At 41.0% G+C, this 72,089-nt stretch overlaps 3 protein-coding genes across 3 annotated transcripts; all 3 read left to right on the top strand.

The window, feature by feature from the left end:
- The first annotated feature begins 14,550 nt into the window (after positions 1-14,550).
- Positions 14,551-44,215, top strand: LOC307151543 (polyubiquitin-I-like). The gene is made up of 9 exons (XM_079859645.1): positions 14,551-14,767; positions 15,035-15,151; positions 29,328-29,450; positions 29,811-29,924; positions 30,419-30,550; positions 35,061-35,177; positions 39,884-40,000; positions 40,369-40,485; positions 43,465-44,215. Exons 1-9 carry the CDS (start codon positions 14,641-14,643, stop codon positions 43,602-43,604), a joined length of 1,104 nt encoding a protein of 367 aa, XP_079715771.1. The 5' UTR covers positions 14,551-14,640; the 3' UTR covers positions 43,605-44,215.
- Positions 44,216-49,091: 4,876 nt separating this feature from the next.
- LOC307151546 (uncharacterized protein) lies at positions 49,092-53,899 on the top strand. The gene is made up of 3 exons (XM_079859648.1): positions 49,092-49,318; positions 51,581-51,709; positions 51,990-53,899. Exons 1-3 carry the CDS (start codon positions 49,180-49,182, stop codon positions 52,094-52,096), a joined length of 375 nt encoding a protein of 124 aa, XP_079715774.1. The 5' UTR covers positions 49,092-49,179; the 3' UTR covers positions 52,097-53,899.
- A 6,986-nt stretch (positions 53,900-60,885) lies between these two features.
- Positions 60,886-62,310, top strand: LOC307151541 (uncharacterized protein; the record flags this gene model as incomplete). The annotated part of the gene is made up of 1 exon (XM_079859642.1): positions 60,886-62,310. One exon carries the CDS (start codon positions 60,886-60,888, stop codon positions 62,308-62,310), a length of 1,425 nt encoding a protein of 474 aa, XP_079715768.1.
- Positions 62,311-72,089: the final 9,779 nt, after the last annotated feature.

The following is a 72,089-nucleotide window of genomic DNA, read 5'->3' as shown; positions in this document are numbered from 1 at the left end:
TAATAATACAAATAATAATAACGACATTCTTCTTCTAAATAACAATAAGCGTCATTAATAATAAAAATCTAGAAATCAATTTTGTTTCTTTCCACTTCCCTGGTTTCGCTTTCTCTTTCTCAAAGAAGTTTCTCTTCTTTGCCGTCTTCCGTGTGTCCATGGCGTAAAATGAGGGCGTGGGGGGAGCGGAGACTTGAATATATAGGGGCGTGTTATTCTAATGACGATTGATTTCAGCCGCGGCATTTATCAAGGGCAGGTATTGCGTACACCAGAATTTCAAAGGTACGCACAGCTTCATAAATCAGGCGATGAGAGGAGTGTAAGCATAATCTTACGCCAATATATACGCCCGTTTCTACGCAAGATTGATAAATGAGGGCCCAGATGTGGAGGTTTAGAGCCTTGGCACTGGCTACACCGCTGGACCCGAGGTTCAGAAATGTGGCGTTTGGAGATCCTGCCGAAGCCCAGGACGCTGAAGAGCACATTCACTGGAGTGCCCGTCGCTGATGCGCTCAAACACAACTCCTGCTGAGCAGTGGCAGTCCATGTTATGTAATCTGAATCATGTATTTTATACTTCATATATGCCGTCAGTTTAGGATTTGTTACTAATTGCTGTTTTCATTTTCATTCAGAGCCACAAATGTCAACATCAGGCCCATCATCAACACCAGTAGAAACACAGTTTATGGGAACTTTGATAATCGTACCCGTGAAACCCAGATGATGCACAATTTGAAGACCCACCTGAACTTGGCTGCAGCAGATCCTGACTTCTACAGGAAGTGGCAAGCCTACCTGGACCTCCTCGCTTCCCTCAGAAAGCCAGTGGCCAAGTCCAACAGCAAGGTCACCTGTAAAACCAGGTCAGTTGCTAATCGGCTTTCCATTTGTTTTTCTTTAATGACTTCCTCCATGTTGATAGTACTTAAGTGCTGGCTGTACATCTGGGGTTATGTGATACAGACATGCGTGTAATTCTCCGCCGCATTGTTGTCTTGCAGGGCCGGCCCGAGGCATAAGCGAACTAAGCGGCTGCTTGGGGCCCCCTCGCCACCAGGGGGCCCCCAAGCGAGGTTTTTTTTTTTTTTTTTTTTTTTTTTACATATTAATTAAATTAAACAAGCGACATAAATAAATGAATGGATTAATAATTCAAAACACGAAAATTCTGATTTCATGATCAATATACCTGCCTACAACTGCTGCTGTGTCTGCCAGTGTTTGAGTCATGCGCATAACCTCGCGTGCATAAACAATTCGTGCGTAAAGTCACGGTATAGTTAAGCCATGTCACAAAATTTTTATTTGATCAATGATTTATCCTTTAAATTTAATGATATTCCGAACAGAACAAGAATAAAAAAAAATAACTATAAACAAGCCAAAACGAAATAATTTAAAGCGAAAGTGAAAGCGGCGTTGGTCTCACGTATCTCTCTCATTATAATCAAAATGTTTCAACATTCGCGATGGATTTGGATGGTAAACTATTCTTTATTATAGCCTTTGTACTACACTCACGTTCCAATATCGAGGGAAAAAAAAAACATTCTCTTCACATGTGCAAAAATGTGCTTGAAATCCAATATTGAAGGAAAAAATCATTCTCTTCACATGCGCAAAAATGTGCTTGGAAACGTCACTGTGGAGCAGTGCTTAGGCTACGCAGCGCTGAATGGTACGAATTGTAGTTTACTACTGACTATTTAAACAGAGCAGTGTAATTTTTATATGTTAGGTTGACTATTTTATTATTATATTTTATTACTGCTATAACAGGCTGCGATGTCTGGAATATGGTGTGTGTGTGTGTGTGTGTGTATGGGGCGCCGTTTGTAAAGAGGCTCACGCTGAAAATAACAGCAACATTTTGTCACATTTAGCTTCAAACAATGTTTAAAAAACTGGTATGATTTTTTGACGGTCACTTTTTACCACATTTACAACAATATTTATCAACTTAGAGATATTTTAAATAGTTAAATCTAAATATTAAATGTTACACCTAAATGTTAAATATTAAATCTAAATGCTAAATATAAATCTAAATGTTAAATCTAAATCTAAATGTTAAATCTAAATGTTAAATCTAAATCTAAATGTTAAATCTGAATATTAAATCTAAATCTAAATGTTAAATCTAAATGTTAAATGTTAAATCTAAATCTAAATGTTAAATCTAAATATTAAATCTAAATCTAAATGTTAAATCTAAATGTTAAATCTAAATGTTAAATCTAAATCTAAATGTTGAATCTAAATGTTTCGGGTGAAACTAAATATTTAACTAATATGCAAATTCAAAAGGCCGGTAAGCGGAAGTGCCAAAATAAAAGCTTGAGGTGGTCAGTGTGTGTTTATAGCATGGTTTATAGTGTCAAATAACGAATAAAAACCATCTCATAATAATAACTATAATATAACGATAATAACTACCTAAAATAATGAACACGTTTGGAGAAACTGTAGAGTTTCGTGATGAGAGTAATGACATGACATTCAGTCAAAGTGAGCCCCCTAGTGGCTGGCTATTATGGCTACAGGCCATAAGTCCCGCACTTTTCATAAAAGTGACATTAGCCTACTCTTCAAATAAAGTTTCTCCAAACGTGTTTATTATTTTAGGTAGTTATTATCACGATAATCCATGTCCAAGAGTCCATTTCCTCGGATGAGATGGTTTTTATTCGTTATTTGACACTATAAACCATGCTATAAGCACACACCATAGACTGTAAAAAAAGGCACACACTGACCACCTCGAGCTTTTATTTTGGCACTTCCTGTTACCGGCATTTTGAATTTGCATATTAGTTAAATATTTAGTTTCACCCGAAACATTTAGATTCAACATTTAGATTTAGATTTAACATTTAGGTTTAAATTCAACATTTAGATTTAGATTTAGATTTAACATTTAGATTTAACATTTAGATTTAACATTTAGATTTAGATTTAACATTTATATTTAACATTTAGATTTAGATTTAACATTTAACATTTAGATTTAACATTTAGATTTAGATTTAATATTTATATTTAACATTTATATTTATATTTATATTTAGCATTTAGATTTAACATTTAGATTTAGATTTAACATTTAGATTTAGATTTAGCATTTAGATTTAACATTTAACATTTAGGTGTAACATTTAATATTGAGATTTAACTATTTAAAATATCTCTAAGTTGACAAATATTGTTGTAAATGTGGTAAAAAGTGACGTCAAAAATTCGTACCATTTTTTTAAACATTGTTTGAAGCTAAATGTGACAAAATGTTGCTGTTATTTTCAGCGTGAGTCGCTTTACAAACGGCGCCCCATATGTGTGTGTGTGTGTGTGTGTGTGTGTGTGTGTGTGTGTGTGTGAGGCGCGGGTGCGATCGAACAGTGGAAACAAAAACAAACTCCGTCATGTTCATACAAGACATCATTCAAACTGCAAAGTGTTGCAAAACGTTGGAGGATATTTTCCAAATATTTTTTTTTTAATATGTTTTGTTACAATTTGTTTTCAGAAGTTTCAAAGATAGCCTAAGTAAAAGAGTAAAGAAAAAGTTAAAACATTTTTATTTATTTTGTATTAATACGTAACCTCATTGTATTAATTTATAATGTAACATTATAGAGTGACATTGTGTCAATAATCGTCAAGCACAGGTGACCCCGCGTGGTGGGAGGGGGCCCCCAAATCAAATTCTGCTTAGGGCCCCCAAAAGGCTCGGGCCGGCACTGTTGTCTTGCATGTTATTCTAGGCATGAACGGTTCCAAGAGGGTGAGAAGAGCCTTCAGGAGTGCCAGGCAGTCCTCCGAAAGGCCAATAAAGACATGCTGTCCGTTTATGGGAGGCTGATGGAAGGTGACTACGTGGCTTCAGAGGAAAAGACCATGTTCCGCTACTACTGTGAAGCAATTGTTAGGGGTTAACAGTTTAGGACCCATGGACCAGATGTTTGAAAGAAGACCCGGAGTCAGAATTATAAAAAATTGAAGAAAAGTTTTACTGAAGATAGTTTGCAGTTTCATCAGCAGAAGTCAGCTTCAAGACTCACACAGGAGTTCGTAGGCCGCCCCGCTTACATTTACAAAGATCACAGCAGTTATACCATTCCCAAGGTCTAAGCTATGTCATTGCTTACAGGTTGAATGATTCTCATTGGCCAAGAAATTGATAAACATAGTAATTTCCCACACATATACAGATAGACTGAAGCATATCTCCATAGATTATGCTGCTGACACTCGGACCCTGACGTCAGGCACGTCGTGACCTTCCAGGTTGCAGATTTGGGTCGCTGGGTGCCATCATGTCCTGAACAACAACTCAGTAAATCTCCAATAATGCCAGTGGTTCCTTAACCTGTAAGCAAGAAGACTAACACACACACCCAACACATCTTTTCCAAGGTTGGATTTGGCCAGACTCTAACTATAAACAGGAGTCTCGTCTCAAAACATCAAGATAACAAGTTCTTTCTCTCAGGATATAGGACACTTTATTCTAAATGGAAACTATAGGATTGAACTGTCAAATGGTACCTTAAACTATAGACTTCAATGACCCCTATGTGTTTTAACATGTTGAAGACCTTTCTCAAACACAAAACCAGTCCCTATTTAATTTCTGGAAGCTGGGACAAATAGGCAAGCAATGTTACTATATTCAAATAACAAATACTGACATTAAAGAATACATGAAAATACTATTTCAGTAATCACACTGGTAACTTCTATAACAAAGTAAAATCTCCAGAGAAGTCATTCAACTCATTTGATATTTAGAAGGAAAAATATTGATTAATACCTTGATTATAATCACTCATTACATACATTGAAGCAGCAGTGGATTCCAATCCACCCCCTTCACAATCCTGATCCTCGGTCACTTTCAGAGACCAGGAGCGGTGGAGGGAATAACAGTAAGTGTTAAGACCTCAGTTTTCGTGTGGGCATCAGCCTAAACAGATCATATTAGGTAGTCTGCTAAGAGGACGTTTATGTCAGTTATTAAAGGGATAGTTCACTTTGAAATAAAATTTTGGTATGTTTTAGCTTACCTGAAGGGCATCCAAGATGTAGGTGTCTTTTTTTCCGCAGTAGTTTCAATTTTGATATTTTTAGGTCAAACCGTTCTTGTCTGTCAGTCATATAATGCAGGTCTATAGTCACTGTCTCAAAGAGCATGCACAAGTCCAAATTAAAACAATTCCCCATCGTAGGCGAAGGCGACATCTAGTGCTAGTGTTTCTATACCTGCACGCGGGCGGATATATAGTATAGAAACACTAGATGTCGCCTTCGCTATTGCAGTTCATTAGCCAAGGCGACATTAGTGTATATATCTATACCCGCCCGCGCCGTCAGATCAGTTGGACGTGGCTTTGTTCAAGAGGCAAAAACCTTATAAATACGGTTCGTTTTCTCACACAAACCGCTCGTTTCGTGTCTTAGGCCATCAAAGTGTACTTACGATGGGGAATTGTTTCATTTGGACGATGGGGAATTGTTTTAATTTGGACTTGTGCATGCTCTTTGAGACAGTGACTATAGACCTGCATTATATGACTGACAGACAAGAACGGTTTGACCTAAAATATCAAAATTGAAACTACTGAGGAAAAAAAGACACCTACATATTGGATGCCCTTCAGGTAAGCTAAAACATACCAAAATTTAATTTCAAAGTGAACTATCCCTTTAACTTTGTGTGTTTTTTTAATCTTTATTTTTTCAGACAGCAGAGTGGGACGACAGAAAGAATTCTGGGGGCAAGGTGTGCGTGGCTGTCAGCGAACACAAGACTGCGACAATGCAGATCGCCGTGTTTGCCTTCACTACGGAGGAGGCAGCAGTAAGTACACTTTGTACAGGCTATATTGCCTTACCATGAAATACAGTAACACCAGCAATGAACCAACAGATATTAACCGATGTATTTTTTTTTTTTTTTGTCTCTGCAGATGCTGGACGCATACTACACATGGATCCGCCCTGACTCCATCCGGCCGGATGTAGATCATGCAAACAGGTTGTTTGTTTCGTTGTCGGGCACGAAGGTCAGGAGTGCAACCAATGACCTCGCTCGTCTGCACGCACAGTAAGTATTAACAGCAGTCCATAAGTCCAAAAATACAGTGAGGAAAATAAGTATTTGAACACCCTGCTATTTTGCAAGTTCTCCCACTTAGAAATCATGGAGGGATCTGAAATTGTCATCGTAGGTGCATGTCCACTGTGAGAGACATAATCTAAAAAAAAAATCCAGAAATCACAATATATGATTTTTTAACTATTTATTTGTATGATACAGCTGCAAATAAGTATTTGAACACCTGTCTATCAGCTAGAATTCTGACCCTCAAAGACCTGTTAGTCTGCCTTTAAAATGTCCACCTCCACTCCATTTATTATCCTAAATTAGATGCACCTGTTTGAGGTCGTTAGCTGCATAAAGACACCTGTCCACCCCATACAATCAGTAAGAATCCAACTACTAACATGGCCAAGACCAAAGAGCTGTCCAAAGACACTAGAGACAAAATTGTACACCTCCACAAGGCTGGAAAGGGCTACGGGGAAATTGCCAAGCAGCTTGGTGAAAAAAGGTCCACTGTTGGAGCAATCATTAGAAAATGGAAGAAGCTAAACATGACTGTCAATCTCCCTCGGACTGGGGCTCCATGCAAGATCTCACCTCGTGGGGTCTCAATGATCCTAAGAAAGGTGAGAAATCAGCCCAGAACTACACGGGAGGAGCTGGTCAATGACCTGAAAAGAGCTGGGACCACCGTTTCCAAGGTTACTGTTGGTAATACACTAAGACGTCATGGTTTGAAATCATGCATGGCACGGAAGGTTCCCCTGCTTAAACCAGCACATGTCAAGGCCCGTCTTAAGTTTGCCAATGACCATTTGGATGATCCAGAGGAGTCATGGGAGAAAGTCATGTGGTCAGATGAGACCAAAATAGAACCTTTTGGTCATAATTCCACTAAACGTGTTTGGAGGAAGAAGAATGATGAGTACCATCCCAAGAACACCATCCCTACTGTGAAGCATGGGGGTGGTAGCATCATGATTTGGGGGTGTTTTTCTGCACATGGGACAGGGCGACTGCACTGTATTAAGGAGAGGATGACCGGGGCCATGTATTGCGAGATTTTGGGGAACAACCTCCTTCCCTCAGTTAGAGCATTGAAGATGGGTCGAGGCTGGGTCTTCCAACATGATAATGACCCGAAGCACACAGCCAGGATAACCAAGGAGTGGCTCTGTAAGAAGCATATCAAGGTTCTGGCGTGGCCTAGCCAGTCTCCAGACCTAAACCCAATAGAGAATCTTTGGAGGAAGCTCAAACTCCGTGTTTCTCAGCGACAGCCCAGAAACCTGACTGATCTAGAGAAGATCTGTGTGGAGGAGTGGGCCAAAATCCCTCCTGCAGTGTGTGCAAACCTGGTGAAAAACTACAGGAAACGTTTGACCTCTGTAATTGCAAACAAAGGCTACTGTACCAAATATTAACATTGATTTTCTCAGGTGTTCAAATACTTATTTGCAGCTGCATCATACAAATAAATAGTTAAAAAATCATATATTGTGATTTCTGGATTTTTTTTTTTAGATTATGTCTCTCACAGTGGACATGCACCTACGATGACAATTTCAGACCCATCCATGATTTCTAAGTGGGAGAACTTGCAAAATAGCAGGGTGTTCAAATACTTATTTTCCTCACTGTATCTGTTGGATTAGCATTAAACTAATAACGGATTTGTGCATTTATTAAAGGAGTCATAACCTAGTATTACCTTGGATACCCACGCTCTATTATAGTCTTTCGGGCCCTTCTAAAAAAGAAAAGTGGAAAAAAAATAAACACAGAGCTCCTCTGACCGCGTTGATTGGTGGCAGGAAGGAGGGGGGTTGACACCGCAGGTAACGCTTTAGCATATCATTCCAAAATGACATCATGGCGCAAGTTATGAATGAACCCGACTTGGCCGCGACCGGCTTCCCGGCCAGTGTATAATCGTTAGGCAATCAATATACAATAGCCGAATTCAGGATGATCTCAGTCATTTGTTGTTTGCAAAGTAACGTTAGCAGCCATTCCCCATGTTTACCTCGAAGCTAATACTCCCGCTAGCATACAATAGCCGCATTAGCAGTTAGCTGCTGTTTGTTACACACAGTAGAGCAATAAAAACACAGTCTTACCGTTTCAATTGCAGGCAAGTCTCTGATTGTTGGAATGGCCCCTTTTTCCCGAGCTTCGATGCCAACTTAGCCTGATATTGCCCCAAATTTGTGAAGGATTCCGGCGTAAAATGTTTAGCACAGACACCTAACGTTAACGTTAAGCCAGTGGGAAGGGTTGTAGGAACCGCGTCATTAAAAATGAATTTAATCCACTGGTCCCTGATAGCTAGAGAAAACACATTTACATGTTGATTCTGGCAGTCAACAACAGAGCAACTCACGTGTGCACCTGCATCTTTCGCGACTGAACTGAATAGGAGGGGGAGAGGGGCAGGGCTTCCCGCGGCATATGTCTGCGGTGTCCATATATGGTATATCCTGCCCCGTCTTGACGTCAAGTCGGGGCTGAAATTAAAATCTCGTATTTGAGTGCGCGTGCACGCACGCTGGTTTACGAACCCTGGGATAAACAAACGCTTCACTTTTAAATATCAGCTTCCCGGCCAGTGTATAATTGTTAGGCAATCATAACATACATTGATTCTCGTGGAAAAGTGAAAATTACAGGTTATGACTCCTTTAAAAATCGGTAGAAAATTGAGCAAGTTATGGTTATTTAAAAGTACTTACACCATTAAAGGGTAACTAAACCCTAAACCAACTTTTTTTAGTTAATGATCTGTAAGAATGGGGCTTTATTAGTGCTGTTCATTTATTCAAGTAATTTTTTTGACATTTGTGTTTAAAGTGTTTTAATTTTACAAAATATGGTGTAAAAACATCTGAGTGCTGCCCTCTTCAGTTTGAACAGTGGCTACTGCAGTTGAATTTTCCTATTGGAAGTTGTGGTACCCTCTGACGTCAGAGGGTACCAGTTAACCACGCCCTTGCCTACAGAAAGATACGTCTCAGATGCACGCCCCCTCTCCACTGGGCTCTGCCTACTTTTCCAGCATTTTTCAAATATTGCCAGTGGGTGGAGTCAGGCTTTGACCAGGGGTTTAGTTATCCTTTAAACGAGTGAGCGAGCACCCTGTGGCATGATGGCCGCCACGTGCTGACGTCGACCTCCATTGGCCAGCAGCGCACACGAGACATATAGCGTTTATATATGATATCTATGGAACTAGCACTTTAAGAAAGCTTGGATGGTAAAGAAGGGTGATGGGAAGTTCACACGACCAAAAGCTGTTGTACAGAAGAGAGGTGAGGATTCTGCTGGATGACGGTACGGTGAGGAAAGCCTCACGTCTCGCTGGAACGCAGAAATCCAGTGGAAGTGTTGCTCCTACTGAGTCCGATGAATAAATATGTCTGTTTGAGTTAGACACAGGCCGCCAAAATCCAACCATCTCCTCCACGTGGCGGCGGCTGGAAACGAGAGCTTCGGCATTCGGCTAACGATGGCTCTGGTCCCAGCGACAGATGGAGCGACACATCGGCTGGGTGATTCTTTGGTCGCATCAAAATGGCAGCATAATCCCGAGTACCCGATCAAGCTAGGGCGTTTCCCGTAGGCGACGCGCGCCGTCTTCGCCTGGATGGCGTGGGAAGTGAGCTAGGGCTCCCTGCCCATGGACGGGGCAGGCTAAAGAAGCTAGTCCAAAGGATCCGATTGGCCACCATCAACGTCGGCACACTGATCACACGTAGCCGCGAACTGGCTGATGTCCTCAAGAACCGCCGCATCGACATCGCGTGCATACAAGAGACAAAATGGAAGGGTGCAAAAGCCAAGGACATCGGCGAAGGATACAAACTCATCTACTACGGTATTAACCCGAAGCGAAATGGAGTCGCAGTGGCCGTCAATCAGCAATTCCGAAACCAGATCACCGATGTCTCGAACATCTCGGACCGCATTATCTCCATCAAGATTGCCTCCAGATCAATCACCATCCGTGTCATCTGCTGCTACGCCCCCCAAACTGGCTGCACCGACGAGGACAAGGATGAATTCTGGGAAAACCTGGATGCACATCTGCTGACTGTGGAACCAGAGGAGTACTTGTTCATCGGTGGAGACCTAAATGGGCACGTAGGATCAGCGAGACATGGCTACAAACAAGTACATGGTGGACGGGGGCATGGTACACGCAACAACGATGGCCGCCGCATCCTGGACTGCGCCGAGGCCCACGACCTCGCCATCGCCAATACGTTTTTCAAAAAGAGACCCACCCACTTGGTCACCTACAACAGCGGTGGAATCGCGACACAGATCGACTACTGGATGCTCCGTCGCCGTGACCTCAAGCTCGCCCTCGACACAAAGGTGATCCTGTCGGACAACATTGGTCCCCAACATCGACCACTCTTCCTTGATGTGCGCCTTAACCTACAGCAGCAATCCCAGGTGCGCAAGATGGGGCCTGAACGAATCAAGTGGTGGAAGTGGAGTGAACACAAGAGCCAGCTGGCAGCAGCCTTTGGCGGCCTTAACATCAATCCCTGTCAAACAGCAGAGGCCATGTGGAGTGAGATCACCACCCAAATCCACACCATCGCCACTTAGGTCCTTGGTAAGACGAAGCCAGGAAGAAGATTTATCGACAAAGCAGTCTGGTGGTGGACTGAAGCAGTGCAAGCGGCGATCAAGGCAAAGAAGATGGCCTACAAGAACTGGTTCCGAACACGACAGCGCGCTGATCTCGACCGATACAGGACCCTCAAGTCTGTGGCGAAAAGGGCAGTAGCCACTGCCAAGGCGAAGTACCTCGACGAGCTGTACGACGAGCTGTACGACGAGCTGGACACATCAGAGGGGGTAAACAAGATCTACCGCCTTGCCAGCTCCCGGCACCAGTCTACACAAGCCATCACCCAAGTAGCCACCATCAAGGACGTCAACCACCGTCTGCTGCAGGACCCATCAGCCATTCTCCAACGATGGCGCGACTACTTTTTCGGAATCTCCGAGTTCCAACACTTCCCAATACCAAGCATGGACCCCGTTGTCGGTCCAGTCCCACTAATCACCACCACTGAAGTGTCACAGGCTGTTAAGAGGATGAAAAACGGGAAGACAACTGGACCCGATGATATTCCTGCCGAAGCCTGGAAACTCATGGGACACGGAGGCGCAGAAATCCTCACGCTACTCTTCAACCAAATCATCGCGGTTAACAAGCTTCCCCAAACCTGGACAACTAGCACCACGGTGCCGATCTGGAAAGGCAAAGGGGATATCAGCGAGTGTACCAACTACCGGCCAATCCGACTCCTATGTCACACGATGAGATATTTGAGCGCATCCTGGACTCCCGCCTACGCTCTATCATCAGTATCACGCCAAACCAATGCGGTTTTGTCAAGGGCTCTGGAACCACAGATGCCATCTATGCTGCCCGCCTGCTAATGGAGAGGCATAGGGAGAAGAACATACCGGTCCATATGGCCTTCCTCGATTTGGAGAAAGCTTTCGACAGAGTTCCCCACGACCTTATATGGCGAGCACTTCGATCGCACCAAGTCCCAGAAGAGAACGTGAGCTGGACCCAACTCCTCTACCAAGGTACCACAAGCAGCGTTCGGTGTCCTGTTGGAACCTCGCTACCTTTTGACATCCGGGTTGGCGTACACCAGGGATCAGCCCTATCGCCGCTGCTTTTCATCCTCTGCATGGACACAGTAACAGCCGACATTCAAACTAACCATCCATGGACGCTGCTGTATGCTGACGACGTCTTCCTTGCCAAAGAGACCTGCCAGGAACTCAATGTCCAAGTGCAGCAGTGGAACGACCACCTTGGTGAAAGTGGCCTCAAGCTCAACCTGGATAAAATGGAATACATGGAAGGTGGCGCCCAAACAGACGGAACAATCACCATCAATGGGAAGGACCTGAAGAAAGTAGAGAAGTTCAAGAACCCTGGCTCCACCCTCTCTGCAAATGGTGACAGCCTTCCAGACACCAGAGCAAGAGTCAACGCTGCCTGGATGAAGTGGTGCCAGGTCACTGGTGTCCTCTGTGATCGACGCATGCCGGCCCACCTCAAGGCAAAGGTTTACAAGTCGGTAGTCCGCCCAGTCGCCCTTTATGGAGCAGAATGCTGGCCTGCAACTACCAAACACGAACAGGCCCTCCACACGATGGAGATGCGTATGCTCAGATGGACATTGGGTCTGACCAGACTGGACCACGTTAAAAATGAGGATGTTAGGAAGATCATGGGAGTAGCACCAATCACAGAGAAGATGCGAGAAGCCCGCCTGGTATGGTATGGCCATGTGATCCGAAGTGACGAAGAGTCAGTGGCGAGAAGAGCACTGCGGCTCAGCCCTGAGGGGAAAAGACCACGTGGAAGACCGAAAAAGAGGTGGATGGACCGAATCAAGGAAGACATGAAATACATCGATGCCGCCCCCGAGGATGCCTTAGAAAGTCTTGCCGACAAGCGGACCCTGCACCTACGCGGGACATACGCTAAGAAGAAGAAGAAGAAAGAAGAGTTAGACACAAACCTGTCTGGACCGAGGACTGTGTGTTAGGTATGTAAGGAAATGAAGAATTTGAGATAGCAGATTAATATTTGAATGGAAAAGATACGAAAAGTTTAAACCATTTATTTAATTGTTTTAAAATACTTGTTTATTTGTGATTTTTGTTTTTCAGTTGTGATATACAAACCACTGTATTCTGTCTGAAAGGGGAAGATGTTGTGTTCTCTCTCTCCAGTGCATTGCTATAATATTCATGTCCACTAGGTGGCGCTGATGTGTTTACATGTTCAACTAATGAAAGAGCTGTGTGGAAGAAGACGATATAGTTGAGTAAAGTGAATGCTGAGCTTCTGCTTGGGTGCTTCTCATTTCTTATTTGTACATCCTCGTTTCCTTTCCTCGCGTCTCAGCTCCGCCCCCTGTAGGATGCGAGGGAAGGCTGCAAGGAAAAGACGCGAGGACGGAGGAATCGAATGTAACTTTTTTTAAAACATTGGAATACTTGATCACTCAAGTGTCACTTCATCGCGTCATCAGCAGCGCTCAAATGATCTGTCCTTATGTTGTTGAAGTTTGTTTATTTAAGAAATTCATAATAAATAATAATAAAGCAAGATACCCTGTTGAAATATGTGAGATGTGTGGTTTATATAAACTGCAAAGGTAAAGTATAAATTAAAATGATTGTGACCGATGTGAAGGGGGAGGAGAATTTAGACGTGCGTCACGTTTAAGTCGATAAAACTCTTCCGCATAGGATACACCTGTGTATCCTCGCTCATCACTCCTCGGGAAGCTTCCTAACTCCTCGACTCCTCGCGGTGCAATTAGAGAATTGAGATGTCCTTCAAGATGGCTGAGCTCCATCGGTTTCCGGGTCATAGGATGGAGGACTGAGGAGAGAGGAGATGAGGAGGGATATTGAAAAGCACCCCTTGTGTCTGTCAGCTTTCATTCCTCCTTCAACATGACATTTCTCTGACTGATGAACACATATAATGTAATAACATGCTCTCTATGATGCTGTATGACTGACATTTCTCTTCTTATGAGCATTAACAGTGGAAAAGTGCACAAGTTTAGTTTTTGATGAAAACTTCAGTCACACTCAATGATTTTTACCTGACCTCAGATCAGTTTCATTCATTTGTTCAAAACTATAGAGTGAATACAGGAATAGAGAGGAGAGAAGTAAACGTACTGTGCAAAATTTAGGCCTATTATGTATGATTATTTTTTTAAAAGCTTCTTTTTTTTACCATAAATATAACGTATAAAATTATTGTTCAAAATTCTTTCTTTGCTCAGTCACGTGACTGATAGCCAAGTTTTCAAATTCTTCTAATTAATATTCATGAGCACGCCTCCGTCATAACCCAGTGTTTGATGTCAGTTGTGTTATCAAGAGTGTGTAGTCCTACTTGTTTTATTATTATGATATGAAATATATCGTCATTAATCTCAAGGGTGTGTGGAGTGTGAGGATGATCAGTGAATCACAGTAGACTTATGACTTTCCATTAGCAGTGACTGTAAATACAGTATTGGTAAAAAAAAAAAAAAATAATAAATAAATAATTATATATATATATATATATATATATATATATATATATATATATATATATATATAATGAAACAATTATAATATTAAAACTACATTAATCACTACATTCTCAACTTTGGTGGTGATAATGATTTAAAATATTTCGCCCACACATGCATAGATCATGTTATGACAGTCAAATGTATGTTTATTGAAGATTATAAAACAAAACAAACAAACATATAAATAAATGCACATAGACCATTGTCTGCCATTGTCTACAAAAAAAGAAAAAGAAAGAGCACTTCCGGAAGAGAGTTACATAAAGTGGGCGGAGTCTATCTCTGGGCGGATGCCGTTGCAACAGTGAAAGTAAAACTAAACATTGCGCCATATTCATTTTATATTCATTTCAAATTCTACATTAATTTCACAAAATGAGGTGCATAATTTATGTCAAACCTCTTCGCGGAGAGACAACATTACCAGTATATGTTGGTTCAGAGAAACTGAAGAACATGACCGTTGGAGACTTCAGAAGAAGAGTCGATCTCTTCTATTCACGTAAGTCGAACTCTTCAGAGTTATGTGTTAATGTCCATGTGTGTTTCTGTCACTCATTTATCATATGCGAAAATTATAATAACATCTGTTGGTTTTATCCTTATAAAAATTAACCATTATTTTCTACAGTAACCATATTTAACCATGACATTTATAGTAAAATGATGTTAATTACAGGAAAAGCCTCTTAATGATGAGATGATCGTCTTCAGCTCTTAATGAGGTTCATACACTGATGATTCTCACGTATTCATTCTTTGTTTATAGGCGAAGATTACATACTACTCTTCGAAGTCCAAACACTGGAGAATCATAAAACACTGCGGGATTATGGCATTAAACATGAATCTACAGTGATTGTGGTTTTTCGTCTACCAGGAGGAGGTAAACACAGTGTTAGTTTCTAATGTTTAATCTGACTCTTCATGTCGTCACTGAAGACAAACTCTTGTTTTCTCTATAGCAGTGATTTTATATTAGTAATTCTTCAGTGAATTCTGCTGTTAAACTGAATGTATATTGTATTATTTTCTGTCATTATTAATATCTGTTACACAATTAAACCCCACAGAGGAACAGCAGTCAAGTGTCAGTTTATGATCACAGTTTTAACCAGTATTTTATACTAACAGGGAACGTTCTGGAAAGATTCTCTCAAAGTTATGATCAAACGCTCCTCCAGTAACATTACACATTTGTTCAGAGTTATCTGGTGTTTAATAATGTCCTCAGAGCACCAGCACAAAACATTATTAATACATCATTTTGGATGATCTAGAGTGGTGGACACAGAAATGTTGACGATGGGTCCTGTCTCAACTCTTTGACTCGTTTAGAGTCGCCTTTGACCGCTTCAGAGTGGCTGTCTATGGCCATGCACGAACATGTCCTTAAAACAACCCTTAACGTTCGTTTTCAAAACTGTGCAACTCACCGAGTGGTTAGTGGTGTTCGATGATGATTAAAAACTACTGTGTTACTATCGTAACCTCAGTTCCCTGAGATAGGGAACGAGTATTGCGTAGCACTTATGTAAAATGCATTTGCAGCTGCACAGCTAGCACATCAAGCGTCTGGCTCGCTCATAGGCTGTGCTGCATCAACTGCACATCCAATGGTGCAGGCGCCTCTGACGTGCAACCAATGAGCATCATCACACATCAGAGCTCCCCAAGGGGGCGTGGCCTTAGCCTATAATAGCCCACCGAATTCGCCATTATAGCAGGTTTCGCGACTGAAGCGACAACTCACCAGGTTACTATAGTGCGGCCAGCTACGCAATACTCATTCCCTATCTCAGGAAACTGAGGTTACAATAGTAACCGAGTAGTTCCCTTTCGAACGGTCACTTCGTATTGCGTAGCTATACGCAGTGGGGACGCCATGCAAAACGGCGCACCAGAAGTAACTGGTTGCCACTGAACTCAGGACCCCTGAGTCCATAGACAAACCCGAAACCATTATATATATTTATCAGACCAGACACCGTCGGGTCTTATAATTATATATGTGTCAGTAACAATACCAACATAATACACTAATGAACCCAGACACCGTCGCAGCTATCAGCACAGTGACGTGCGGTCTGGGTAGGCAAACTAGGCACTGCCTACCCTGCCAAAATTCAAAAATAAAATTGTTTATTAAATAATAAACTTTTATTTGTATTTTTACTGTTTATTCTTGTGATATATATATGCAATATGTGTGTTATGATGACAAATGTGGCAGTTACGCATAATCAAATAAAAAACAAATCGTAGAATAAGCAGTGCTTTTACTGTCCATTCATTGCAGATGGCAAGCGAAAAACCCGTGTTGCGCATGCGCACTTCGATCCTGTATTCTTTAACATGTACGTCAAAAAGCACAACTCTGCTGTGCCTTTGGACGTAAATATGGTATGCCAGTAACATCTCCGTAACATATCAGACATGGACCAATTAAAATCGAGATATCACTGGACATTTGCGCGTCATTAACATTACACCACAGCTAGCCTACATGCCTAATCCCCGCGCCAAATTCAAAGCCAAAATGACAGCACCGGAGTTAAAAGGCCGTCATCACAGTTTAGCCGTGCGTTTCCCTGAAAATAATGCACACCTTAGAACGTTCGTCAACCAATCAGATTCAAGCATTCAACAGCCCTGTAGTATAACGCATTATAATATATATATGACTTACAAATTGACATCAACTACGATGTTGTTGCATCGTGCTTGTAGTTTCTTTTGCGCTTTATTTATAATAAAGTGACATAAAGCGCTCTGCCGCATTTGCGCGTGTAATTGAAGAGGACGCGCAACGAGACTGGCGGGACAGGAAAGTAGGTTTATTTAGGTGAGAGACTTTTTATTTCGTAACAAGTTACAAATAACGTTAGAATAATGATACAGATCTGTATTATGCTATTGTTTTTATAGTGTTGTACATTTCTTACAGATAATCACGATGATCATTGCGTTTGTCTTACCGAATGTGGTCTTCCTGTCAGCAATTACAGTTTGTCTAAGCTTCTTCTTTTTTATTAATGCCACGAAAAACATTAAAAAAACAAAATAATAATAATAATAATCCGAAATAAGTTCAAAGCTTGTGTTTTGGAAAAGAAAATTAATATATTACTAGCCCTAACATTCAACTTCCCACTTTATTAATGTCCTAAAGTGTCACAATAAATGGGAAAAACGAGTCCAAAAAGATGTATATCTGACGTATATCTATATCTGGTGGATCTGGCAACACGGAGGCTGCACCCGCGCCCGCGCCCGCGCCCTCACTCACAACACGCTCTCAAGCCCCGTTCACTGTTCTACCTTCTCGCAGCGACATGAATTGCAAACATACATGACGCGGTTTAAACGGCTAATTAATCATTCAGAGAGCTTGAAATTTTATTTTTGAATATAAAAAAATGACCGAGGTCCGGACCTCGGTGACCTCATAGCTGGCTACGGCCATGCATGCGATACACATCCTGATTTGTACATTTCTTGATATGCCGCACTTGTGCGTAACGTTTACTGTTATTATGTATTATTAGCCTAAACAATAAATCAGGTAATCTGGCTTTCATAACTCAGTGCCTAGCCTCTTTAAGACATCACCGCACGTCACTGTATCAGCATAATCCAATATAACCAGCCAGGCGGGTTTTATATATGTGTATGAATGGTTATGCACAGTAACAATGTAGACAAGACCAGACACCGTTGGGCATGTTATAAAATTTCATAAATGTGGAAGGCGAGGACCAGCCGGCCGCATCACAAATATTTTGAATGGGAAAGCCAGATGACCAAGCCCACGACGAAGCCATGCCTCTAGTTGAATGGACCTTAACCTATGGGGCCAACTTGACCCACAAGGCTTAAGCCATAGATATAGCGTCCACAATCCATCTAGACAGCCTTTGCTTAGTGACTGGATCCATACCTGTCAAGTTTTGTGTAATGACAGGTAATGACCAAAAGGTGTCATTGTTCCACTGGCAATGATCTAGTGTTGTTATGGGGAGCTGAAGAAGAGACACGGGATGTTTAGGGTGGTTGTTCATGCTGAAAAAACTAATAAACCGAACACAGAGAGAACTCACAAGTGATCGTCTTTAAAGTATTAATAGATGCCTGTTAAGGATATATACAGACATTACATGGTGTCAGAATAAGCTGTGTGTCGGTAACATTATAGAAGACATGGCGAAGTTTAGCCCACCGAGCGAGTTTAAGTTTGAGAGCCCAACCGAATGGCCAGAGTGGAAACAGAGATTTTGCCGCTATCGGTTAGCCACAAAGTTAAACAAAGATGATGGCGAGACTCAAGTAAGTTCGCTGATCTACGCGATGGGCAGTGAAGCTGAAAAGATATTCAGTTCATTTGAGTTTGCAGAGGAAGATGACAAGAAGAAATTTGAAGTGGTCATAAAAAAATTTGACGACTACTTTATTCCACGACGCAACATCATACACGAGCGCGCATGTTTCTACCAACGGAGTCAGCAATCCGGAGAAACGGCAGAAATGTACATTAGGACATTATATGAGTTAGCAGAGCACTGTCAATTCGGGACTACAAGAGATGAACACATAAGGGATCGTCTTGTGGTGGGAATAGCAGACAAGGAACTTTCACGCCAGTTCCAGCTCAAAGCAGACCTGACGCTGACTCAAGTGATTGAAAGTGTGCGTCAGACAGAGGCAATAACGCGGCAGGTTAATCTTCAAACCAATCGACCAGACGCTCAGCTGGACAATGTAAATGCTGTCAAAGGGAAGGTGGGACAGTATAGGAAAAAGTGTCAGCGACGTGAGAACAACAGCCATGGACCCAACACAAAAGAGGAGTGTGGGAGGTGCGGTAAGCCACAACATTCTGATGAAAGGCATTGTCCTGCATTAAAAAGCAAGTGTAATAAGTGTCACAAAGGAGGACATTGGGAGCGCAAATGTCATTCTAAAGCAGTGAGAGAAGTCACAAGCGAACAGCCTGGACAGACATACTTCCTAGGAGCAGTGGATAAGGAAGATAATGTTGATACATGGACTGTAGGCTTACCTGTAAATAATGTGGTAGTAACCTTTAAAATTGATACAGGAGCCGACGCTACCATTATCGATAGAAATACATTTAAAAAGATGACTCCTAAAATAAAACTAGAACCTCCAGACACACATTTTGTTAGCCCAGGGGGCGATCTCAGCTGCATAGGCATGTTCCAGGGTACCACCAGCTATAAGGAGAGAAAGTACTCCCTAAAGGTGTATGTGACAGATGGAAAAAGCTGTTTACTGGGCCGCGATGAGGCAGTGGAAATGGGACTAGTGAAGAGAATGGATGAGGTTAGTGGTGTGTTTGGATCAAGCGGATTATTGAAAACAGAGCCAGTCAGAATAGCCCTGCGCGATGATGCCCAGCCATATGCAGTGCCGACAGCCAGGCGGATACCCCTGCCACTAGTACCACTGGTAAAACAGGAACTGCAGCGCATGGAGGATTAGGGAATAATTGAGAAAGTAACACAGCCGACAGAGTGGTGCGCTGCTATGGTCCCGGTGCTTAAACCCAATAAGAAGGAGGTCCGCCTCTGTGCAGATCTCAGGAAATTGAACAGAGCTGTGAAACGGGAGAAGTATGTCCTGCCCACAGTAGAGGAAATAATGCCAAAGCTAGCTGGTTCAAAAGTGTTTACGTCACTGGACGCAGCAAGTGGATTTTATCAGATCCCTCTACACGAGGAGAGCAGGATGCTCACCACTTTTATTACTCCGTTTGGGAGATATGCTTTCCGCCGTCTTCCTTTTGGAATAACAAGTGCTCCCGAAATTTTCCAGAGAAAAATGTCAGAAACTCTGGCTGGCCTGGAAGGGACAGAGATCTTTATGGATGATATTTTGATTCATGCAGAGACAGAGGAGCAACATGACCGACGACTGGCTGAGGTGTTAAAGGTCATTGAAGCAGCTGGACTCAAGTTAAACCAGGCAAAGTGTAAGTTCAAGCAGAGACAGGTTCGCTTTTTGGGTCATCTAATCGACGAGGCAGGTGTCAGGGCAGACCCAAATAAAGTCGCGGGGATAGGAAACTTTCCACAGCCACAAAATGCTACTGAGCTCAAAAGATTCTTAGGAATGGTTAATTATTTAGCCAAGTTCATTCCGGAGTTATCAACAGTGGCCCACCCACTGTACGAACTACCCTCAAAGTAATGGGCAGGCAGAGAGGGCAGTTCAGATAGCGAAATCTATACTGAGACAGCAGGACCCTCTCCTTGCCCTGATGGTGTACAGAGCCACACCCACTTCGTCGACAGGAGTCAGTCCTGCTGAACTGCTAATGGGCAGGAAAATCAGGACCACCTTGCCTACCCTGCAGGACAATCTGAAACCGAACTGGCCTAATGAGGATGTGATCAGACAGGCTGACGCTGCAGCCAAGCAAAGGCAAGCCTATTACTATAACCGCAGGAACGGAGTAAGGACTCTACCCCCACTGAACCCGGGGGATCAGGTGCTAACAAAGTTGGATGGACAGAAACAGTGGACAATGCCTGCGGTCGTGCGCAGCTCCAGTTCTACTCCAAGGTCCTATATCGTGGAGACGGCACGAGGGGACCGTTACAGGAGGAACCGGCGACACCTGCAGGGCATACCCAAAACATTCACACCTGTCACTGAGAGCCCTGACCAGGTTGTTCCAGAGAACAGGAACACTGTGGACACACACAGCGGTGAGACACTAAACACTCCCACACCCACCCAAGGGACTGTGACCATTACTCGCTCTGGTAGAGTGAGCAAAGCCCCAGACAAACTGGACTTGTGATTATGGACTTTGGGTTTGAGGAGGGGGAGGGTAAATCCCATCAAGAAAATGGGGTGTATGGACTTTGAAAAAAAAATAGTGCTGAGTTATTGTTTAGGAAATGCACTGTTATTTGTAAGAACAGTAGTAATGTTTATTTTCATTAGACACCGTTGAGGTGGGAAGTTAACAAGACAGTTGTGTTTTTACAAAACAAAATATTGTTAAGCCAGGGGGTAAAAACTAATTTTGCATCACAATAAGTGTAATTGTGATTGTCAAAACATTTGGTAACTAAATAGAATTTTATGAAGTTTAGTGAAAACATGTTACAATGTTTACATTGTACAATGACTGGTAGGATACAGTTTGTATTATTGCTTGACAAAAATTTATCTAAAATTAATTTTACAAAAAATCTCACCTAATGCTGTAAACATAGAGGGCCCAATCTGCTGGTATTATTAAAGGTTAAAAATAACTAATTAAATTAAATATAATGCAGTTTTTGTTATAATAACAATTATTTAATGACATAAGTACAGATATAACAAATATGTAATATAGTGCTCAGCAAAATCTCCTCTCTAGCTATTTTTTCTATTCAATTAACATGCTATGGTCATTAAATGGCTTTCCTGAGCTAAATGTAACGTTATGTGGCATAATTGTTCTCCTGCTGTTATACTGACCTCTTTCCGTGGTTGAAAAACACTAATTGGTCGATATTACGTATACTTTCGGTAAGTTGTACTGCATCTTTAAATAAAAAAGTAAGAGATGATCGAACCGAGCACTTGACTTCAATGTGCACTTGAACTGAGGTGCTCAGCGATCTGTCACGTCACATTAATCTAAGAGCTGAGAATTACTTTAATATCAAAAGTACCTCTTTGCTCCACAATTTTTCTGTGCATGAAAAAATGGATGTGTGGCGTGAGAGCGTGTGAAAAGTGTCAATTGCGTGATTCTCATGCTCAGTGCGTGAGAGTTGGCAGCCCTTTCATATTGCTTTTCTTTTCATTTCACATAACTTTTCTTTACTCTTTTAGTGAGTTATTGTACAGATTTGTTGCAGACTTTGCATTCGCGATATTTACATGAGGGTTTTGTTTTTTTGGCAGGAGTGCCTTCCGTCTGTGTCACGTCCATCCGTCTCTGTTCCCCCCCCCCCCCGTGTTGTCACTCATCATCTGACCTCACACTCTAACCTCGCGACAACTGCCACCTACAGTGCCTGTAGTAGGCTACTGCTGGTGGCAGTTATTGCGAGGCTAGTGACAGAGCTCAGATTGGGAATGTTTGTTTTTTGTTTTTTACTCCGCCCGGGCCCGGTATTATTATTTTTTAATAACGCAGGTTAAAATACGGGAGATTTACGGGAAAATACTAATACGGGAGGACGGCGGGAAAGAAGGGTAAAATACGGGACTTTCCCGGCCAAAACGGGATACTTGACAGGTATGACTGGATCACCCTTTGATCGACCACCAAAGCAGACAAAAAGCTGTTCTGACTGTCTAAAAGATGCAGAACGCTCCAGATTCTCAGTGGGTACATAACCATGCCTAGGTTTGAGGATGACCTTAGTGTCACCTGGACCAAACTCCAAACATGAACGGCTCACTGAGAGAGCCTGCAGATCTCCTACTCGCTTGATAGATGCCAGTGCCAACAGGAGAGCAGTCTTTAGCGAGAGAGGTTTAAGATCAACCGACTGGAGCGGTTAGAACAGTGGGCCCTTTAAAGCCCCAATGGAGAGGTCCCAAAGGGGCACAGAAGGAGGTTTGGAGGGGTTGATTCTCCAAACCCTTCAAAAACCGCACCACCAAATCATTTCTTCCTATTGATTGGCCAGCCACCAGAGCATGATGCGCTGCAATAGCTGCCACATAAACTTTGAGCGTGGACGGGGAGCGCCCCGCGTCCAACAGCTCCTGCAGGAAGGAGAGTACCACACATACCTCACATCACATTTTCAGCACCAGCTTGAAAAACCCGACCACTTCAAAGCATATAGGCGCCGAGTAGACGGGGCCCCTGACTTCAGAGATAGTGCTTAAGAACTTCTCAGGAAGGTCCCTGGGTACCCGTTTAGGGGCCATGCATGGAGGGCCCATAAGTCGTGTCGAGGATGCCATATCGTCTCTTTGGCCTGAGAGAGGAGGTCTTTCCTCATCGGAACCGGCCAAGGGACTGTGTCTGATAGCTGAAACAGCTCCGGAAACCACGGTCTGGATCTCCAGAGAGGGGCCACCAGCAGGACTGGGCACCCGCTCTACCTGATCCGTTTGATGACTTGTGGAATTATCGAGACAGGGGGAAAAGCGTAAAGGGGACGGTTGGGCCAGTAATGGGTCAACGCATCACTGATTTTCAAGAAGAACATTTTGTAATGGGTGTTGGATCTTGAGGCAAAAAGGTCTATTTCGGCCTCTCCGAACACACTCCATATCAGACGGACCGTCTGTGAGTTCAAGGACCACTCGCCTAGGCAGGGTTCCCACTCTTTTCTTGAAATGATTTTCCAGGACTTTTCCAGGACATTTTCAAGACTTTTTCAGCTGCTACAGTGCGAGTCAAGTTATCACAACTAAGGCTGGGCGATATACCGATATTATCATATCGAGATATATTTTGAAACAGATGTGATATTGTACCTATACCGTTATATCTGTATTATAGTTGTGCAAAGATTGTTGTCTTTCACAATGCCACCTGCTTTCCTCTACTTGCAATGCCACACTACTAAAACAGAAGTTATTCTCTACTTTAGTTCATACACTGCTATTTTACTTGCTGATATCAGTTTAAAAGTCCAAAACTGGACTGAACACAGTCAAGCTGTATTCGCAATCAGTCACTAACATTAGAAAATATGGTCCCACTTTATATTAAGTGGCTTTAAGTACTATGTACTTACATGTACTTACATAGAAATTAATCATTTGATACAATGTACTTATAAGGCAAGGCAAGGCAAGGCAAGTTTATTTATATAGCACATTTCATACACAGTGGCAATTCAAAGTGCTTTACATAGAGGAAATTAAAATAAAAAGAAATAAGAATAATTAAAACAGTTTAGAAAAAAATAAAAAATAAAATACAGTACAAACAGTCGGACGAACATTGGCACAGTGCTCATTCATTAAATGCATAGTTAAACAGATGTGTTTTGAGTCTGGATTTGAAAGTGACTACTGTAGGAGCACGTCTGATCTCCTCTGGAAGCTGGTTCCAGCTGCGGCTGGCATAATAAGGGTTACCCTTATAGTGTAACTACATGTTTTTACATTGTACTTACATTTTAAAAATTCCTGCATGTAATTACAGCTGTAATTAATTTATGTAATTACATTTGTAATTACACAGTTGACCCTTCCCTTACACCCTAAACCTACCCAATCCACCACACCTGTCCCTAACCTTACCCGTATCACACCTCAATAGCAGCAAAAGTGTTTTTCAATACAACATGAACACAATAAGTACATTGTACTTATTTTTTGATATAAGTTCATAGTACTTAACACCACTTAATATAAAGTGGGACCGAAAATATTAACTATTATCGGACATCTAAATGAATTGCATATGCTTGCACCAAGGCACATTATGCATCTGGTATACATAATGGCATAAACTGATGAGTTATGTGTTTTTGACTCTAAATTATTTTGATTTATCAAATCTTTGTTACCGTTTTTGTCAATTATATTGCTGAAATGGATAGACCTTTTGTAAAGCTAAATGTGTTTAAATGCAAAATCCATTTAGCCTACTGGTGTATGAAATGGATCTGAAGTAAAATATTCTGACAAACTAGGGTAAAATATACCAGTATATATCATATATCCCAAGCTTTGGAGAATTGCTATTTTCTACAGTTGTACCTTATATTTTGTACATTTAACCAGATTGCTAAAATGTTTATTCATCTCAATCTTTCTCTCTTGTACTTTCTCCACAAAATATTTTATGTTCAATAAATCACCAAAACAAAATTTACATTTAAACAACTGTGTTCAAATGAACATGCAAGTCTTCAGTTCTCACTGCCTCTTCTCTGCGGTCTAGCTAAAAACAGCATGAAAAGTTGGGGCTCTGTTCACATACACAGTATTTTGATAGAGCTGAATTTCATGACGTCTTTCTCATTCACATGTTTTTTGTTTCTGCTATCGGACAATAGAACAAGTATGAAATACTGAGTGGAACGTGGCCCGGTAAGACTACCTGTTACCCGTCACTTTCTCGAAGCTGTCGCCGTGCTCCCTACGGCTCCACTAAAACCAAAAATATATTTCACGCAAAGGTATGAGTGACGACATGCCCACAGCTCTCCACTGCTCCTCTGTCACTCAACAGAGAGAGGGAGAAAAACCTCTCACTTGATATACTGCGATACAGCAACACTCTTTAACAGAAAGTCATTAGCTTTGGCCCTTCTTTGGATAAATAAATCCTTACTTGGGTCTGGAAAATCGATAAATCTAGCAACAAAGACAGATGAAAACAATGGGAAGCAGAACTGTTCTAAGGAAATATGCAATTTGATTGGGTGGCAGCGTCACCAGACCTGCCAACTTCGTCAAAATATTTTGAGCACCACTTGTGTTGTGCAGCTCCATTACTTTGCACACAGTAATTTCCCCATTCACTGGCTAGAAATTGGTTATAAAAAAAACAATAAAACCTATATTTTTGATTACAATACTTTTAATAAAGAAAATATAGACATTTTGTACTGTACTGGCCACAATCTTTAAATGTTTTTTGCCCTCCACATGGCGTCGACAGTCTGCAAAACACACACACACACACTTGTTCAGCAGGTCTGCTGCTGAACATGATTGATAGATTTGCTAAGAAAAAACGCCTCCCAAAACTTTATTTTTCTTCACTTAGACTTCGGCTCGAATGTTTCCACAGTGAAAGTAACCGTACGCGTAACGGTTCACATTTACCAAAAGCTGGCAGGTCCGCTCACACACACACACGCACGCACACACACTCCTGTCTTGCTATACTTGTGCGGACATTGTATTGACTTCCATCGATTTAACTATGTCTAACCCACACACTTTCCCTAAACCTAACCATTACTGGCACATGCCTAACCCTAACCTAAACCTAATTCACACCATACCTCTAAACCTAACTGGTAGAGTTTAATCGCTTGTTAAACATTGTGTGGACCAGGCAAAATGTCCTCACAACTACAAATGTCCACACAATGATGGTGGCCTGTCAAAGGTTGGTCCACACAAGTATAGCAAGACGCACGCACACACACACACACACACACACACACACACACACACACTTGACCTTTTTAAGCCTAACTGCAGCGAATGGGGAACGGGGTACAGAGAGTGAGGCAGAGCAGTGCCATTGAGTAGAGCGGTGCTGAGGCAGAGGGCAGGAGAGGGACGGGAATGTTACGTTGTAGGTTCGGTAGACTCGTTATTCTCCGCTTTTCTACAACAATTAACTGAAACTGCTTCACCACGCTGCTGCATTGTGTTGTCAGACAGGAGTACCGCACGTGCACATTTGCCACAGAACTCACATGTCCGTAGTTTAGAGGGGCAAGTCCTACCAGCGTACTGAGATGTCAAATTGATTACTTGCTACGCAAAATGCGTACATATTGGCAGGTTTGTGTCACGTGGGGCGCTGTGCTGGTACGTGCAGAAATGAAAGCAGACAAGCACGCCAGCCCAATATTACCCGTTGAAGGCAGCTGAAAACAGACATTCATGCGTAAAATGTTTAACCCGTTTGCGTTCATCCACAAGGAGGGAAAATTATTTTCCAGGACAACCCAAACGTTTCCAGGACATTTTACTTTTTTTCCCATTTTCCATGTGTTTTCCAGGACTGGAAAATTGGTCTTTCATTTTCCAGGACGCGTGGGAACCCTGCTAGGGGAGTGTTGCCCCGTAAGAGCATATCCGCGCCCAGATTCTGAACGCCCAGGATATGCCTTGCCCTCAGAGAGCTCAGATTGGTCTGTGCCCATATGAGGAGTTATACAGGTTGCCTGACCTGATGCCGCCTTGGCGATTTATGTAGGCCACCACTGACATGTTGTCCGTACGAACCAGGACATGGTGACTTTTTAAGTTTGACAAGAACGCTTTCAGGGCCAAACCAACCGCTTTCATTTCCAGACAGTTGATGTGTAAGCTCTGCTCTGTGCTCGACCAGAGGCCGGAGACAGGCTTGCCCTCGTGCAGCGCACCCCAACCCAGGTTGGATGTGTCTGTAAACACCACTTTCCTTCTGGAAACTACCCCCATGGCCACACCCTTGAGGTACCAATCCTGAGCCCTCCAGGGAACCAGGGCTCTTAAACAACCGTGATTCACCATGATGCGCAGGCTGCCTGACTGCCATGCATTGGTTGGCACCCGGCATTTCAGAAGACCGAGAAGTTTCTGAAATTTTCTTAGGGGCACACGCTCGCGCGCTCTGAGCGAGGTTGCTAGTATCTGCACTGAGAGCACGTGCTCTCGTGTGAGCCGTGCTGTCATCGCCACAGAGTCTAGAACTGTGCCCAGAAAGACTACGCTCTGGCTGGGGGTCAGTTTTCTCTTGGTAACATTGATTGTGAGACCCGGACATTTCAAATGGCCGAGAATCAAATCTCTGTGAGCTATTAGCTCGGTTCTCGACTGTGCCAGCACTAGCCAGTCGTCGAGATAATTCAACACACACATTCCCTGATGTCTCAGGGGAGAAAGCGCTGTATCCATGCCCTTCGTGAATGTACGGGTTGCCAGTGATAGGCCGAAAGGCAGAACTGTGTATTGATAAGCTTGACCCTCGAAGGCGAATCTTAAGAATGGCCTGTGATGAGGGTTTATCTGAATATGAAAGTATGCATCTTTCAGATCCATCGTGACAAACCAATCCCTCGGGCGAATTTGCGCGAGGATGTGTTTGATAGTCAACATTTTGAACGGCCGTCTAATGAGAGCTTTGTTCAAATGTCTCAATCTAGTATGGGTCTGAGAATCCACCACTGACAGAGGGGGATTGACAGAGAAGAACTCTCATAATACTTAGAATGGCAGCTTGTTCTTGTAGTGACAGAGAACGGTTTCAATGTGGTTGATTCCAGGCATGAAAACCACGCTGTTGTGTCTGAATCACGGAGAAGGTTCTGCGTGATGAACAGAATGTAAGGGAGCTGTAGCTCTCTTGCGTCGTAAAGAGAGATAGCGGCGTGCACATCTGACCGCGCCGCGCGCTTCTTTCGACGCTGCTCAATGAGGGAAGGAAGCGGGCAAGCACATGAGAGAACATTTTCAGAGAAAATGCGCTTCTGTGTGACGTGCAAAAAGGATGGCGGGGTAGCTCTCTTATGTCGTAAAGAAAGCTAGCCACGCCAACATCTACCCGCGCGCCTCTTCTGTCGAGGCTCGACAAGGGAAGCAACGGGGGGAGCGTGAGAGGTGGTTTGCCGTCCCAAAGGAGAGCTAGCCGCGAGCGCATGATGTAATAAGCCCGTAGGCCTCATGTAGATGCATCCGCACGTGGCACACATCCGCCGGCAGAGAGTGCATTTTGCGTGGAGAACTCCCAGGCACGAAATGCACCCCGCGTGTCCATCGGCCTTGTGCAGCTTACCTCCGCACGTGGCACAAGATGAACCAGGCATATTAGAAACACTAAATTGCTAGTAAAAGGATATGTATCGTCATCGCCGGATAGCCACAGGAGAGACGGCGTCAGGGGAAACGGCTGAAAGGGCGTAGTCCGCTGAATAGATGCTCGCTCAGGCTGAAGGGCTTGTTCAACGGCGAAGCTCAGTAAAACAGTCAGAGACATGAAGTTGTTGCTGAAGGAGTGATATCTGCTATAATGGCGAATTTGGGGGGCTATTATAGGCTAAGGCCACGCCCCCTTGCTAAGGTGCTAAATACGGGAATTATCCTTTAATGTTTTGCTGACCTTCACATAAACGAGAATAATGTTTTTAAAACAATAAAAATAGAACATTCAGAAATAATGTTTTTAAAACTTACTGTGAATGTCACCAAACGTTCTTAACATTTCTTTGTTTTCTGGGAAGATTGAATGTTTAATGGCGACTTCTGTAAATCAGGCCGTTATCATCATATGCTTTACTGTACTTGTGATTTACTGAATGCTGGTCAGAACTTTGGTTTGTTTGCATTTTTACTGTTTTATTCTTCATAATTGTGTTAATGTTGAACTTTCTCTGACTGATTAACACATATAGAGAGACGCACAATTAATGTCAAAGACCGTTCCGGAGAACCAATACCAGTACATGTGGGTTCAGAGGAACTGGAGAACATGACCGTTGGAGAGTTCAGCAGAAAACTCAGTCGCTTAGATCCACGTAAGTCGAACTCTTCAGAATTATGTGTTAATGTCCATGTGTGTTTCTGTCACTCATTTAATAATAACATTAATTATTGTGAGCAAATGATATAAACAGGAAAAAGTATCAACATTTGAATGTTTATTCATCAGCTCTGATCAACCTAAAGCCCTGAACTACATCAGATTGTAGAATAACATCTGCTGGATTATTTATAAAAATTAACCTATTTACTACAGTAACCATATTTCAATCATGATATTTATAGTAAAATGATGTTAATTACAAGAAAAGCCTCTTAATGATGAGATGATCGTCCTCAGCTCTTAATGAGGTTTATACACTGATGTTTCTCACGCATTCATTCTTTGTTTATAGGTTACCATTTCAGACTACTCTTTGGAGGCCGAGAACTGGAGGATGATCGAACACTGCGGGATTGTGGCATTGAACATGAATCTACAGTGTTTGTGGTTAAACGTATACGTGGAGGTAAAACCAGTGTTAGTTTATAATGTTTAATCTGACTCTTCATGTCGTCACTGAAGACAAACTCTTGTTTTCTCTATAGCAGTGATTTTATATTAGTAATTGTTCAGTGAATTCTGCTCTTAAACTGAATGTATTATTTTCTGTCATTATTAATATCTGTTACACGATTAAACCCCACAGAGGAACAGCAGTCAAGTGTCAGTATATGATCAAAGTTTTAACCAGTATTTTATACTAACAGGGAACGTTCTGGAAAGATTCTCTCAAAGTTATGATCAAACGTTCCTCCAGTGACATTACACATTTGTTCAGAGTTATCTGAACTGAGTTTTCTGGCGACTTCTGTAAATCAGGCCGTTATCATCATATGCTTTACTGTACATGTGATTTACAGAATGCTGGTCAAAACTTTGGTTTGTTTGCATTTTTACTGTTGTTTTATTCTTCATAATTGTGTTAATGTTGATCTTTCTCTGACTGATTAACACATATAGAGACACGCACAATTTATGTCAAATCCCTTACCGGAAAGACAATAACACCAGTAGATGTGGATTCAGAGGAGAAACTGCAGAACATGACCATTGAAGAGTTCAGAAGAAGAGTAGATCGCTTATATCCCCAAGGTAAGTCAAACTCTTCAGAGTTATGTGTTAATGTCCATGTGTGTTTCTGTGACTCATTTAATAATAACATTAATTATCATATGCGAAAATGATATAAACAGGAAAAACTGAATCAACATTTGAATGTTTATGCATCAGCTCTGATCAACCCAAAGGCCTGAACTACATCAGATTGTAGAATAACATCTGTTGGATTTATCCTTATACAAATGAACCATTATTTACTACAGTAACCATATTTCAACCATGATATTTATAGTAAAATGATGTTAATGATAAAAAAAGGAAAAGCCTCTTAATGATGAGATGATCGTCTTCAGCTCCAATCCAATCCAATCCAATCCATTTTTATTTATATAACTGCCCTCCTTGAACTGCCACCTTACCGTGGTGGAGGGGTTTGAGTACCCGAACGACCCTAGGAGCTATGTTGTCTGGGGCTATATGTCAAGTCAAGTCAAGTCAAGTATATTTATATAGCGCTTTTCACAATACAGATTGCATCAAAGCAGCTTCACAGCATTAAACCAAAATAACACAACAAGGTTTGTTTCTAGTGTAAATTTATTGATTGATAAAATTAAATTAAATATCCCCAAAATATCCCCAACTGAGCAAGCCAAAGGCAACAGTGCCCCTGGTAGGAGATATGCCCCTGGTAGGGTCTCCCAAGGCAAACAGGTTCTAGGTGACGGGTCAGACTAAGAGCGGTTCAAAAACCCTTTATGATGACTACAAATCCGAGGACCGTGACGTCGCCCGGCATGGCGCAGCCGGGGCCCCACCCTGGAGCCAAGCCCGGGGTTGGGGCTCGTATGCGAGCGCCTGGTAGTCGGGCCTCCCCCCATGGGGTCCGGCTGGGCTCAGCCCGAAGGAGCGACGTGGGGCCACCCTCCCGTGGACCCACCACCTGCAGGAGGGACCGCAAGGGGCCGGTGCTAAGTGGATCGGGCAGCAGTCATTAGGCGGGGGCCTAGACAACCCGATCCCTGGACGCGGAATCTAGCTCTAGGGACATGGAATGTTACCTCTCTGGCGGGGAAGGAGCCTGAGATTGTGCGTGAGGTTCAGAGATTCCGACTAGAGATAGTTGGGATCACCTCCACGCACGGCTTGGGCTCTGGAACCACACTCCTCGAGAGAGGATGGACTCTTCACCACTCTGGAGTTGCCCATGGTGAGAGGCGGCAGGCTGGTGTGGGTTTGCTTATAGCCCCCCAGCTCAGCCGCCATGTGTTGGAGTTCACCCCGGTGAACGAGAGGGTCGCTTCCCTGTGCCTTCGGGTCGGGGATAGGTCTCTCACTGTCGTTTGTGCCTACGGGCCAAACGGCAGTGCAGAGTACCCGGCCTTCTTGGAGTCTCTGGGAGGGGTGCTGGAAAGTGCTCCGACTGGGGACTCCATCGTTCTACTGGGAGACTTCAACGCCCACGTGGGCAACGACAGTGACACCTGGAGGGGCGTGATTGGGAGGAACGGCCCCCCTGATCTGAACCCGAGTGGTGTTCTGTTATTGGACTTCTGTGCTAGTTACAGCTTGTCCATAACGAACACCATGTTCAAGCATAAGGGTGTCCATCAGTGCACATGGCACCAGGACACCCTAGGCCTGAGGTCGATGATCGACTTTGTGGTCATTTCATCCGACCTCCGGCCATATGTCTTGGACACTCGGGTGAAGAGAGGGGCGGAGCTGTCAACTGATCACCACCTGGTGGTGAGTTGGATCCGATGGCGGGGGAGGAAGCTGGACAGACTCAGCAGACCCAAACGTACTGTGAGGGCGAACATTTGGCCGAATCTCCTGTCAGAGAGATCTTCAACTCCCACCTCCGGCGGAGCTTCGACCAGACTCCTTAGGGATCTGGTCGAAGCTCCGCCGGAGGTGGGAGTTGAAGATCGGCTACAGCTCCGAGTGGCCGCGTTGACAATGGAGGTGGATAACATGGCCACTCGGAGCTGTAGCCGTAAGGTCTCCGGTGCCTGTCGAGGCGGCAATCCCCGAACCCGGTGGTGGACACCGGAAGTAAGGGATGCCGTCAAGCTGAAGAAGGAGTCCTATCGGGCCTGGCTGGCTTGTGGGACTCCTGAGGCAGCTGACGGGTACCAACGGACCAAGCGGACTGCAGCCCGGGTGGTTGTGGAGGCAAAAACTCTGGCCTGGGAGGAGTTCGGTGAGGCCATGGAGAAGAACTATCAGTTGGCCTCGAAGAGATTCTGGCAAACCGTCCGGCGCCTCAGGAGGGGGAAGCAGTGCCCTACCAATGCTGTTTACAGTGGAGGTGGGCAGCTGTTGACCTCGACTGGGGTTAGACTGCTGCCCCTGCGACCCGGCCCCGGATAAGCGGAAGAAGATGGATGGATGGATGGATGGATGGATGGATGGATGGATGGATGGATGGATAGCACAATTTAAATAAACACAAGGTTTCCAAAGTGCTGCACACAAAAATAAAAATACAATAATAGTAAATAACAAACAGAAGCATAATAGTACAATGGACTCAATAGATAAAGTAACACAATTTAAAATTTAACAACAAATAAATATGAAATCCTTAAGATAAAATAAATTAAGTCAACTTCCTACTAGGTGTTAAAAGCCAAGGAAAAGAGGTGGGTCTTTAGGTGGGATTTAAAAACAGACAGAGAGGAGGCCTGTCTGATGTGCTGAGGCAGACTGTTCCAAAGTTTTGGAGCTGCCACTGCGAAGGCACGATCCCCTCTGAGCTTCCGCTTTGTTTTAGGCTCTCTCAGGAGCAGCTGATCTGCTGACCTGAGACCGGGAAGGAGTATAAAATTGTACAAGCTCAGAGAGGTATAGCGGGGCAAGACCATTGCATGATTTAAAAACAAATAGAAGAATTTTGAAATTGATTCTAAAATGAATGGGCAACCAGTGGAGTGAGGCTAAAATGGGGGTAATGTGCTCGTTTTCTTGTGCCAGTTAAAAGTCGAGCTGCAGCGTTCTGTACCATCTGGAGCCAAGAGATGGTCGACGCACTGACCCCCACATACAGTGCGTTGCAGTAATCCAGCCGAGTGGTTATGAAAGCGTGGACTACAGTCTCAAAATGCTGTCTGGAAAGAATCGGTTTTATTTTGGTCAGCTGCCTCAGGTGAAAGAAACTTGATTTCACGACAGACCTGATCTGGCTCTCAAGTTTAAAATCGGGGTCCATCTTCACCCCCAGGTTTGTAATTGTGGGTTTCATGTACTGTGTTAGGGGACCAAGATCTGGCAGGAGGGTTCCAGTGGATCCATTAAAAACCATCACCTCTGTTTTGTCATGATTAAAATTAAAAAAATCCAGGGTCTTGATGTCATCCAGGCCTTGATGTCATCCAGACATTTCAGTAATGCAATAACAGAGCTGGTGTCATTTTTCTTAAGAGGTACATAAATTTGTCTGTTGTCCGCATAACAGTGGAATAGAATCCCATGCTTCCTAATTATGGAGCCAAGTGGGAGTAGGTAAAGAGAGAAGAGGAGAGGGCCAAGCACTGAGCCCTGTGGGACCCCACATGAGAGGGGAGCAGAGGATGACACAGAGTCGCAGAGGCTAACACAAAACGTTCTATCAGCCAGGTACAACCTGAACCAATCCAATGCCACGCCTCTAATGCCCACCCACTAGTCCAGGCGAGAAATAAGGATCTCATGGTCCACTGTGTCGAAGGCAGCAATTAAATCTAAAAGCACGAGAATCACAGAATCACCAGAGTCTGTAGCTAACAAGATATCATTAAAAACTCTTAAAAGTGCTGATTCAGTGCTATGCAGGGATTTAAAACCGGATTGGAAAATCTCGAGAATATTTTGGTGTTCCAAAAAGGCCATTAATTGACCATAAACTATTTTTTCAATGATAAAAAAAAAAAAAAAAAATGGAGTTTAGAGATGGGCCTGTAATTGGCAAGAACAGCAGGATCTAGCCCTGTTTTTTTTAATCAGTGGCTGCACCACTGCATGTTTAAAATTCAAAGGGACCACACCTGAGGACAGACTACTGTTAATGACTGAAGTAACATAAGGATCTACAGTAGGGAAGATCTCCTTAAAAAATTGCGCAGGGACAGCATCATTTGGAGAACCTGAGGGCTTCATATGACCAACAATCTCCTGTACGAACGACAGCATCACAGGCTCAAACTGATTAAAAATAGCAGAGCAGGTGAAAGAGATTGAAGGGTCATATGCAGAGGGGGAAATTAAAGCCCTAGTAGAACAAACCTTGTTGATAAAAAAATGAAGAAAATTCTCACAAACAGCAGGGGAGGTCTCCATACTGACAGATTGTGGGTCATTCAGGACAGAGTCAATAGTCTTGAACAAGATGCGAGGCTTGTGGCAGTTTGACACGATGCTGTCCGACAAATATTTTCTTTTAGCAGCTTTCACAGTAGTTTGATAGCTTCGGCAACAGTCCCTAAGCATTTAAAAAAACACCTGCAGTTTGTCCCTTAGCTCTTAATGAGGTTTATACACTGATGTTTGCTGTTTTTCACAGGTAAAGGTTGCATACTACTCTTCGAAGTCCGAACACTGGACGATCATAAAACACTGCGGGATTATGGCATTAAAGATGAATCTACAGTGATTAGGGTTGATCGTCTACCTGGAGCAGGTAAACCGTATTAGTTTATAATGTTTAATCTGACTCTTTACTGTATGTCGTCACTGAAGACAAACTCTTGTTTTCTCTATAGCAGTGATTTTATATTGTTATGTATATGTTTTGCTGACCTTCACATAAACATGAATAATGTTTTCATAACTTACTGTGAATGTTACCAAACGTTCTTAAAGGGGTCATATAATGCCATTTTTGTACAAGCTTATATGATTCTTTAAGGTATAAATTAAAAGTTTGTAATATACTTTAATTAAAAATTCTCATTAGTATTGTAAGAAAACACTAATTTTACCTGGTCAAAAACAGCCCTGTTTTCAGCACGCCGTTTAAGTGTATGTGTCTTTAAATGATAATGAGCTTTGCTCACCCCGCCCCTCTGTTCTGTGCGGACACCGTTTCTAACACAATAACCATAACGCGTTGTTCATTATAACCGTGGGATTATGAATTATATTGAGAACGTCGTACATAGAAAACATGCCGTAATGTACCCGAGTGTAAACAGCCGCATTCATCGTGAAGCGTGCAGCGATACGCAAAGATTAGCCTAATATAAATATTAATATAAAGGTTAATAAAACGTTATACTCAGTTCTTCTTCTGGAGGTGCAGCAGGAACACGAATAGTTGGTACCGATCCTATTTCAGGAACAGCTTCTTAGCAAAACCAGCTTTACTGACCCTCGTTTGTAACCAGTCAGATGAAATGATTTGCGCAAACATGAAAGCATGGACGTTGATCGTGGGGAATACCCGCGTCCATGCTTTGGGAATATTCCATCAAAAACATAAAAATGACTGCTGTGTTCCTTATTACACCCAAGAACAGAACACCACAATCGCTTAGACGTCATTCTTCTCCAGTATATCAATTCACCATGATGACAGACAGCTGGCTCACAAGCTAGGGCGGGTCTGTGTTGAAACGCTGCTGTCAATCACAATCGTGGGAGGGGCGTCCACTGGATGGATTTTTATAATTTTATGATGGTTGTGTACAGGCACTGCCAACACACATTTCAGTACAATCAACTTGTAAAAGTACATGTACCATTATATGACCCCTTTAAAGGGATAGTTCACTTTGAAATTAAATTTTGGTATGTTTTAGCTTACCTCAAGGGCATCCAAGATGTAGGTGTCTTTTTTTCCGTAGTAGTTTCAATTTTGATATTTTTAGGTCAAACAGTACTTGTCTGCCAGCAGTGTTGGGGTAGTTACTCAAAAAAAGTAATTAGTTACTAGTTACTTCTGTAAATTGTAATGAGATTACTTTACTACTTACTGCATTTGAAAAGTAACTTCACTACTTATTACTTTACTTTCCCATTTCTTAATTTACCCTGTAGATACGGACAAACATCACAGCCCTATCATCACTTAGCCTGTCCGTCCGCATAGTGTTTATAAATGAAGCCTATACAAAATGGCATGTAAAACCATATGAAAGAACAATATCCATGTCTGCACAAAGAAATATGCCTCACTGTAAAATCCACAAACAACAGGATAAAGGACAAATGTCCGCGGTGGTAGACACATAATCAGGGCTGGACTGGCAAATCGGCCCTGGCATTTTGGCCATAATAATAATAGCACACTAATAGACATATATTGTAAAACAAATGCACTGAAAAATACTTGAAAGAGATATAAGCACATGATCTTTTATTTTGATGGAAACTGCATTAAGCTTTTATTTTGGCGGAAAACATGGTTTACAAACGCATCTCATTAAATTTAGAGTAAATTACGGTAATGGTCAACTATGCAAAAGTGGAAATAATGTGTTACTGGGTAATGGGTTCCTACACTCATGATATAGCCTAAGTGTTTTGAAAGTAACTGTTTTGTAAGTTCGACTTACCGCAGGTAAGGTTCATCTCTGTCCTGATCCTCCTCACTATCCTCATCATCAGCCACTGGAGCTGATGAAGGTCCTGCTGCTGCAGAAAACATTCTGACACATTTTGCAGCATCTGTTCGAAGGTCCGGTGTCTATTTCACACTATTTCTCTTGCGTTTCTTCCTCTCAGACTATTTTGACAGATACACACTGACACACTGCACGCTCGCTCAAACCCCAAAGGGGGAGGTGTTTAAAGATGTGATTGGACCAGCCTAGTGTCAATCAAGAAAAGATCCAATGGGCCAATGTGTTTCATGGGCCAGTCAGCTATCAGGAAAAAAGAAAAAAAAAACTGACGCAGACTTTTTTTAAACCACTAACCACTCTGTGAGTTGCACAGTTTTGAAAACGAACGTTAAGGGTTGTTTTAAGGACATGTTTGTGCATGGCCATTGACTCCCATTCTAAAGCGGTCATGGGCAATTCTAAAATAGTCAAAAAGTCGCGACAGGAACCATTGTCAAAATTTCTTTGTCCACCACTCTTGTTCATCCAAAACAAACTACAAAATAGACTCAAAGTGTCAAATACCGGAATTGTCCTTTAACTAATGCATTACACTGGCACGCACTAAACCCAGCGCCGCCAATTAACCCATTTAATCCCAAATTTTTCCCAGAGATGAAATTTATGAGTTTGTGTGGTATTTGCAAGTATATTAAACAATCAATGTCAATAATGTAAAAAAATATTTGAAAAGTCCATGAAGATAAGAGTTTTATCTCTGGTCACAATTGTGACCGGTGGTAGAACACAGGAAGTCTAAGTCTATGGGGTATATAATAAATTAAAAATCTCCAGAAATTAGTTTGAAGACAGAATTAAATTGTTGAAGTGATTTATTCGATTAACAAATAGTTAAACATTGTCTGGCCCAGTTTAAAAAATGACAAAATAGCAATCCTATGCAGCAACATGGCACAAATATTTTAATTAAATTATGATGAAATAATAAATTATAGGAAATTGCTTAGAATGCAATCATTATAAATGATGCAAAATACTTATAATTACAAAATGAAAAGAAAAAACGTACAGAAATAAAATAAATAAATTAAAATAAACAAATTAAAATAAACAAATGATTAAAAATTAGCCTGTGGTAGGAAACATGTAACAATGCCAAGGAACATGTAACAATTCATGAATAACAGGAAAGCATCACAAAAATTATCAATCAACAGTCACAACTGTGTGCTGGTGTGGAACTCATTATATATCACCTTCCTAAAGAAATAACAGTGGAATTATATATATTTTTTTAAATCACAACTGTGTCCTGACTACCTGTGTTTATCAGCCATTGGGCAACACCATCAAACCTGGGTATATCAGTCACAGCAGCTGACATTGAGGATGGCCTCCCTTGTCCTTTTGGTGCAGTACCAAATATTTTCAGGAGACTTTGGGCAACTACTTGCTGAAATCCAAGGAGATCATAGTCACAATTCATGACATCTCTTTGGAACAGCCAACTGTTGACCACAGCACTGTGTAGAGTCCAGGCATGTCATGCTTGAAGTTGCATCCACCTGGAACACCAGCTTGTTCAGCCAAACCCATCACTACACTGGGCCCATGACCTAACCCAGTCTCTGAAGGCCCAAAAGGCATGTCCGCCCACTGGGAATCTCCCGGTAGTCCCGATGGCCAGTACTTGCTGCCTGGGCATAGAGTGCATTTCACACAAATATTTTTGTCCTTTCGAGCAATAAACTGAAAGTAATGTGAATATCGCCACTTGCCGAATCCCCCCGTCTCCGTCTCCGTCTCCATTTCCCGTTCCCCTTTGCACCAGCAGCTGCGTCACTCAAATCGATCTCTATGACAATGGTGCAAGCACACACACACACACACACACACACACACACACACACACACACACACACACACACACACACACACACACACACAGGCATGCACGCACCACTTAAACAGATCAGAGCTTTACACGCAGGCAAACACGGCTTGGGTAACGCAGGAAAGCGCGTTCCTATAGTCTAGTAAAGTAGTGTAGTTACCGATATTTTTAGTGTAATGCATTACTTTATTTTGTTACCCAAAAAAGTAATATCGTTACTGTAATTCGTTACTTTGTAACTCGTTACCCCCAACACTGTCTGCCAGTCATATAATGCAGGTCTATGGTCACTGTCTCAAAGAGCATGCACAGAGTCCAAATTAAAACAATTCCCCATCGTAAGTACACATTGATGGCCTAAGACACGAAACGAGCGGTTTGTGTGAGAAAACAAACAGTATTTATATCGTTTTTACTTTTTGTACAGAGCCACGTCCAAATGATCTGAAGGCGCGGGCGCTTCCTATTGTGTGACATGTACGCAGACTGGTGCATATATATATACACTAGGCGGCATCTAGTGTATATATCTATGCACCAGTCTGCGTACATGTCACACAATAGGAAGCGCCCGCGCCTTCAGTAAAAACAATATAAATACCGTTCGTTTTGTTTTTTCACACAAACTGCTCGTTTCGTGTCTTAGGCCATCAATGTGTACTTACGATGGGGAATTGTTTAATTTGGACGATGGGGAATTGTTTAATTTGGACGATGGGGAATTGTTTTAATTTGGACTTTGTGCATGCTCTTTGAGACAGTGACCATAGACCTGCATTATATGACTGACAGACAAGAACGGTTTGACCTAAAAATATCAAAATTGAAACTACTGCGGAAACTACTGCATTGATTGTTACTTTTACGTGTTTTATTCTTCATAATTGTGTTATTGTTTATCTTTCTCTGACTGATTAACACATATAGAGAGACGCACAATTAATGTCAATGGCGGACTGAGAATGATACCAGTAGATGTGGATTCAGAGGAGAAACTGCAGAACATGACCATTGGAGAGTTCAGAAGAAGACTCGATACCCAAAGTAAGTCGAACTCTTCAGATTTATGTGTTTATGTCCATGTGTGTTTCTGTCACTCATTTAATAATAACATAAATTATCATATGCGAAAATGATATAAACAGGAAAAACTGAATAAACATTTGAATGTTTATTCATCAGCTCTGATCAACCCAAAGGCCTGAACTACATCAGATTGTAGAATAACATCTGCTGGATTATCCTTATAAAAATTTACCATTATTTACTACAGTAACCATATTTCAGCCATGATATTTATAGTAAAATGATGTTAATTACAGGAAAAGCCTCTTAATGATGAGATGATCGTCTTCAGCTCTTAATGAGGATTACACACTGATGTTTCTCACGCATTCATTCTTTGTTTATAGGAGAAGATTACACAGTAATCTTTGGAACCACACCACTGGAGGATCATCGAACACTGCGGGATTATGGCATTACACATCAATCTATGGTGTTTGTGATTAAACGTATGACTGGAGGAGGTAAACACAGTGTTAGTTTCTAATGTTTAATCTGACTCTTCATGTCGTCACTGAAGACAAACTCTTGTTTTCTCTATAGCAGTGATTTTATATTAGTAATTCTTCAGTGAATTCTGCTCTTAAACTGAATGTATATTGTATTATTTTCTGTCATTATTAATATCTGTTACACGATTAAACCCCACAGAGGAACAGCAGTCAAGTGTCAGTTTATGATCACAGTTTTAACCAGTATTTTATACTAACAGGGAACGTTCTGGAAAGATTCTCTCAAAGTTATGATCAAACGCTCCTCCAGTAACATTACACATTTGTTCATTACACAGTTATTTGGTGTTTAATAATGTCCTCAGAACACCAGCACAAAACATTATTAATACATCATTCATGGAGATATTATTCTGGAACGTTTTAGTTGGATGTTTTTCTAGTGGTTTTTAAATGTTACTTGTTTTCAAAATGTTCAACATTCATAAGTAACGTTTCCATAATGTTTGAAGAATGATAATATGGAATATTCTCTTAATGTTTTGCTGACCTTCACATAAACATGAGAAACATTTAAATATAAATTTTGTAACTTAATGTAAAATTTTAACGTCAGTAACGTTCAAGCAGCGCTTCAACCAACCAGAGAAACAAGCAGAGCTAATTGGTATATTAAACTTTTTCCATATCCAGTCGGCAAAACGACGAACACATCTTCCTTTTTTAAAGAATGACTTAAGTGCCGTTCTTTGCTCTTTTCTCAAAGAAAAACTTAACTCAGAGTCCTCCAGAGTCGCGGACAAAGCCGTCATTCTTTGTTTTCAAGTCGCAGCCAGGTAACCATCGCAACTCTGTCGTCATATGTTAAGCCTGCCCCCGCCTACTCTATACACGACGTGATTGGCCTGACCCAATGTGGGTTTTTGCAGCAAAATGGTTGAGTTGCTAGACTACCCTGGCTGCAAAATACATTTTGCTGCCGCTAGGGTGCGTCTAGATTTCTAGACTACTTTCAACGTTCCCATATTGTTTGAAGAATGATAATATGGAATGTTCTTTTAGGCCCCGTTTACATGATGGGAAAACGCAGATATTTCCCTGCATTTTGGCCTTTCATTTACACGAAAATGCTTTATTTATCCCAGAAAACGATTATTTCTAAAAACTCCGGCCAAAGTTGAGATTTCTGAAAACGCCGGTTATGTGTTGCCGTGTCAACTGGGAGAAACGGGGTTTTAGGTTCTCAAACGTCACATTATGCGCCAGAAAATGCTTACGTCATGTGAGCGCCCTATGTTTAGAGTACTGCTTGATCATGGATGCTGTTAAGGTGGTACTCATTTTTACTTTTGTGCAAACACTTTTGGCCTGTTTGCATTTGCAAACACAACTGCTGTACTATATCGAGGAGCAGAGGCGAAGGAGTACACGAAGGTCAGCATTTTAACAGCAGCTTTCCCTTCCAAGACGCCGTGCTATTTGTTGTTGTCGATTTTGAGGATTCTGATTGGCTTGCATGGCTTTGTCCTTCTCTCTACACTGCCACCCACAGGTTTGGCATAGTTATGATGGCGCTCAATGGCGTATTTATGCGGGTTGATGTAAATGACAACTTTTTTGAAAACGATGTTGTGTGCACGATGTTATTTTTGAAAACGGAGGGGGGGAAATATTCGTTTCTCTAAATACCCGGCTATGTGTAACTGTGGCCTTAATGTTTTGCTGACATTTACATAAGAAAAGTTCTACAAACAATCATAAATAATATGTTCATATCTAAATGGGAATGTCAGTAAAACATTCTTATTTCTTTGTTGAACTGAGTGTTTTATGTTGTTACGAACCCCTGTTGTTAAAATGCTCGTTTCGAAAGGGTTCAGCAACATAAAAGGAGACGCAAGGCAAAGAGCAGTTTAAAACATTTATTAAGACTAATAAATGACTGCACAAACTCACGTCTCTCGATTTTTTTCCCTCTCTCCATGTAAACACATTTACTCTACACGAAAGTCAACAAAGACATAACAAACACTAACAAAATGAAACAAAATAGTAGCACAAAGAACACAGCTTGAGTTAACCAGCAGCTAGGCATCATGACGCGCACGGAGTCACCGTTGTGTGTCTCACCCTCCTTCACACTCCACTTATATGCTCAGCACGAGCCATCAGAGCAACGGGCCACAGGTGTGCAAGGGCGGAGCCTACACTCAGAAAGAAACCCCAATTAGAAAACGAAACAAACACACAAAAATACACACAGGCAACACCCATAAGGCTTTGGCCGTAACACTGTAAATCAGGCCGTTATCATCATATGCTTTACCCCCTTCCTCATCACCCCCAATTTTGGCAAGTGCTGCATACATGAAATGCCCAAAATAAAAAGGTTACTGATCATAAGTAATTCTGAATAGAAACATAACACACATACATTTAGAAAGCCAACCCTTGAGAGTTTATAGTTCAAGACTCAAAATTAACCAGACTGTTATTAATATTGAGATATATAAGCTCAAACATATTTTGAACTAAAATAATCTGGGATCACCAGTGATCCCTTAATGTACATGTGATTTACTGAATGCTGGTCAAAACTTTGCTTTGTTTGCATTTTTACTGTTGTTTTATTCTTCATAATTGTGTTATTGTTGAGTTTCTCTGGCTGATGAACACATATAGTGTAATAACAGGCTCTCTATGATGCTGTATGATTGACATTTCTCTTCTTATGGACATTAACAGTGGAAAAGTGCACAAGTTTGGTTTGTGATGAAAACTTCACAGTTTGTGTCTATACAACAATGCACAGAAATGAACAATTATCCCACATATCCTCTACATAATATACATGCGAACTTTATTATGATGAGTGTAAAACATGTTGAATTATTGATCCTTCATACAATTAAAGTTAAAGGTAGAGATTGACAGATTCACGACACAATATTATTCAGTTTCTGACGGATGTTTTGTTCTGCTCCACATCAGGAAACATAAGTGAACTTTTTGAAGATGAAGATCAAGATGAAGATGAAGTAAAAGATAAAGTGCTTCCCAGGACTGCATCTATGGATCGACTAGCTACAATGCAGCAGCCGGAATCCAGTGGATCGTGTAGCATACAGTAAAAAAATATGAATACATATACGTATCTGATCAGTTAAAGTGTGATATGATTCAATGTACCACCATATATATTCTCTTCTGATGTCGGCCTCTGGAAGTGAAATATTTCAGGACCTCATATGAACAACAGTAAACAGTCACTCTGAAGGACCACACACACACACACACACACACACACACACACACACACACACACACACACACACACACACACACTCACTCACTCACTAATGTCACGCCCGGCTTTGCCGTGCTGGGTATGCTCATTTCCCCATGAACAGAATGTTTGGGCCGTCTCTCTCCCCCCAGTCTGAAGGGGGAACTGTTTGTTTTCGGTCCATCTGACAGTAGCTGAGGGGCGGGACTGTTTAAAAGCATCTCCTGCCAGTTGTTCTTCCTCTCTGCTCTGCTCTGGCCTTCAGGCTGGCAGCAGCACCATCCTACTCCTTTTTTTGTGCCTTTTTTGCATTACACATAGTCAACACACTGATCTGCACTACACTTTTGATTAGCTTTCTTTTGCTTTTCATTTACTGACTTGATACATTTATTGATTCAAATTATGATTTCATTGTATAATTTAATGCTTTAATAAATTATTTTTTATTTAACTTAACAAACGGTCTGGTCTCCCCTATGTCATTGCTACTGTGAGCCAGGTAGTCGTGACACTAACTCATACACACACACACAAACACATACACTCACAAAACACACACACACACACACACACACACACACACACACACACACACTCACTCACTCACTCACTCACTCACTCACACACTCACTCACTCACTCACACACTCACTCACACACTCACTCACTCACACACACACACACACACACACACACACACACACACACACACACACACATATACACACACACACACTTCTGAACTGTTATCAGAAACTTAATATTAGCCCTTCAATGTCTATAGACCTTATGTAGCTCCGCCCCTTTTCAGCGCTGCGCTCGTTGTCTTTTGACTTCCGGTCTGTATTTTCACAGCGATCTTGCGTATTTATGAATGAACGGCTCGTTTTAAAATCTCCCCCGGTCTACTGACATTTGTTAAGACATCTGCTTTAAACATTACAGTCCTCATGGTAACTTTCGATAACTTTACATTAAGTAAATCCACTTCAAAAGCTAATTACTCCTGGACAGCAGCGCCACAGAAATATACAGAGCGACCACAAAACAGAAGTTCAAAGACAATATTCTAAAGATGGCGGCGCCCTTGTTTCTCTGGTGCACGAGGTCTATAAATCTCACAGATTCACAGTCTCAGAACATCATCATCAACAGCTCTGAGCGACTAGGATCTTTATTAGTGTTTATCGACTCTTTAAGATCAGCTGATGCTGTTCATCATTCATTACTCTGAATAAAAGCAGCTGCTAAATTAATAAAAGTAAATGATGATTTAGCAGAGAATATATTCCAACTGTAGAGATTAGGTTAAACTTTATTTCAATGGTCTACTTTATTCATTCTGCTAATAATTGTGCGACTAACTCTCAGTATTAGCATTATAGACTGATAGATTAGAGTTTGGGTGAGTAGAATAAGATGAAATATAGTTAGTAAAATGTCTAAAGTGGATTATTAAAATAAGTGTTACTGAGATATTTTACACAATACAGACTCAAAAGAAAAGTTGTTTCATGTGAAGCAAGTTATTACATTATGATGAAAGATTATGAAGATAAACATTGTGCTTCTCTATAATAACATGCACTGATGGCTCGATATCAACAAGAGAAGCATTTCCTTCATATTTCCATGAGGTGTTAATTATAAATTCATTTGTATGATGAAATATTTTATAATTAGAGGCTGAAAGCAAAAGAGAATATGATAGTGAGATATATGGTAGTAAATTTGAACGATATCACACTTTGTGATGATTAAGTGAGACTGTATAGTTGGTGGAAGTGTGTTATTGCAATGTTTAAAATGTATATGTTTAATGTATAAAGTTTATAATCTTAAAAGTGTGTATGTGAAGGTTTAGCTCAAAATAGATATTGTTTTAGCATGTTAATATTGTCACTTTTTTGTGTGTGGACTCTTTAAATGCAAATGAGCTGCTGCTCCCGGCGCAGGGGGCGGAGCTTCAAGATTTATATATATATATATATATATATATATATATATATATTAGGGCTGACTTCTAATAGTCGAGGATTCGACGATTCGATTCGGAGAGGTCTGATTCGACTATGAACCTCATAGTCGAATATAGTTTGGTTTGAAATGTGCTGGGGACAGAGAGGCATTCGCATTTTCAGAAGGGCTGGGTACAAAAAAAATATTTTCCGCTTTCGCGCAGGTCATGTTTTGAAAGACGATGTCCTGTAGCTTACTAATGTAAATAAATAAAAATGTATTCAAAAATCTGCTTCACATTTTCAGCAGGGCTGCGGAGCGGCTGTGGGTTGACTCCACACGGTTCTCATGGGCTTTATATATAGGCTAAGTCCTAACGTGAAAAAAGCTTTACGTGGTTTAATGTACCTAAACAATGATTACCAAATTTCCCTCTCATATTGCTCCTCATAACCACAGAAAATGGTCAAAAAATCGAACCCAGAGTCCAATTATTATGGACGTTTTCTGCTTCACATTTTCAGCAGGGCAGCGGAGCGGCTGTGAGTTGACTCACCCGGTCTCACCCCAAAACGTCATGTACTGACGGGTCTTGACCATACGGCAACATACGACGAAAAGGGTACCCCTAAAACGTCCATATGAGACGAAGACATAAGCGCACCAGCAGCGCTTCCTAGCGGTACCCTAACGCATACCTAAACCTACCCATAACCCGAATAGTCACATATGGACGTTTTAGGGGTACCCTTTTCGTCGTATGTTGCCGTATGGTCAAGACCCGTCAGTACGTGACGTTTTGGGGTGAGACTGTGTTAACTCCACACGGTTCTCATGGGCGTGAAAAAGCTTTACGTGGTTTAATGTACCTAAACAACGATCACCAAATTTCTCTCTCATATTGCTCCTCATGTTTATGAAATGTTATGATATATGTGTGATATGTTTTGTTCATCTGGCTTTAAATGAATAAAAGGTATTTGTTACACACCATGTTTTTCTTTGTTTTTTTTTAGCTCTTTTGTTTGAAATGGAAAAAATCTAGCTGCTATCTAAAAAAAAAAAAAAAAAAAAAAAAAAGGTTCGACTATCAGTCGACTACGGCAAAATCTAACGAATCAGATTCGACTATGAAAATCCTTAGTCGAAAACAGCCCTAATATATATATATAAATACATGATGTTTAAGTATGTATTGTTTTTTTTTTTTTTACTAAAATGTAATATTGATCCTTAACATGGTGAAAAGCCTAATATAACTTTTCACTGTGGCATAGTTCTGAAGTTGTGTTAATTTAAAGCCTCAACAATGGTCCTTTTGGTCACAACATGTGATTTTTGACACTATAGTGATAGTGACCTGTCCAATCAACAAAGAAAAGCATACCCTGGAGGTAAAAATATGGGTCTAGGGCCCTGAGTAATATTTCAATGTGACTTTTTCAGAGATATTGACAGTTTATTTAAGCTAAATATGACTATGATAATAGATTTAACATGGAAATGGACTTAAAATAAGAAGAATATATCAGAATTGGATTCCTTGTATCAAACAAAGCAGAAAAAATTACATTATACAACAATTTAAGACTAAAGGAAGCTGAGATATAACCTTTTCTCTTTTCGGCGGGGGCCAATTTGGATTTTATGGATAACTGCCACTAGGGGGGCCACCCCAACTTGTATCCATGGATTTTTAAAAACCTTAGGCCCATACCTAACACCCTGCCAAAAATCAAAAACTTTTCCAGAAGTGCACAATTTTCATGATTTTTCACGTATTCCTTCCCAGCTATTATGTTTAATGTTACATGCATTTTTGTTTGTGATTGTATTTGGAATGGTAAAAGTATTTAATAATAATAATAATAAATGAATGAATAAAAAAGTACATTGCCCTGATTTTTAGTCCTTCGCTGCTCCAGGAAACTTCCACTACCGCTTGGAAACCAATCAAATGTTGAAACATTATTAAGGCCCATGTCCATTGAGATCCCCCTCGCTGCAGACTGTGGCGCAGTGACGTCACGTAGTTGCGTCACGTATGTGTTAACACGCATGCGCAAGTATGACATATCGTCTGTTTATATGACGCACGTGCGCTGTACCGACTGCTGTTAACTGCACATGTACTGTACAGTGGACCTCAGATTCCAGATGATCGAGAGCCTTTATATGGACGCCAACATTCAAGATAAGCTTGGATGTTAAATCACCACTTCACTTTATTTCCCAGAAGAGCAAAACACACCACAGAGTGTAAAAAATGTTGTGCTTCTTACTTGCAGTAAGAACAGTTGTGCTACTTAAGTGAGTGAGTGAGTAAGTGAGTAAGTGAGTGAGTGAATGTGTTTGTGTGTGTGTGTGTGTGTGTGTGTGTGTGTGTGTGTGTGTGTATGAGTTAGTGAGTGAGTAAGTGAGTGTGTGGGTGTGTGTTTTGTGAGTGTATGTGTGTGTGTGTGTGTGTGTGTGTGTGTGTGAGTGAGTGTGTGTGTATGAGTTAGTGAGTGAGTGAGTGAGTGAGTGAGTGTGTATTGTAACAATATTGCACATGATTTATTTATTTTTTGGTAGAAATGATCATTCTTTCTAAATGTGATGTAAACGTGTTACTGTAAACCTGGCTGATGTAATGATCAACTTAATAAACTCTTTTAAATATCAAACATAACATGAACAGATGTTTCCCTTTACTTTCAGTATTTAGGCTACTCTCCATTTCCAGCTATATGCAAAGCATGCTGGGAACTAACAATGGTGTCTCTAAATAAAACCGCATAATTGAGCTAATTCTCTTGAAATAAATAGGTAGCCTTTTGTACCTAATTTTATCAGCTTAATCGGTTCCTCAATTCAAGCCTCAAAACTGTGCATATTTCCGTAAAAATGGTAAAATCTTCTCTATTTTCTATACCACACTGAACCACAATTTTCTAAAATATACACTTTTTAATTATCATCTGATTATATTTTTTACACTATTTTGTAGTGTACATCGCCGCCATCTTGGCCACCCTCACCCAGAAACGACTAGAAAGTTCTAACCGAAAAAACAAACAAACGACAACTACTAAAGTTCTAATCGTCATTTGCGCTTAGTGTAATAAACACTCCGTTTTAAAAATATTTCACATAGTCACAACATTTACTCCAGTGAAGTCCTTTATAAAAGTCTTCACTACACAGAACAGTTAGACATTAACACTGTTATTTAAAAACACAAAGCTCAATAAACACAAGAGCTTACTAACGTTATAATGTTTCCCTGATCTGTGTTCCTCCCATTAACCGTCTGACCAGTAACTCTACTGGGTTATGATCTGTTAAACACGCCCCTTTAAAACACAGCAGATCGAAGTGAAAGTGAAACTGCACAATCTCTTTTGTAATTTCACTTACATCGATCAAACGACTGTTTCATCTCTGTTCATTGTAATTTTCTGCTAAAACTGATTCAGAATGGCCTTTCAGGTCTACATAAACTATAATGACAAGAAGAATCAACCATTAGAAGTGGCGGATTCATTAGAAAGGTTTGAGAAAACCACCATCCTAGAACTGAAGAAGAAATTCAAAGAACAGAATCCTGGAGCTCCTGGTAGGTTAATGTATTTATTAACTCTCCAGCAATAACACAGAGCAATTGCATGTTTTTTCTTTTGGCATTAAGACATTTACATTTACTGCACAAAATAAATAAATAAATAAATATTATTTGTTCATAAACAGCATTTGTTGTTTAAGGGGTGTTTGTAAGTGTATAGACCTCGTGCACCAGAGAAACAAGGGCGCCGCCATCTTTAGAATATTGTCTTTGAACTTCTGTTTTGTGGTCGCTCTGTATATTTCTGTGGCGCTGCTGTCCAGGAGTAATTAGCTTTTGAAGTGGATTTACTTAATGTAAAGTTATCGAAAGTTATCATGAGGACTGTAATGTTTAAAGCAGATGTCTTAACAAATGTCAGTAGACCGGGGGAGATTTTAAAACGAGCCGTTCTTTCATAAATACGCAAGATCGCTGTGAAAATACAGACCGGAAGTCAAAAGACAACGAGCGCAGCGCTGAAAAGGGGCGGAGCTACATAAGGTCTATAGTATAGAGAGCCTAAGTCCCGCCCCTCCGCTTCCGGCTCATGGGACCTTACTTCGGAAAAAATATGTATGGAAGTCAATGGCGAGAGATAACTTATCTTTTTATTCCGTCTGAACTGTGCCCTGAATTACACATATGATGTTTGTCAATTTAAAAGGTAATTATGAAAGTCAAGAAAGTCGCAGTTTGTCATAAAACAGAAGAGTAACGTTTAGTTTTATGTGAAAATCGCTCAATGAACTACATCTCTCGTCTCGCACTATGTACGTCACAAGATCCGTTGCTCGTATGTGTGTATTCTGGCTCAAAACACTCAGGCATGACGGCGTTGCGTTACGATTATAAGGTAAGACTATAGAAAAAATGACAGTCGTTAGCTTCAGTAAAGTTAGCTTCATTCATTGAGAGAAAAGGCATGACGTCGCATGCGCGCCTTCTGGGTTTGTAGTCTTTCTAATTACGTATTTTCACAGTCTTATACCTCAGCAGTTTTACATCAAGCTGCGACTTTCTTGACTTTAAAATGTATCTTTTAAATTGATAAACATCATATGTGTAAATCAGGGCACAATTCAAACGAGATCAAAATATTTGTTGTCTCTCGCCATTGACTACCATACAATATTTTTCCGAAATAAGGTCCCATGGTGGTCGACCGGAAGGGGAGGGACTTAGGCTCTCTATACAGGGCCGGATTAACCATTAGGGCAACTGGGCACTTGCCCAGGGGCCCATGACATCTAGGGGGCCCTGACAGGTAGGAAATACACAGAAATTTAATAAAGTTATAAAACTCTTTACGATCTTCTTCACTGCATAAAGTGCATCTACGCGGGTTCACGCGACTTTCCTCCCTCCCCGCTGAACGCCAGCGATTACTAATTCGTGAAATGCACTCCCGCGGGTTGAGCGCGGTAAAGTTCGTTTCAGTTTCGATATTAGCCGGACATTTGTTCTATAGGGTCGGTAGTCTAACAAAGATATCAATAGCAAGATTAGTTTTAACATTATGTGACCATTGTATATCGACATGATGAAATATTCGTTCAAAATCATTCGTGCATTAATGCTGCATAATTATACCTGAGAATGCTTTGACGCGTTTCCACAGCGCACGATGCTTAAGGGAACATCTGCCAATTCCACCAACTGCGTTAAACGTAGTCTATAATTTGTATTATTTAAAATTACTTTTAACATTTAAAAACAGACGTTTTCAAATCCCAAAGCTTGCAGAAGGTTCCTCATGTCAATACTGACTTTACAGCTATACAGCTTTCCTGGTAGCCTTGAGTAAATTAACATGTCTAAGAAAATGATTCATAAAACGTATAAATATCAGTTGAGCCTATGTTTATTTTCGTCACTGACACAGACGAAAATGAAAAGACTATCAGTCAAAGTTCAGCTTTAGGAGAGGTAGAAATAGGCCAGTATAAGAATACTGAGAGAATAAGAAATATGAAGATGAGGAGAGAGCAGACAAATAATCTAATGACAAGGTTTTAAAGCTAGCCTATTTCTTATAATTTTTTGGCCTTCAAAAGTCCTAAATTGCACATATGTATGTCAGAGAAATCCAAATTTTCTCGGGGGAGCATGCCCCCGAACCCCCCTAACTACGGGGGGCCTTGAGTCTGGTTGCCCAGGGCACAGGAAATTGTTAATCCGGCCCTGATAGTATATATAGTATAGACTCTATACATTATGTGTCAGCATGTCATTTGAGCTGTTCATCATAGGCTATTAATGTTTTTCTTTTGTCAGACCCAGGTGACTTACGGGTGGTTTTTGGAAAAGATCCACTGGAAGATGATCAAACACTTGGGTTTTATAATATAACACATTTATCTGTTCTTCTCATTGTGTTGAAAATGCCCGGAGGAGGAGGACCAGGTATGACTCATGCTTTCATATGCTGAAACTTATGAAACTTGAAACATCAAATCATTGCTTTTTTTTTTTAAGTAGGTTTGATGTATTGTTTTTATCATAAGCTAAATATTAAGAATCACATCGTGTAGTTTTACATCCTGTTCATGTCAAAGAAATGCCATCATTTATTATTCACATTGACACAAATACACGTGTATAAAGAATAATGACATTTATTTTGCATCAACATTAACGACTTGATGTCTTATTTTTTAACTTATTTATAAATTGTCTCTCATAGACCCAAACCCACCGGAAGGAATTCCCAGGCCTCAATCCATGGATCGACTGGCTCCTCCAATGCAGCAGGCGGAAGGCGTTACAGCTGGATCGTGTAGCATACAGTAAATAAATATGAATACATATACATATCTGATCAGTTAAAGTGTGATATGATTCAAATATGGTCTTTAAAATGGTCTTTATACTGTACAAACTGTATATTCCATCTCCTTACACTAACCCTACCCCTAAACCTACTCATCACAGAAAACTTTCTGCATTTTTACATTTTTAAAAAAATATAATTTAGTATGTTTATTAACCCATTTCCCTCGTGGGGACCGCTGGCTGGTGCCCACCATGGAGGTGATCTCAGGTTTTACCATCCTTGTGGGGACATTTGGTTCCCACAATGTAATATAAACCAAAACCAAAACACACACACACACACACACACACACACTCTTCAGTGTCTATAATTCTCACAGTCTCAGAACATCATCATCAACAGCTCTGAGCGACGAGGATCTTTATTAGTGCTTATTAGAAGTATAACTGATGCTGTTCATCATTCATTACTCTGAATAAAAGAAGCTACTAAATTAATAAAAGTAAATTATAATTTAGCAGAGAATATATTCCAACTGTAGAGAATTAGATTAAACTTCATTTCAATGGTCTACTTTATTCATTCTGCTAATAATTGTGCGACTAACTCTCAGTATTAGCATTATAGACTGATAGATTAGAGTTTGGGTGAGTAGAATAAGATGAAATATAGTTAGTAAAATGTCTAAAGTGGATTATTAAAATAAAGTGTTACTGAGATATTTTACACAATACAGACTCAAAAGAAAAGTTGTTTCATGTGAAGCAAGTTATTACATTATGATGAAAGATTATGAAGATAAACATTGTGCTTCTCTATAATAACATGCACTGATGGCTCGATATCAACAAGAGGAGCATTTCCTTCATATTTCCATGAGGTGTTAATTATAAATTCATTTGTATGATGAAATATTTTATATTTAGAGGCTGAAAGCAAAAGAGAATATGATAGTGAGATATATGGTAGTAAATTTGAACGATATCACACTTTGTGATGATTAAGTGAGACTGTATAGTTGGTGGAGGTGTGTTATTGCAGTGTTTAAAGTGATTTAAAGGATCCATTCATAATCTTAAAAGTGACTCTTTTAAAGGGGTTGTAAGGCTGCTGCCAGTATGTCTGGCCGACCCCTCGATGGAACAAAAGGCCCCCCTGGACATTAACACTTGAACTATCTCCTGCATATGTAACAGGGATTTCGAGATGCAGCACACAGTGCAGTTCACACTCCACACACACTATCTCCCCCTCATCCCCCCTCCTCCTCACCTGAAATACACTGAAAACCTATGCAATGTAAATTATGTACAAGAAGTATCTATACATGTTTGATATCATTTAAAGTGTCTCAGTGCGCCTGGTAAAGATGGTCTCATTCTCCCAACCATAATGAAAGTTATAAAATATGAGAAAAGTGATGTATCCTCTCAAGGTGTTTCCCTCCCCCAGATCCTCCATTCAGACTGTACCTCCTGTATGTAAAACAAGAACCTATTCAAAATACAAATTCTGATCTCCCAGTGTGAATCCCTGAATAGGGAACCAAAATCTAATTATAATGGTAGACGGCCATTTGGTAAGAATATTGAATTATCTGGGTATATAAGGAAAAGGTGCAGAAAGTTCGAGGAGTCTGTAGGTTGACTGCCCACACAACCGCATGTGTGTATTTTTCGTTACCAGGTAATAATCTTTACAAATTCTTCGATTCCTGAATTGTTATTATGTTATGATTAACTGATGATTTTATTCTTGCGAATTGGATTTTGAATTATTGCTTCATTACCTGGTCAATAAATTGTAAACGTTTGATTTTATTCTGACTGACTCTGAGATTGTTTCCACTCTTATAGATTATAGGATCCGTATATTTCCACAAGCCTGCGCTAGACATTAGTGACGACTAATACTTGATTATCAGATTCAAGTGTACTTGAATGAGGGGAGCGAGTTATTTCCGTCCAGAATTAGCGAATGCTATTTGATCAACCTGGATTCGGGTGCGTTCCATAACCTCTGTTCTCATTTAAATGTTCCTTTAGATACGTGTACGTGGTTATACCACGGGCTTGACTAAACTAAAGCCATTTTAAGAAAAGTAAGTTGATCGACTAACGTCTTTTATGGTGGTCATGACCTCTACTAAAGTGAAACAATTTGATTAAGTTCCTGAGGTGGCATTCAAGGGGGCTATGTAAGTGTCTGTTATTTTGTACGTGTGAATACGGCAAATCTCAGATGTTTAGCCAATTACCTCTGTTTTGAGAAATCAGACTGGCGAGATTGTGTCGTGCATCCGAAGGACTGCTAAGCGATATAGTTTCCTAAATCTAAACGGGTAAACTATAATCAGAGTTAAAAGAATAATCAGATATTCGTTCACGTTTAATGATACACAGATATCATTAAAACCTTTTCATTTATGGAGTCAGATGAAACGAGCTATTGCATGTAAGAAAATATATTGCATTTAATCTTGTTGTGTTGCGTAAAAGGAAAGACAGTAACGCGCAGAGAAACCTTCCCCGTATTATTGGAGACCTCCATTGGACCAATTAGACGGGCTTACAAAGTGGTGACCCCGCCTCCGTGATCTCGCAACAGACGAGCAACGTCTTTCCAGCGCGACATTCAACTTGAACTCTGCTGCCCGGAACATGAGGTTTGAACTCCTTCCCATCTATCTCCAGCTGCTGTGGTAAGTTGATTTTTTGCCTTTTAGAGTTGAGGGAAAAACTGTTTTGTACATCACATATAGACACATTTGTAGTACGGGTCGGTATACCCTTTAGACCGGAACCGAAAAATCCGGTGGGCAAAGAATTAGACGGGAAACATGTCTTTTCAGGGAAATCACAACAGCGCAGATGTAGAGATAATGGAGATTCTAGGCGTGCAGTTGAAAAAACTCCTTGTTCGGTAAAGCGACAAGGGATTACAATTAAGCTGGAGTAACAACGAAATATTATCCTGGTATTCTGCCAAGGGTGCGAAGCTAAAATCAAAATCAAAATACAAAAAGATTCCCGCTGCAATTGTTTATTTGCTTCGTCGTAACGACCTCATGACCATAGTCGAAAACGAACGAACAATAGCAGATATTAAAGAAATCGAAAGAGCGCGTTCTGACGAACTGTACAAGTTAAGAACACAAGTCGAAGCGTTTGCGTACGAACAACAGGGGTGGGCTAGACAGCGCGAAGAAATGTCAACAAACATTGATCAAATTCAAAGAAAACTTCAAACTGGCAGTAATTACATATCTGCTCTCGAAGATTGATTTCGAAGATTGCTGCGATAAATCAGGTTTCCCAGTAGCCGCGGTTAAACAAGCAGCACTGGAAGAAACCTTTGAGCTAAATGCTAACCATGATAGCGATGACGACGCGTTACTAACGTTACACAAGCCACGGAGAGAAACTCGTAACCGAGCTCTTGTGAGTCTGTGGCCCGAACAACCAAACTTGCGAAGCCCAGTTAAGACTCGAACAAAATCGATTGATTTGCCACAAAAATCAGTTAGAGTCGCTGTGCTTAAAACCATGACAAACGCAGATGATGAAATCACAACAATCAGCCGGCCGTTAACATGCGAAGAATGTTCAAGACATAAACAGGTCGTAGGAATGCTGCCGCGAAAAGGGCCGTTTCAACCCTACTGGGAAGCATTGATGTTACCGGCCAGCGTGTACAAATTAGAAACTCGAGATGTGTGGCAAATCGCTCTACTCACTATACCTGATGAGATTAGACCGAAGCTTACCGCAAACATGAAATCTGGCGACATAATGAACCGAGTCGAAGATGAAACCAACGAAGCTATCTACGAGCGTCTAAAACAGGCATTATTAAACATTAGGGGACCGACGCATATTGATTGGAGCAAAATCTTAGAAATAAAACAAACAGGTAACGAGTCATTTGAAACGTACGCTGAACGGTTATGGGTAACATACAGAGAACACTCAGGGCTTAAAGAGATAGACCGCAACAATGACGCATTACTGCTAATTTTAAAGACCAACGCCGGCATTCCCGTTCAGAAGGCTTTGGCAAATGGCGTCGACCCGGCCGAAAACACGTTCCAAGCTATAGTAGACTGGGGTACAAGAATAGAAAACAGATTTTACAAAACCAAACCCCGCAATATTGCGTCCGCACAATGGTTAACAGAAGGGAACAGTCCAGGCAAATTTAACCAAAGATCTCCAAGCAAAACGCCATGCCACTATTGCAAAAAGATTGGCCATTTCATGAGAGATTGCAAAAAGAGGGAGAGAGATTTAAAAGAGCTAGACGATCATTGCCAAAAATCGCCATCTAGCGGAAACGCAAACTTATACAAACAGTTCACCAATTTCATTGCCGAGTATCAAAAACAACAAAGCCAAAATGGCGCGGCCCACAACACGACCGGAACAACTGAAAAATACTATCACCAATAGGGATACGTGGCCTCCATCGCCGTAGGGAGCATAATTAAGAGCGGAAACCGAATAAAAATAAGAGCTAATTTAGGAGGCCGGTTAGCGGACGTACTTATTGATTCTGGCGCATCTTGCTCCTGTACCGACATAAAATTTCCTTTAACCAACGAAACCATTCAGGTAAAAGGCATCGGCGACACGTTAATGATTGCGACAAAAACACAGCCAATTGAACTCGATTTAGGCGTGACTGTTTTGAAAGAACCTCTCTGGTATTTACCTGATAACAGTGAGGGGACTGTGCTGGGAATGGACATTATGCGAAAGTATGGCTTTGTAATTCACTGCTTTGAAAAGCAAATTGAGTTGAAAACAGACAAAACAGTAAAAAAATGTCTACCAAAAAACACAACAAGCATTATGTCCATATCCACACCAGATCCCGTTCATCAGATGTTGAACAAACACGATTACATTTGGTCTACAAATGAACATGATTGCGGCCTCATTGACTTTGTTGTGTGCATTGAGGGGGAGCCCCCTCCCCCACAAAAACAATACCGCATCAAACCAGAAGCCGAGTCAGCTGTTCATGAAATTGTACAGCAACTTGAAATCAGAGGAATAGTCCGTCGTTGTAGTTCGACCACAAACTCTCCGTGTTTACCAGTACCAAAATCGAACGGTAAATGGCGTCTTTGTATTGATTATCAGCGTCTCAACAAAGTTTTGCCCAAGGCTACACCTATAGTGGCAAATCCGTCTACGTTATTATCGCAGATTTCAACACAAGCGTCCTGGTTTACAGTGCTCGACGTAAAGAACGGTTTCTGGTCCATTCCAATCAAACGCGCTGATCAGTGGAAATTGGCCTTCACTGTGAATCAAATCCAGTATACTTGGGAGAGAATGCCACAAGGCCTCCATAACAGTCCTGCGATTTTTCACAGAGCATTAGAAGACACGCTTAATCCATTGACAGGGACCGGAAACGTGATCCACTACGTTGATGATATACTTATTGCGACTGAGGGATCATTTGATGATCATTTGCTGCTCGTTGATGAGGTACTGCTAACGCTCGGTAAAGCTGGCTTCAAATTAAACAAAGAGAAAGCTCAAATCGCACAAAACGAGGTCCAGTACCTGGGTTATACGATAACGCAAAGCCACCGAGCATTAACCGATGATAGGCGGAAATGCATTGCTGAACTTCCCCGACCGCACACGCTGAACGCGTTACAGAAAGTACTGGGAACAGCAAACTACTTAAGAGATTTCATTCCAGACTTTGCGAACGTCGTCACGCCATTGTATTCCCTCTTAAAAGGAAAATCAAAGCCCTCTGACGTCCTTGAATGGTCAGAGGAACACGAAAAAGCTTTTACGAGTCTAAAAGAAAATTTGTGCAGTGCTCCCGCACTCGGTCTGCCTAACCCTAAAAAAGCTTTCCACCTACAGGTGGACGCAAATGAAAACACTCTAAGTGGTGTTTTAGCTCAGGAACATGGGGGAAAATTGCGTCCGATCGCCTATTACAGCCGAAAAAAATCCACGGTCGAACAGGGATTCGACCCATGCACTCAGCACGTGCTGGCGGTTCACTGGATGTTAACAGCAACTGAACCAATTGTAGGTTTTCAACCTATTGTTGCGCATACAGTGCACACGCCAGTACAAATGCTGTTGCAGGGCCGAATAAAAGGCGTGTCGTCGCAAAGGTTAGCAAGATGGCTAGCAGACATACAGGCACGTGACATCACAACAGTGAACGACCGAATATTACCTCATTTATTGGGAGATGTAGAGGGCAACCCACACACATGCGAAACCAAACCGGAAGCTCAGAGCCCAGTTCATGACCAAGAACTTCCAAATCAGACACGAGTGTACATTGATGGTTCCCGATATTGGCATGATGGCAAATTCCACTCAGGTTGTGCGGTGTGGGCTCCTCACTCTCCCAATTCAGACACTAACCAATTGCTAATCAAACTATCCGAAAACACATCTGCGCAAGAAGCTGAACTTATTGCATTACTCGAAGCAATCAGATCACATCACGAGCCGCTGTGTGTATACACTGATAGCCGATACGCATTTGGTGCAGTCCATGATTTTATGGCACAGTGGCAGTTGAGAAAATTCCTCACATCTGCCGGAACGCCAATTAAACATTTTAACATCATAACTTCAATTTGGCAGGAAGTCAAAGCACGCAATTCCACACTCTCCGTCGTCAAAGTGCGCGCACATATCAGCAAAAATCCAGATGAACATGAGAAAAACAATAACATTGCAGATCAATTAGCCAAATTAGCAGCACAAAAGGGAGATAAATGGCAGCCTGACAGACTGATTGTTTCTGCTGTGAGTGCATTTCAGACTGCTCCTATTGACTTGAAACAGTACCAGCAAGAACTGTGGAGTTCTGATGGAGAGCTGACACCGCACCTGCAGCAGGACCAACTAGTCAAGGTCACTGAAGGCATGATTTTGAGAGACGATAAATACATCGTTCCAGAAGCCCTCCAGAAACCAGTGATAAAGTTGTACCATGATTATGCACATGTATCAGCTCCCAAAACACAACAGCTGATACAAAAGAACTTCTGGTGGCCACAAATGGCATCAGACATTCAAAGATGGTGTGACACATGCATCGTATGTGCAACCATTAACCAAGGTAAGCCTGGCCGCACAAAACTGTGTAGACCAGAGCCACCCAAAGGACCTTGGGAGTCACTGCAATTCGATTTTATAGGTCCACTACCCAGTGCCAAGGGCGGGTATCGTTATTGCCTTGTGATAATTGACAAATTTTCAAAATGGGTGGAAACGATTCCCACTCGCAATAACAGTGCAAACACAGTGGCACGTGTGGTAGCGAACCAACTCCTCCCACTCTGGGGCGCACCCATCCAAATTGAATCCGATCAGGGAACACACTTCACAGGTCAGGTGATGAAAAACATATGCCAGATGCTGAACATCAAACAAAGATTCCACGTTCCGTACAGGCCGCAGAGCTCTGGTATGGTGGAACGTGTTAACCGAACCATAAAAGAAAGCATCTCGAAACAGGTTGCACAACACAAGAACCAATGGATTGATGCTCTGCCCACAGTTCTAACAATACTGCGGGCAACTCCTTCAAAAGCCACAGGTATCAGTCCATTCGAACTCATGACTGGAAGAGTCATGAAGCTGCCCATCGACCCAGACATTACCCCAGCAGACCTGGGGCCTCTCGTGGTCGCAACTCAACAGTCTGTGTTGAAACAATTACGAGAAAGGCTGGAAGTACTACATGCACATGCCGCTCTGAAACAACAGCAATCAGACCTAACAAATGATGCACAATTCAACCCAAACTCTGAGGTGAAATTCTCAGAAGGAGACATGGTAATGATACGTGTTTTTGTGAAGCAAGGTGCATTCACACCCAGATGGCATGGCCCATATGAGATAAAAGCTGTATGCAACAGCTGTGTGGCCACGACCATAAAAGGGAAACTGCGATGGTATCACATGTCTCAGTGCAAATCATTTAAAGGTACACAGAATAAATAAATAACTGTCACTGTCTTCTCTTCCTGCCTTCCAGGTCGACTGCAGCGATCCCATGGAGGCCGGATGAAAGAAAAGTGTCCGGGCCCACGTGCATCAGACTGGGCCAAAGGGTTTCACTCACACACAACCTGAAATGTGGGAGGTGGGTGTGGAAATACTCCAAGGGGCCTTTCACACCAAAAATCACAGTCGCACCCAAAGAGACAGCTACATGGCCTCCCGGTATAGTACTGGATCCAAATTGCACACCACAAATTTGCTGTAGTTCAGGTAGCACCCACCCACCTTCAGGAAACATTTCAGGATACACTCGAGCACCAAAATTCATGCACAACCTCACTGCCTGGTATCAACTTAAAATAGATTCAGGTGAAACAATAGGTGACATGAACACTCTACACGAAAACAACAACAATGGCATAGACCCAAAATTGTGCTATAATGTTAAAAATTTGGAACCTGCAACATATAGGTGCACACATACAGAAACACACAATGACACACACATGAGATTCACAGAATTAATGTTCGATCTCACATCTTACACACCTAATGAGCAAAAACCAAAAACATTTGTGTGGACCAACCGAAAGGAAGGAACGTATTGTGTCGGAAAATGTTCACATAGCATAGACAATTTCACCAATCCACACAACTGTTCATGGACTGTTACATATTGTTTTAATTTGACCACCTGCGGATACACTAAACCCAAAAAGTGTCCGGAATTGCACTCAATTCCTCCTGGTGGACTGATTAGAGGAAACATCAACAAAACTTTATTACATGACGTAAATTTGGTAATGACACATGTGACATACAACATTTCAAACATACTCTCTGCCTATACAAAACATTGCAATGCTAATGATGAGTCATATGCATGGCTACAGTCACGAATCGATGATTTAATTTCTGATTACAAAGACAGACTTGCCGTCCAAATTCCACCTGCTCGCTCAAAACGAGACTTGCTAGGCAGTATAGCTGGCTTGTTCGGATCAATTAATTCAGCAGCCAACACCTATAAAATAACCAAACAATCCCAATTCTCCACATGGTTGACAGATCAGATGGCCACTGGTTTTCAACACATCACCAATAGCAATGATAACATTATCAAAGCGGTTCGTTCCGAGGCGCAGGCGCTTCTAACGATTAGCCACACATTGTTCAATCAGACCCGTACCATCGAACGTGACTTAGCCTGCAGATCATATGCACAAGATTTGTTCACTGCAACAAGACAAGAAATTTTAGACCTTCGTCTTCACAAGACCCCGAGACATGTTTTGAATGATCTAATTGAGGTTCTAGATTTGCATAGATGGTTCTCTTCAGAAAAAATGAAAAATGTCAAATATTCAGAACTGTTATCCACAATTATGATGTATACTGGAAACGAATGTATTGGTTGCATTGGATTTTTTGCCACTTTTCCTTTAATCCACCCAGATCAAGTTTATCCAAATTCCACTACTATTCGCTCTATTGGAGTGGTAGTTAAAGATCAGGTAATTAAATGGGATCACCTCACTGGATACATGACTTTGAAGGGTACTGAGACCTTGTTTACCAGTCGCACTTGTTGTCATGAAACTCATAATTATGTTGTCTGTACGTGTAACACATTGCAGCCTTTCTCTTCCAATGATAGCAAACTCATAAATGTTGAATCGTTGCATGGCCATTCAAATGCTGTTCAGGTGTCTCATACACAGTGGTGCATCGTCAGTGAGATGAATTCATTCACCTATGGAGGACTGACCTGTCCTGCTAATCACTCCTTTTGCTTGGAGGTGACAGAGGACTTTTCTATGGGCCAGATCGACATCCTCGGAAGGATGCCAACGGACGCTGAGGTCTCCCCATGGTGGGACGACACCTTCTATGAACACGGAACACAAGCTTTGGTCGACACGATGGACCTGGTACAGAACGTAATTCTCCAAACAGAGTACCACCTCTCTCAAGCGCAAGTAGAGACAAACTTGGCGCGAAAGACTGCACAGATCCTGTCTAGCTCATCTACCCGATCAGCACAGACTGCATATACCTGGTGGGACTGGGTACTTCGAGGTTGTGCGGTTGGAAGCGCACTCATCTTCTCCTTCACGCTCTTCCAATGTTGCTACTTCCGACACCTTATCAGATCGGTGAAAACATCCACCAACACTATCTTGACTCTCAGCCCCTTAAAGCTGCCCACCTTACAACGACTGAAATGACACCGCAGGAAACCCTGTGAGTGGCCCACGGTGCCAAACGGGGGAACTGTAAGGCTGCTGCCAGTATGTCTGGCCGACCCCTCGATGGAACAAAAGGCCCCCCTGGACATTAACACTTGAACTATCTCCTGCATATGTAACAGGGATTTCGAGATGCAGCACACAGTGCAGTTCACACTCCACACACACTATCTCCCCCTCATCCCCCCTCCTCCTCACCTGAAATACACTGAAAACCTATGCAATGTAAAGTATGTACAAGAAGTATCTATACATGTTTGATATCATTTAAAGTGTCTCAGTGCGCCTGGTAAAGATGGTCTCATTCTCCCAACCATAATGAAAGTTATAAAATATGAGAAAAGTGATGTATCCTCTCAAGGTGTTTCCCTCCCCCAGGTCCTCCATTCAGACTGTACCTCCTGTATGTAAAACAAGAACCTATTCAAAATACAAATTCTGATCTCCCAGTGTGAATCCCTGAATAGGGAACCAAAATCTAATTATAATGATAGACGGCCATTTGGTAAGAATATTGAATTATCTGGGTATATAAGGAAAAGGTGCAGAAAGTTCGAGGAGTCTGTAGGTTGACTGCCCACACAACCGCATGTGTGTATTTTTCGTTACCAGGTAATAATCTTTACAAATTCTTCGATTCCTGAATTGTTATTATGTTATGATTAACTGATGATTTTATTCTTGCGAATTGGATTTTGAATTATTGCTTCATTACCTGGTCAATAAATTGTAAACGTTTGATTTTATTCTGACTGACTCTGAGATTGTTTCCACTCTTATAGATTATAGGATCCGTATATTTCCACAAGCCTGCGCTAGACATTAGTGACGACTAATACTTGATTATCAGATTCAAGTGTACTTGAATGAGGGGAGCGAGTTATTTCCGTCCAGAATTAGCGAATGCTATTTGATCAACCTGGATTCGGGTGCGTTCCATAACCTCTGTTCTCATTTAAATGTTCCTTTAGATACGTGTACGTGGTTATACCACGGGCTTGACTAAACTAAAGCCATTTTAAGAAAAGTAAGTTGATCGACTAACGTCTTTTATGGTGGTCATGACCTCTACTAAAGTGAAACAATTTGATTAAGTTCCTGAGGTGGCATTCAAGGGGGCTATGTAAGTGTCTGTTATTTTGTACGTGTGAATACGGCAAATCTCAGATGTTTAGCCAATTACCTCTGTTTTGAGAAATCAGACTGGCGAGATTGTGTCGTGCATCCGAAGGACTGCTAAGCGATATAGTTTCCTAAATCTAAACGGGTAAACTATAATCAGAGTTAAAAGAATAATCAGATATTCGTTCACGTTTAATGATACACAGATATCATTAAAACCTTTTCATTTATGGAGTCAGATGAAACGAGCTATTGCATGTAAGAAAATATATTGCATTTAATCTTGTTGTGTTGCGTAAAAGGAAAGACAGTAACGCGCAGAGAAACCTTCCCCGTATTATTGGAGACCTCCATTGGACCAATTAGACGGGCTTACAGGGTGTATAATGCCCTTTCACAAGATGTAAAATAAGTCTCTGATGTCCCCAGAGTGTGTGTGTGTGTGTGTGTGTGTGTGTGTGTGTGTGTGTGTGTGTGTGTGTGTGTGTGTGTGTGTGTGTGTGTGTGTGTGTGTGTGTGTGTGTGTGGTTTCAGCTCAAAATACCCCACAGATATTGTTTATAGCATGTTAATATTGTCACTTTTTGTGTGTGGACCCTTTAAATGCAAATGAGCTGCTGCTCCCGGCGCAGGGGGCGGAGCTTCGAGAGCTTGTTCTCAGCAGAGCCATATAGAGCCCTTTGATGCGAGGCGGGTTTATGTAAATTGTAGGGTTGGTGATGTCACTAACCCGGGAGGAAGCTTGTGTAGTTCCTGCAAGCCGTTTGTTGTAGTCCTTAAACAGCGATTTCTTGATATATTTTATCTCAGTCTATTACACGATAAAACCCCACAGAGGAACAGCAGACGGTTTTAACCAGTACTATGATCCCAGATAACAGGGAACGTTCAGTCAAGGTCCTCAAAGTTATGATCAAACGTTCTTCCAGAAACACTAATAGAACATTTGTTTAATGTTATCTTCTCTTTAATAATGTTCTCAAAACATTAACAGTGTTTTTATGGCGAATCAGGCCGTTATCATCATATGCTTTACTGTACATGTGATTTACTGAATTCTGGTTCTACAAAACATTGGTTTTGTAGGGAAATATTTTAATTATTGAAAGATATTATGAACCTACAAATACACTTCCAGATACATACACACACACACACACTTACACAGAGGACAGAAAGGACGGAAGAATGCCCATATATGGGGAACAATGTTGACAGCAGAAGCCCCCTTGACTGGGGCAACCCATACACAAAAGAATTATATTTGAAATATATTTTCAGGATATATTTTGGAAAATATGCAAATATTTGAAATTGGCCCAATAAATATATTTCATACTTATATTTCATATATTTTTGTTATATTTCAGAATATATTTCATTGTATTTGGAATATATGCCACATATATTTTTGACACTTTTGGGGACCCATACAGAAAAAAATACATTGAAATATATTCTGAAATATAACAAAAATATATGAAATATAAGTATGAAATATATTTATTGGGCCAATTTCAAATATTTGCATATATTCCAAAATATAGCCTGAAAATATATTTCTTTTGTGTATGGGAATAAAAGGTTGATGTCACATTATTTAGTTAAACTGGAAAAAAAAAAAAAAGAAATTGCATAGGAACTATGTAACCCAGTTCCGTATAAATATGACTGCATTTTGACTGTTAGAGGTTGCATTTTTTATTTTGATGTCCCTTGCATCCCTGGGGAGAAATCAGCTCTCTTCTAGTTCAGTTTATTATCTTTTTGCTTATATTGCTCTGCTGTATTATCTTAACTTGAATAGCTCGGATGAGGTCAAGTTATTTTTTACATCTATTGCTTGAACTGCTTCAAGGTAAATAGCCTGTGTAATAATATCACTCATACAGGACTGCCCTGTTGAGATTGGATAAGCTGAAGTATTATAACCTGTAACCTTTTGATATTTTGCTACAAATATTAATCATTGTGTAACCAGTATTTTTTATCTTTTGTTTAAATAAATTTTTATTTTATGAAGACAAATACTGTTCAGTTTTTATTTCATCTTACAAAGACAGTTCTATAAGTAATAGACAGAGCATTATAGTATATCTTGCAAGACCAAGGACAACGAAGGATCCAGGAGAGATTCTGCTGGAGGGTTAGCATGAGTTTGATCAATAGGCCTAGTTGTCAATTACTGTTATTGTTCACGAAGGTGTAGGAACACACCTAGATTTACTGGTATATGTTAAACAAGCTAGTGAGGATTTAATCCTATTCTGACCTGACAGCAAAATACCACCTAGCTACTTCAATACTAGGGATTCTTCAGGAGCTGAGATAAATGCCAGATCTCACCACAGTTTGTTTGTGTTTTGAGTTTTATTCTTCATAATTGTGTTATTGTTGAGTTTCTCTGACTAACACATATAGTGTAATAACATGCTCTCTATGATGCTGTATGATTGACATTTATCTTCTTATGAACATTAACAGTGGAAAAGTGCACAAGTTTTGTTTTTTAAGATAATTCCACAGTTTGTGTCTATACAACAATGGACAGAAATGAGCTTTATTATTATTAAACTGAATACAAATGACTAATACTTTAGACAAATATACTTTAAGCATATTCCTCGCCAATTATTTATGTCTAAAAATGATTTGTACCTGATCTCAGATCAGTTTAATTAATTTGTACACATTTCGTGACACATTTCTATAATAAAAAGGAAGAGTTGTATCTAAAAGTCTCTTATTCTTCTGATTAATCAAGCTGTCTATAAAACGAACAAAACATACCCTACAATTTAATAAAATAACACATATTATAAAGATAGACAAAGTTAAATGCATTAAATTGATTAAAGCTTCAATTAAACATTAGCAGTAGCCGCGTTTCCATTACCCTTCAAATTGCGCAAATTGAAATTGCGAATTGTAAATACGCCCAATGGTGCTCGCATGAGGTGGTTTTTCAGGCAAATTGAAACAGAAATATTTCGCAAAACTGCAATGGAAACAGTTTTTGCGTGTTTACAGTCACCTGACGTAGACGTGTGTTTGGACAGAATACGAGACAGAGCTCTTTATTGAATTCATAAAAGACAAAAGAATGACAGAAATACTGGATTCTAAACCTCAAAGAAATGCCACCATCAAGACCTCAGAGCAGAAATTAGTGAGAAATTAGTGACACAAGCCTTTTAGTGATCCAACGCTGGATACCTCTTATAGGTTACGTCCGTGGATCACGGCTGAACGCGTCTTCTCCACACTCATTTACAAACAAACATTCTTTTTCGCCTATTGTGCGTCTACTCTACACCCGCGCACCACTAAAAAGACGGATTATATCCTTCAGTCATAAATTAGTATTAATATTGATAGCATCACTGGTAGTGTCGTTGCTAACTTACTGTCCATCTGTTAAAATGGCGAATATATCAGATGTAAGTAGTCTACCCTTTGGTGCAGGTGAGGACACATTTGAGCTGCACGCACTGCAGTCTGAGCTGGAAGCTGTTGAGAAACAGATCCACAACCTTTTAGTGAGACAAGCCGAGCTGATAGACCGGCGGTTAGCTCTTGAAACATCACGCGCCGATGCACACAAATCAGAGATTAACGTTACTAACCCGCTGACTCCGACTTCGTCTACTCCGTGCGTTTCTCAACATAGGTCCCGAGCGCCGAGGTCGCGATCAGCCATGGTCTCGTTCACTCCGGCTCCAACACGCCACCACGAAGCCTGGGTGGTTCCGCAGCGGAAGACGCGAGTCAGGCCCAGACCGAGGCTCTCTCCGATCCTCCCGGTTTTCAAGCTATCCACACAGAACCGCTTCTCCCCTCTCCGCGAAACAGAACGCGATGCTGTGATCATTGGTGATTCCATCGTTCGCCACGTACGCGCTACGTTAGGTAAAGGTAAGGTGCACAGTCACTGCTTTCCTGGTGCTCGTGTTTCTGAAATCGCTGCTCGCGTACCCGAGATTCTGAACGGTGACGAGCGCGTCGGAACTGTTGTCCTGCACGCGGGAGTGAACGACATCAGGATGCGCCAGACAGAGATTCTGAAGAAAGACTTCAGGAATCTGATCGATACGGTACGCAGCACATCGCCTGATATAACGATCATTGTGTCAGGACCGCTTCCCACGTACCGACTAGGACAAGAAAAGTTTAGTAGACTATTCGCACTAAATGAATGGTTAATGTCATGGTGCAATGAGCAGAAACTGCTCTTTGTAAATAATTGGAATCTGTTTTGGGAGCGTCCTAGGCTTTTCCGTGCTGATGGCTTACACCCAAGCAGATTCGGAGCAGATCTTCTGTCGGATAACATCTCCAAAATGTTAAATACCTTTTGACTAGTAACCAAAAGTCCAAATCATAGTCTCTGCTGCACCAATTTAACTGATATAAATACTAGTGTAGAACATTGCATAGAAATTGTGTCTATTCCTCGTTTAGTGCGATCAAATAATAAATTTACTGCAGGATCTAGGAAAAATCTAATTGTTATTAAAACAGAAAATGTTGCTATTAGTAAACAAAAACAATTTCTAAAGCTAGGTCTTCTAAACATTAGATCACTCACACCTAAGGCAGTTATTGTAAATGAAATAGTCACAGATAATAGCTTCGATGTACTTTGCCTAACTGAAACCTGGCTTAAACCAAATGATTATTTCGGTCTAAATGAGTCTACTCCATCAGGATACTCCTATAAGCATGAGCCCCGTCTGATTGGTCGTGGCGGCGGTGTTGCAACAATCTATAGAGATATTCTAAATGTTACTCAGAAAACGGGTTATAAGTTTATTTCGTTTGAAATACTTGTACTAAATGTTACGCTCTTAGATGTTAGAAAAACATCCCTATTATCTCTAGCCTTGGCTACCGTATATAGACCGCCTGGGCCTTACGCTGATTTCCTAAAAGAGTTTGCAGATTTTCTCTCAGACCTATTAGTCAATGTTGATAAAGCATTAATTGTTGGAGATTTTCACATACACGTAGATAATCCAAATGATGCGTTAGGGGCTCGATTAGGCTCATCGTCTTAATCATACTCGATTTAATTATATCATATGGAACCGATCCAACCGATATAGATATAATTCCACAAAGTGATGATGTCACTGACCATTATATGGTAACTTGCATATTACGTACTGCTGTAATATATCATGCTGCGCCACATTATCGATCAGGCAGAACAATCCTTCCATCCACCATAGATAATTTCTCAAATTGCTTATCTGATCTGTCTCAGCTGCTCAGTGAACCCAAACAAACAGATGAACTAGAAGAACTAACTAGCACTATGAGCACCATTCTCTCTAGAACATTGGATGTTGTTGCACCTATTAAATTAAAAAAGGTCAGAGAGAAAATTAAAGCACCATGGTACAACAATACTACGCATGTTTTAAAGAGAGAAACCCGTAATTTAGAGCGTAAATGGAAAAAAACTAATTTAGAGGTCTTTAAAATCGTGTGGAAAGACAGTATGTCACGTTATAAAAAGGCCCTAAAAGCAGCCAGGGCTGAGCACCTCCGCAAACTAATAGGAAATAATCAAAATAATCCTAGGTTTTTATTTTACACCGTGGCTAGACTAACAAATAAACAGACGTCACCCGAACAAAATATCCCATTACAGTTTAGTAGTAATGATTTCATGAACTACTTCACTGAGAAAATAGAAAGCATCAGAACCACAATTGTAAACGTTCAATCCTCAATCGCGCCTTATAATTCAGCCTCAATTATTGCCCCTCAAGAACAATTACAGTGCTTTACAACTATAGAACAAAAAGAGTTAAATAAACTTATCACTTCATCTAAAACAACTACATGTTTATTAGATCCTATACCAACTAAACTACTGAAAGAAGTGTTACCTGTAGTGGAAGAGCCTCTCCTCAATATTATTAACTCGTCTTTATCTTTAGGTCATGTTCCTAGAACATTTAAATTGGCAGTTATAAAACCACTCATTAAGAAACCACAATTAGATCTTAATAACCTAGCAAATTATAGACCCATTTCAAATCTTCCTTTTATGTCTAAAATACTAGAAAAAGTGGTGTCCGCTCAACTGGGCTCTTTCTTGCAAGAAAATGACATCAAGATGGCTGCCAGGCACTAGGTGCATGTGCATGTCGGCGTCTGTGATTAAATGTGAACTAAATTATAGTATCATAAAGAGGATTTAATATAAGCAATTTTTGGACGGATAAAATATTTGGAGAGACACTTATATTTTTGGTAGCCTAATGCATAGGTGAACTAGTTGAATACGCAAATTTGTTTGACGAACAGCTATGGCGGAAAAGGTAATTAACACCCGCCACCGAGCACAGGACAAGGAAGAAGACAAAGAAACAAGTGTGCTGCTGAAGGAGATGAAGTTGCTGCACTCAAAGATGGATAATATTGAAAAGCAGTTCAACAGCAAAGTGGACAGCATGCATGGATCCCTGGAAAAAGTTATGAAAGCTGAGCTGAAGAAGTCAGTTAAAGAAATAAGGGAAAGTATTGACCTAGAAATCGGGATTTTAAAGTCTCGGCTGGATTCTCTTGAAGAAAAAATACGGACTTCGAGCCCTAAACTCCTGAATAAATTCGATCCTGACGTGTCAATCGTTATGATGGGTTTGCCTTACGATGCTGAAGAAGACTTGAAAGGAAAAGTAAGAGAGCTACTGGAGATCGGCCTGGAATGTGATCCCTTACCCGACATTGTTGGAGTGTTGAGAATGCGAGCAAGAGGACCTGGTCCTGGTGTGGTAAAGGCCGCCTTCAGCACGGTGGAGGAAAAAGTGGCGGTGCTTAGGTGCAAACAAAAGCTGAAGAACAACAGTCGGTTTAAAAAGGTTTATTTGAAATCAGCTAAGTCCCATACTGATCGTATGCTTGAGCTCAATTTTAAAGCGCTTCTTCAGGAGATACCGACGGGAAAGGATTTTTATGTTTCGGGGAACGGTCGTCTGATGAAGCGGATTAATGTCCTTGACGCCACCCGAGCTGGTTCAACGGCGACAGGTGGGAGAGGCTGAGGAGGATCCGCTCAACCTGTAAGCATGGTCGATCCTTTCTGTTTGTCTCTGGTACATTGGAACATTAATGGCTGGACTACTTTGAACTGTAATCTCAGAATTTCATTATTGCAGACTTTAAACCCTGATATTATCTCATTAAATGAAACGCATCTACCTTGCGATGGTTATATTGATTTTCCAGATTATTCTTGGTTTGGTAATAATAGAAAGATGCATGTAAGAGCTAGAAAGCCTTCAGGAGGTGTTGGTATTTTGGTTAAAAACAATTTGATGGAATATTTTAGAGTTAATGTGATTGATAAAACAATGGACGATATAATAGGTATACGACTGGAACACCGGGAGCTGCAGTACAGTATAGTGATTTTTTCTTGCTATTTACCACCAGAGGGATCTACAAGAGGACGGGACTCAATTACTTTTTTTAGTCACTTGTTAGCGCAGCTTTACTCTGTGGATGCTGATGCTATTTATATATCTGGAGACTTTAATAGTCGTATCTCGAATAAAGATGACTATATAGAAGATATTGATCATGTCCCATCCCGAGTGTCTATAGATGTAAATGCAAACAGTCATGGGGAATCCTTCCTTGAATTTCTCAGGGATTGTAAATGCTGTGTTTTAAATGGGAGAATAAATCCTGAAAAAGATCATTTTACATCTATATCACCAAAGGGAAAAGCTGTTGTGGATTATATAATAACTCCCCATGATTGTCTGCATACTTGTGTGGAATTTGAAGTGATCACTGCATCTGAGCTTTTGGATAATACCCCTACTTGCTTTGATTTTATAGGTGAGAGATGTAAGTTACCAGATCATTCTTTGTTAATGTTTACATTTAAAATGAATGCTTCTGTTGAAATGCACTCTTCTGAACGTGATAGTGAGATTTCTTTGACTAGACGACGACCTAGAATATTTTCAGAAAACTTTTTTTCTTCTAATATAAGTCGTCTTGCACTAGTGGAACTTATTAGCAAGTTAGAAGAAGGCAAGAAAATACAAAGTAGTATTGATAATTGGTATAACTCATTTTGTGATGTAATATGTAGAGAAATGAATACACATCAACCTACAAAATCTAATTTTCAAAGTCAGAAGGAGACATGTCAGAAAGTGGGTAGGACTAAGCCATACTGGAACGAGGAACTTAAAAAACTTTGGAACAATAAAAGAAATGCAGAAAATGAATTTTTAAAATGCAAAAATCCATTGATTAGACAACAACTTAAAGATAAATATACACAAACTCAGTTTATTTTTGATAAGAGAATACGGTTCTATAAAAGGCAATTTAGAAGAGGACAAGCATTACAATTAGATCGATTAAAAACTAATAACCCACAACAATTTTGGAAAGAAATAAACAAATTGGGTCCTAAGAAATTTAAAAAAATCCCAATGGAAATTATACTAGAGAATGGTGAAATGGAAAATAAAAAAGAAATAGTGATTAGAAAATGGGGCAAGGATTTTTCAGATTTATTTTCAGGAAATTATATTTCGCCAGGTTTTGATGAGGCACATTTAAATAACATTCGTGTTAAGAAATGTAAGTCTGAGATGATTATG

Source organism: Squalius cephalus, assembly GCF_949319135.1.
Source record: "Squalius cephalus genome assembly, chromosome: 23".
NCBI classification, from domain to species: Eukaryota; Metazoa; Chordata; class Actinopteri; order Cypriniformes; family Leuciscidae; genus Squalius; species Squalius cephalus.
Note: the sequence above shows the minus strand (reverse complement) of the source record. Positions and strands in the feature narration are given on the sequence as shown.

What these genes read in the sequence shown, in the direction of transcription:
- LOC307151543 (XM_079859645.1), top strand. Translation starts at nt 14,641, where the DNA reads ATGAGGTGCATAATTTATGTCAAACCTCTTCGCGGAGAGACAACATTA. An exon ending in GGTTAAACGTATACGTGGAG is followed by an intron (nt 29,925 to 30,418) that starts GTAAAACCAGTG and finishes TAACACATATAG; the next exon opens with AGACACGCACAATTTATGTC. An exon ending in AGATCGCTTATATCCCCAAG is followed by an intron (nt 30,551 to 35,060) that starts GTAAGTCAAACT and finishes TGTTTTTCACAG; the next exon opens with GTAAAGGTTGCATACTACTC.
- LOC307151546 (XM_079859648.1), top strand. Translation starts at nt 49,180, where the DNA reads ATGGCCTTTCAGGTCTACATAAACTATAATGACAAGAAGAATCAACCA. An exon ending in ACAGAATCCTGGAGCTCCTG is followed by an intron (nt 49,319 to 51,580) that starts GTAGGTTAATGT and finishes TTCTTTTGTCAG; the next exon opens with ACCCAGGTGACTTACGGGTG. An exon ending in GCCCGGAGGAGGAGGACCAG is followed by an intron (nt 51,710 to 51,989) that starts GTATGACTCATG and finishes TGTCTCTCATAG; the next exon opens with ACCCAAACCCACCGGAAGGA.